A 71,413-nucleotide genomic window follows, 5' to 3' on the forward strand; every position below is an offset into this window, starting at 1 on the left:
TGCCTAATTTCAAATTTTGTGTAGATATAACTTCTCACTTTTTTCTGTTTTAATTATAAAATATACAATACATGCAGAAAAGTAATATATATATATACATATACACATACACACACACACACATTCTTCTTAAAAATAATTGTAAAACAAATGCCCATTTCACCACTACCCTGTTCAAAACAAACAACATTTTTAGCCCCTAAAGAAGCACCCGGTAAGTCCCTCACTGTTCACAACTCCTTCCCCTTGAAAGGTAAACACCATCTTCTCTTTATAATCATTCTTCACTTTCTTTTATTTAAAACCTTTGTGAGATTTCTATAAATCTATTCATAATGTATTGAATCATTCATGTCTTTCTCCTTCAGGTTGATGTTTTATTTGTAAGATTCATGTACATTGCAGTATATAGTTCTTTAGTTTTTGTTGCTACATGAAATAAAATGCTCTATGTAATATACCATGATAATATATTCTACTATTGATGGCATGTGAGTTGTTTCCAGTTTGGGACTATTATGAACAAGGTTACTGCAAAGATTTATATATATATATATATATATACACACACACACACACAAAGATAGATAGATAGATAGATAGATAGATAGATAGATAGATAGATAGATATGCAAAAAGTTTCCCTAAGGTGTATAACTAAGAGTCAAAGAGCTAGCTCATCAGGTCTGCATATCATCAACTTTACTGGAAACAATGCAAATGTCAGTTAACAGATAAATTAATAAAGAAATTATAGTAAATACATACAGTGGAATAATACTCAGCAATAAAAAGAAAGGAACTATTGATCGGTGCAACAACATAGATGAATTTCAAATATTCAGGCTGCCTAAAAGAAGTCAGGTTTTGTTTTTTGTCTTTTGGTCTTTTTTCTTTCCAACATGGCAGATTTGAGGCAATGTTAGCATGCCTCTTCCACTTGGAAAAACAAAATAGTGTGTAGAGATTCATACTGTGAAATTTTTCCAAAAAGCAACACAGATAATTAACAGGAAAACTGAAACAAATCACAGACCCTTTGAAAGAAGTGGCAGGCTGCAGCCTACACCTGAGCCAGGTGGAGTTTTCAGAGTGTGAGAAGTCACAGAGTGTGAGAAGGGGAGAGACTACCTCTGGGAGGTAAAGTCCCACCGGGAAACCTGTCAATCAGGGCGATGAGGGAAGGCCTTAACCCTACCCAGCTCTGGAGCTGATTTAGTGAGCGGTGGGAAGTATATGAGAAAGAGCAGCATCAAGACATGCTTTGCATGCACACCCAGTCTCCAGAGGGGACAGAGAGAAGCTATTCCTGATTGTACCTCACAGGGGGCCTTGTGGAAGTCGGCCAGCTAACTCAGGTGGCAGTCAGGTAGAAAAAAACGCCCAACTGAGATTTGCAATATAATCTCGAGTGGGGATGAATCCCCTCGACTAGAATCAAGGGGCTAGCGGGAAGTGTGCTGTAGCTATAGGCACAGGAGCTGGTTGTCCCTGCTTCACAGGCTGACTGAAAAGGCATGGCCTGAAAACCATATTTTCTTTCTCCCTTTGTTACAGTAGGTGGGTAGTCAGACATGAGCAGGAAAAGAGAGGGCTCCCTCGACTTACCAGGAATGCCAGGAGACCATCAAGTGATGGTCCAGCAGTTGTCACACTGCCTCTCCTAAATGATCATTGGCTGCAGCCAGTGCCATGGAGAGGCAGTTTTCCAGTAGATAAAAACACCTAAAATTGATCGTCAGCAGCTTCCTATAAGATCTCAGGAACTGGGCAAGTGGGCTCGGGCATGCTCATTAAGAGGCAAAATGGCGGAGAATGACTTTCCAGGGGCATCCCACCAAAAAAGGGAAGAAAGACTCGCGAACATGCGTACCAACTCCAGTAGACTACACGTGCTCACCTCCCAAGCACAAGCAGGGCAGCGCTATGTGGGCATCTCACCCTAAGGGAAGAATGAAGGGGAAGGAGCACAAGACACCGAAAATAGGCCCACATATGAAATCCTAGGTTCAAGTTTAAACAAGGCACTTGACCTCCAAGATGCCTGCTTGGGTCTCTTCCAAGTGTACTTTCCTTTCTTGCTTGCTCTAAAGCTTTTTAATAAACTTCCACTCCTGCTCTGAAACTTGTCTCGGTCTCTTTCCGCCTTATGCCCCTCAGTTGAACTCTTTCTTCTAAGGAGGCAAGAATTGAGGTTGCTGCAGATCTATGGAGATTCGCCACTGGTAACTCGAATAATTTCTGCCTGTAACATATTTTGGTGCTGTGACTTGGGTACCTTCCACCGCTAATACCTGGGGAAAGCTTATGGCCTGAGGCAGCTTTGAGTTCTGAGTGCAGACTGCCTGGAACCTAGCTACTGCTAGTGAAACACTGCAGGTATAAGACTTGCCTTTCTACATGGGGCTTACTGTTGCCTGCTACTCCCAAATCCCCATGTGGATTCTTCCATGCAGCAGAGGCAGCTGCGTTCCTCCCTAGAACATTACCCCACCAACCAGAAAACTGCTTAATGATCCCTACTGGGGCCACTGCTTGCTCGTGAAAAGCCAGAGCATAAGACTTTCCTGACCCAGCCCCAACCTGGCTTGCCCCTCAGCCCGCTCTGGTAGCTTCGCACAAAAGACAGAAACTTTTGGGAGCTCTAAGGCCCCACCTATTGCCTGAGACTCCAGAGTACATCCCTTGGGTAACATAAGGCAAGCATGAATACCACTGCTACCAGCGCAGCTCTTTTGCAAGTGCCACCTCCTGGCTGGAAGCCAAATGACACAGTCCCTGACAACATTTGCAGGTAGAATAGCACAGTGCCCAGGAAAGAGAAAACTTGTGAGTGAACCCAGCTATCACAAGTGCCTGCATCGCCTTGGCTAATCAGAAGGTCCTGAGTCTGTCTACTTTACCAGTTCATTACTACTACAGCTGTCACTTGAGAAAGCTGACCCACTAAGGCTATTAACAAGGAATCTCACCAAGTCTATGGCACTCCCTTGCCACCTCCATCGGAGCTGGTGCTAGCAGCTGCCGCTGGGAGACTTGAGGATAGGTCACATCACTACATCCCTTGCAGACATTCCCCAACACCAGCCTGGAGTGCAGCAGCCTCACAGGGTAGCTAGACCCCGAGGAGTAGCAGCATTCACAGTACTCTGACTGGCAGGGACTCCTGCTCCTAGGGAAAGGGAGAACATACCACATTAAGAGAACACCCTGTGAGACAAAAGAATCCAGACAGCAGGGCTTGAGTCCCAGAACTTTCCACTTGCGCGGAGGTTTCTTTCAGCAGAGGCACTGGTGCAGTGACGCGCTCAGCTCTACCCCAACAGTCAGGCAGCCCTGTGCTCATGAAGGGCCTTGGAGAAGGGGGTTTCTCCCTCTCACCCACCCCCAAAGACACAGCTGGAGCTTCTCCCACAGGAGCTTGGCATGGGCACACCTGTAGACAGCCTTTCTGGAACACTTCAGAATGACTGCACCCCCACAGGTGGAGTGCCCTCCAGGTTCAGGCTTGCACAAGAGGCAGAGTCAATCTCTCCCTATGTGGAACATCAGCATTCCTGCGGATGAAAAGAGATGCCTGTCTGATCTGAATAGCTGGAACACTGGGTCAGGAGTACGAATAGGAGGCAGGTCATTTTCCTGCTGGCTTGGCAGGGGAGCTGGGGTAGCTCCCTCGCTTCCCCTGTGAAAAGACCTCAGTGTGTTTCACTGAGAGCTCCCCCAGACACCTCTCTCAACGATGGAACCCCTGTCCACCATTGGGTATTGCATTTACCCACTTGGTTTATCAAAAGCTGGTTTTCACTCGTGGATACCTCCCCTACTGACCTGCAGCCTGAACTGGTCAATCCAGTATATAAAATACTGAGGAAAATAAATAAATAAGAGCACACCACACGGAAACAGGATAAACATCAAGAAACTTCTGCCATTTCAACCCCACAGGAGACAGTGAATCTACTCACACACAGAGCACATTGCTACCACAACTATCATTTAAGTATGCCATCATAGAAAGACTGTCTAAAACTAAGGAACTCATACAGAGTCATCACCATTGAAAGCACTCAGAACCATATTAGGTTACAATAAAATACAATCATTATAGTCACATCCTCAAGGGGTGGGGGAGAGTATCTGGTTAACAATCAATATGATGACTGGAACAGTACCTCATATCTCAATAGTAATGTTGAATGTGAATGTTCTATATGCTCCGCTTAAAGGATAGATTGAAAGAATGGATTTTAACAGTTACAAGCCAAATATCTGCTGTCTTCAAGAGACTCACCTAACATGTAAGGATTCTTATAGACTCAAGGTAAAGGGGTGGAGGTAGATATTTTACACAAATGAAAACCAAAAGTGAGCAGGAATAGCTCTTCTTAGATCAGCTAAAACAACTTCAAAGCAACAAAAGTTAAAAAAAAAGACAAAGAATATCATTACATGATGAAAAGGATCGATCTGAAAAGAAGATATTATAACCTTAAACATATATCCCCCTAACACTGGAGCTCCTAGATTTATAAAACAGTTACTGCTAGACCTAAGAAAAAAGACAGCAACGCAATAATAGAGAAAGACTTCAATACTCCATTGTCAGTACTAGAAAGATCAAGGAAAAAGCCAGTGAAGAAACACTGGACTTAAACTGCACTGTAGAATAAATGAACCTAAGAGATATTTACAGAATATTATACTCAAGCAATGCAGAATATGCATTCTTCTTGTCAGCACAAGAAACATTATTCAAGATGGGCCATACAGTAGGCCACAAAACAAGTCTTAATAAATTTTTAAAAATCAAAATTATATCAAGTGCTTCTCAGACCACTGTGGAATACAAGTAGAAATCAACTCCAAGAGGAACCTCAAAACTATACAAATACATGGTAATTAGGCAATCTGCTCCTGAATGATGTTGGGATTAAAAATAAAATCAAGATGGAAATTTAAAAATGATTTGAAATGCATAAAAATTGTGACAGAAGTTATCAAAACCTCTGAGATACTGCAAAAGCAGTGCTAAGAGGAAAGTTCAGAGTGTGAAAAGCCTACATCAAAAAGTCTTAAAGATCACGAATTGGCAACTTAATGTCACACCTCAACGAACTAGAGAAACAAGAATAAATCAAACCCAAAGCTAGCAGTATAAAAGAAATAATGAAGATCAGAGCAGAGCTAAATGAAATTGAAACAAAAAAATTACAAAAGACCAATGAAACAAAAACTTGGTTTTATGAAAAGATAAAATTGATAGAATATTAGCTAGATTAACCAAAAAAGAAGAGAGAAAATTCAAATAAGCTTAATTAGAAAAGAAAATGGAGACGTTACAAACAATGCCACAGAAATACAAAAGATCATTTGAGACTACTATGAGCACCTCTATACACTCAAATGAGAAAATCTAGAGGAAATGGATAAATTCTTGGAAACATACAACTCTTCTAGCTTGAACAAGGAAAAAATAGAAATCCTGAACAGACCAATAACAAGCAGTCAGGTTGAATCAGTCATTTAAAAAATTGCCAACAAACACTGAGCCCAAAGCCACATGGATTAACAGCCAAACTCTACCAGATCTTCAAAAAAGAGTTTCCACAAATCCTACTGAAACTATTTCATAAGATTGAGAAAGATAAAATCCTCTCTAACTCATTCTATGAAGCCAATATCACCCTGATACTAATGCCAGGAAAGAACATTAAAAAAAAAAAACTACAGAGCAAAAAACAAAAAAGAGTACATTCTGTGTGATTCTACTCACATAAAGTCTAAAGTCAACAATTAAGTTGACCCATACAGTATTAGACTTACTCACTAACATTATTGTGAGTAGGTCTCACAATAATGAGTAGGTCTCACATTATAGACCTACTCATTATTGTGAGTAGGTCTCACAATAATGTTAATAATCAGTAACATTGACCCAATAGTATTAGATTATACAGTATTAGTAATGTCAACAATAAGTAGCTGTTGACCCATACAGTATTAGACCTACTCACTGACATTAGAATAATGGGTCAATGTTAGTGAGTAGGTCTAAAGTGTTAGACCTACTCTAGTGTCAACAATTAAGTTGATCCATACAGAAAGTATTAAACCTGCTCAGTAACGTTACAATAATGATATAACGCCAGACTATAAGATTTTTGTCCATGCTCCGGTTATTTCTGGTGTTTTATAGCAGTGATTAATTGAGCCCTTGATGAGCTCATAAGAGGATTCTAAGTTGGTTGTACTTAGGCTTGGAAGAGGATTATATTTTAGGGGGCCAAATCTAGTTCAAGAGAATTAGTTTATTGAATGCTGGCTTTTTGTTTGGTTTGTTTGTTTCTGTCATTTCACATGAGAGAGGAGGCTACATATCTGAGGATAACCTCGGCTTAAGGAAGCCATCATCCCTGAAAGGCCTTTACCTTTTACACAGAGCTACTCATGCAGACCCTTCCTCCCCTTCCTACTCTGAGGAAGCTACATTTCATCAATACTGTTTCCTCGTTATTCAATAACATGCACTTGGTATGCTCCAGAATTTTTGAACAGATTCTCCTTTATCTTGAATTCTGTGTTCATTACAAAGAAAATTGACCAATAGTCAATTCCCCAGTTAATCCTAAAACTGGCTGTTAAACCTTCCTTTCCGAAAACTTGTCAATATATCATTGCTGCCTATTCCTAAGACATTTTCTAATAATTCTTGTTAGATTATATGAAGTTGCTTATTATTAAAGCAACTTCAACAATGCTTAATAGACAAAAACAGAAGTACTGAAACTTTAAAACGGAAGGCCACCAAGATCTGCATCATTAAATATAGAGTTGGAATTCCTTCAGCAAAATATGTTTACCAAGAACATACAACGTACAAGTGTTTTGATATTTTTTAATAGATGGACTACTTTATATTTTTATTCACAATTACTTGCATATTTTGTAGATGTTGGTAGAGGCATTCAACTGCATGTATACTTTTCCAAAATTAAATTTACTTCTTCCTCTGGACAGTTAGCTTCCACAGGTAATTAGTCAAATGGGAGATCATTGCATTGTGAAAGTTCACTATCTATGAAAGTTTTATTTTCATAGTAATGTGAAAATGAGTCTATATATCCTTTATTGCACAAAAGAGTTATGGTAGGAAATTTAAATAATGCTTAGCACACTACACATCAATAATACTACTGTGTCGTTTTACTACCCATCCCAGTAAATATAATAAATATTCCATTTTCTGCATGCTATGTATTTTCCTGTAACTGGGGTAGTTACCAGAGGCCACTGCTCTGTAAATTCCAAGTACCATCTGGTCTGAGAGAAAAACATATGCCAGCCTTTACAGAATAAGGTTTTATTGATAAAGGCTTTTAAGTAGCATCTGTTTCCCATAGAAAGGAAATGGTGTTGATACTTAATCTGTCCAATCTCAACCAATTTCACCATAAGGAATATGGCTTTCTTTTAAAGTTGGGTACTCTGGTTATAAGAAATTAGCAGTAAAGACTGCATTCCCAGTAATAGCTTGCCATAGTAGGTTGGCACTAGTGTTTCCACAGCCGAAGTCTCTAGTTTACCCAGCCCCACTGTTTCTCTCTCTCCCTCCATCCCTCCTTTCCTTCCTACCTTCTTTAATTCCTTCCCTCCTCTTTTACTTCCTTTCTTCTTTTCTTCCCCTATTTCTTCCTTCCTTCTTTTCTTTCTTTTTAAATTTCAAATAGTTTTATTGTCTAACTGGCCTACCCAGCACAGGCAAGATTCCTGAGAAATAATTCCTTCCAGTGACCATGAGTTAAAATTCCTTCTCACAAAAATGAGCCTCCAGAAAACCATCTGCACTTCATTACCACATCAAATTTAATTCCCAGGGATCCCAAATCCCTCTTAGCATGTTGGAGCTGGTTTTAGTTAATGCTGCAAGTATAGTTGCTACTAACTCTTTATGCTGTGAGTGCTGTTGAAGTATATAATTGGCACCCAAAATACTGATCCTCCAGAAGATCGTCAGTTGAACATGATGACTCCTAGGTGCAGTTCAATTTAATATGCATAAGACTGCCCATAATCATTCTTTTCAAAGTTTCAAAGGCAAATCCATCAGTGATATTTGATCATCATATCAAGCAATAGTTTACTCTCTTGGACCCCACTCCAATGTCCTATTTGTTTAATATTTCTTCCACATTCACATGTGATTTATTGAAAAGAGCAAAGGGGATTCCAGCTTATTAGAAATGCAGTGATGGCACATTTTTCTTCATAGCCATACCCAGCTGAGAGTCACAATACATCCAGCTCAGCTCAAGGGTAAGATTTCTCTCCAGCCTACAACAGAACCACTACGATAAATGTAACCAACAAAATGAGATTCAAATGAAAATTTCAACCAGTTAATATAAAGGTAGGTCATCGAGGGTAATTGATGTCTTTTCAGTAAATAACCTAAGCAGAGTTATTGGCCTAATCTTGTAGCTTGCCTTCAATGCCATTCTCCTTTCCAGTGGGAGAAAATTTTAGGATCTTCTTTCTGAGCTGGCAATTACTTGGTACTACAGAATACAGAAACTGTTAAGAGTGTTTTCGTCTTGTTCTGAGATATTCTCTTAGGATAAAAGTGATGTGTTCATTCTCAGCATCATTACACATTTTATGCACACCTTTCTCATCTGCCACAATTCCCCCTTTGCTTTCCATTTGTTACCTATTTATTACCAGATTTTACTCCTTGGGTGTGTCTCTACTGCTTACGAAGAAGAACTATAAATATAAGTAGTGATGGGACCACCCCACTTGTAGGCAATGGAGCAACACTTCAGCCAGTCCTACTTTATACATGAGATGGAGTCACTATCAAGTCCATTGTTTCCTTACCAGGATGCAAGTCAAATTCACAGGGATTGAAATAGTATCCTGAGTGGTGATGCCTCCCTATGCTGGGATATGCTATTTTAGCCCAAACCTGATACAACTTGATCTGGCAAGATAAAAGAAAATTTTTGTTGGAAAGATAAAGTTGTGCAAGTGCATCATCAATCTTCTCTTTATCCCTACAACCATTTACCAAAATTCTTCCCAATGGTTTTTCTGCTTTAAATTCACCCAATCCGGCCAGCTAGTCCTTCATGACCTCATCATCACCAGTTTTTATCAACAGATATTTTAATTGCCCATTCCAGTTAGTTTTTTGGGGAGTGGGAAGAGCAAATATTTTTAATTAGCTACTTGCCTTTTTTTTTTTAACACAAATATACTGGAGAATCACGCAATGCTGTCAGCATCTAACACAATCCTGGGCCACAAGTCTGCACACTCCTTTCCAACTGGCCTTATGATGGCAGGACCTTTCCATCTTGCCTTCATTGTTTTCTATGACCCCTATATTATCTGCAAAATAAAGAAACATGCCATTCTTTCTTTGGTATGACTTTTTTTTGTTGAACTACCACTGCTGGATATACTTCCTTTCTGAGCTCTGGTTGTTTGCCTTTATTGACTGACCATCACCATGTCACCCACTCCAGCAGTGGAAAGTCTGTTCAGCTGCCCTTTGTTTCCCTTCACAGACATGATATAGAGATTTTTGGCTCCTGTGTTGTCAACACAATTGATCTTGGCTCCTATCGGAAAACCCAAGGAATTCCAGTATTTCACACTGGAGAACCCACCACATCCTTGCTTAGACATGTTGAACGCTGAAAAAGGGCAGAATGACCCATTTCAGTTCTTGATCAAACTGTTGCTATATTGATGATGCAGAACTTCATAAGTCCGTATGATGCTGAGTCTCTTAGCTCGGTTTTGTACATAGGCAACATGACGTGTATACTCTGATTTGAGGAAATGCAGCCTAGGAAACAGAGCTTATTCACATTCTGTTGTTCCACATCTTTAATAGTGTCCTAGGCCAGGGATGCCCATCCCCCAAGCCACAGACCAGTATGAGTTTGTGACCTGTTAGGGACCAGGCCACACAGCAGGACATGAGCAGCGGGTGACTGAGGGAAGCTCCATCTGTATTTACAGCTGTTCCCCATTGCTCACATTACTGCCTAAGCTCTGCCTCCTGTCAGATCAGCGGTGGAATTAGATTTTCATAGGAATGTGAACCCTATTGTGAACTGCGTGTGTAAGGGATCTAGATTGTGTGCTCCTTATGAGAATCCAATGTCTAATGATTTGTCACTTTCATGCATCACTCCAAGATGGGACTGTCTAATTGCAGCAAAACAAGCTCAGGACTCCCACAGATTATACACTATGGTGAGTTGTATAATGATTTCTTTTTATATTATAATGTAATAATAACAGCAATAAAGTGCACAATAAATGTAATGTGCTTGAATCATCCCAAAACCACCTGACCCACCACTGGTCTGCGGAAAAATTGTCTCCCATGAAACCAGTCCCTGGTGCCAAAAATGTTGGGGACCACTGTCCTAAGACATTGCTACACCCAAAGTATAAGCAAAGTCAAAGCCCGACATTCACTTATTCTAGTCAGAACCCAGTTGAAGACACCTGGGGCTACTAGTAAGGTTTCTACATAGTCTACCTGTGGTTCTTTGCTTTCAAAGAATCTTACCAAAAGCTGTGTTTTAGAAATTCTCTATTAGCATTCTGAATACTGTGTTACTACCTTAGCAGTTTCCATAAAGGAGTATGTCGTGATTCCACCCAATGTTTATAGCTTGAATGATAATATCTCTGTTTATTTCACGTACCCAAATGAAGACATCCAAGGAATGGACCAGTATATCAGCCTTTGTATTCTAATGCCTTCTGAGCCAGCAACTAGGCTTTATTTGGTGGCCACTGACATGATCCATTTTAATTCTTCCACAAAATTGTTACAGATATTCATAATTTAATGCTCCTCAAAGTGTATTCTTAATTGACTGATCATGTGGATCTCATGTGCACTAAATGCAAGGGCATTAACCACAGCATGAATCAGAATAGCAAGCATTACCTCAGATGAGTCAAAATTGTCCTATACTGTCAGATATACTGCCTTCAGTTTTGCCCATTTTGTGGACCTAACTTTGCCTTCAGCTAAGGTTTACCATCAGCAGGGTAACACTCAGAATAGTGGATACCCTGGCTAATAACTAGGCTGGGGCATAAGTGGGACTTCTGACATGCCTGCTGGTGAAGTTCTGTTTCTTATCTGAGTGCTAGTTTCTTGGATTTGTTAAGTTTATAAAAATGCATTGGGCCATATACATGAATCATGCACTTTTTATGTTTATACTATATTTTAACAAAAAGCTTTTTAAAAGTAATTGCTAATAATTGTATATGTATTAATAAGGCTTGAATTAAGATGGCTTAAGATTATCAAGGATGCTAACCTGAGAGAATGATAGCAACACATAAAGGAATAATGAACGGGTGAATGTGTGTGTGAGAGAGAGAGCGAGAGAGACAGAGACCGAAATAGAGAGACAGCTAGAGAGAGAGAAATAGTCAACAGCTTTTAAATCCCCAGATTCAATCATTTCTGAAGCCAGTTCCATGCCCTTTCTTTGGTTTGATTACTTGATCCAATACTATAATCCTCTTTTTTATTCATATAGTTCAGGGTGAGTGTTGTCACTTGTAACTAAAATAGTTATAACTATAAAGTAATCAAGCTATAGTCTCTTTCAGTTTTAGTCTTACAGAATTCTTATGAATATTAATTACCACATTCGGTAAGTATCAAACATTAAGCAAAAATGGCTTTAGGTTAAAGAATACAACATTAAGAAGGGATTCATACAGACCAAAATCACATACTTTAGAAATAAAATCAGAAGGCAAAATTAAGATGAAAGCAGTGAATATCAGAAGATGCTGACAAATCATAATTTTTCCAAAATCACACACACTCTCAAGTTAGACCCAAGTTTTATAAGAAATTTATTTTTTCACAGATACAGAACATAAATCCAAGAAAAATTATTATTATTTTTCACAATTATGACTAAATCATGTTATTTCTAGTTATTTACAAGTACTACAATGTTCTATGCATTTCTTCATCCTAGACATTAATAAAACACATCCCTTTGGTCTTAGTTACTTCTCTTTGGTCTGTGTTTTCTCCTTTCTAAATTTTAATCTTCTGTGATGTGAGGAAATTTACGTGAAACTTTCACATATCTATTTTTTTCCTTGTGCACAGTTGATAATTTCCTCCCTTAGATTCCCTGAGAAAAGAAACACAAAATATTCTTAGTGGATTATCTGAGGAAAGGCAACCAGAGGGAAGAGGAATATTGGGCCACTGAATATCTCAACCAACGCTAATATTAGGAGCACATGTACCATGAGGAAGAAAAGGGATGGGGAAACCAAGATGGCAGAGTTAGAGCAACAAAGTTAGTAAAATGAGAGTTTCCCAGCAATTTGAGTAAGAGAGAATTGGAGAGGATGTGATATTCTGAATTGATTTCCCAAGCAATAAAATAAGATTTGAGTATACTAAACTGAAACCTCTGTCAAATCTCTAAATGGAACAGTGCAGCATGTACTATGCACAGATTGTTAAAAGAAAGTTTATGTAATACTAAATTCTGTGGCCATTACATAAAAGGACATACCTCTACCTAGCAATGACCATACTGCATGAAGAGGGACTAAGATGAAGGAAAGAAACAAAAAGGCAAGTCAAAGAAAGACAGGAGTGTAAGGTCCTAAGGAAGGGGCAAATAATCAAAGGTCTCATCTGATCAGGAGCAATGCTAATCCAATCCAGTTCTAGGTCCCAAGTAAAGAAACATAGTCTGAGAAAAGAGGCCAGGGATACAGCTTGGGATGTTCAGAGAGTGGAAATGACAGAGGTGGATTATTTTAAAACTTTCATCTCAAGACAAAAAGGGAAAAACATAGTGCAGATTCTCTAGTATGAACTCCAGGAAAAGAGGGAAATGCAAGGAGGGAAAAATGCATCCAGGGTGTGGGTTAAAAAGCAGAACTAGCCACAGGGCAACAACCCACAAAAAGACAGAGAGCTGCCAGGTATTTAATAGATCCAAGCAGAAAGTAGCCAACTGCCTGACCGCTTCCAAGCTTCCACACCACCAAACACATCTACCTATTTGCTCAAGAGGCAAATCCTCTAAGAAGTCATCTGCAGCCCATAGCATTCGTCTCAGAGCAGAAAGAATTAGAACATCCTTTACAGGGTCCAGCTCCCACTCAGAGGAATAATTGCTAACCACCGAGATGTCAGAAAGAGCAAATCCAAGTTTTCTCTGGACTTCCTCTAGCTGCAATACAGAAATTAAAAAGACATTGCAAAACAGTGAAAAATATTATTTTATGTCAGTATAAATTATAAAAACAATATCAAGATGTAGGAACTTGGCAATAATTTCTCATTGGAAAAAAATGGAGATCTGGTCTCACAAAGTACTCTTGAAGAACTTCACATATCAAGTTCTAATGTCACTGATAATTGTAATTTGGAATACATGCGGTGGATTCTAAATGATTTAGAAACAAAATTTTTATGACACCTATGCTACAGTCCACACATTTCCTGTTTCTTTTAAAAAACATTCTCTGGATAAGTAGATTTTATTAGACCAGTTTAACGTTTAATTCTTGTTTAGACTATTTTACCTCTAGAATCAAACTGCCTAGGTTCGAAATATTTATCTGTCACTGCTCAGCACTGTCAATAAACGTTGGCAGATATTTACTCTGTTTTCTTTGTTTCCTCACTTGTAAAATGCAGTAATGATAGTACCCATTTCATAGGCTTGTTATAAGGACTGATTAAGAAAATCTATCACATACTTGGTGCTCAACAAATACTTGCTATCATTGCATTCTCCCAACTGGTGTTCCCACCTCCAGGTTCCTTTTGATTCCAATCTATTCTGTACACAGTGCCAGATTAATTTTTCTGAAGATCATAACTTTAATTAACTTTGATCATATCATTACTCTTTCAAAAAATTGCTGTGATTCCTCATAATGCTCCTAATTAAATAAAATTACTTCATGCAAATGTTCCTTGCCCACTTTATCTCTGCCTACAAAGATCCAGCCCTTCACTAACCTGAACTCCACATTTCCCAAACATGCTGACTTTTCCTCCATTAATATATTGTCTTATGCTGAATTTGTTGGCCCTTTTTGTCTCTTCATTTTGTGAAATATTTCTTCTCCTTGAAAGCCATTTCCCAGTGCCGTTCCATTTATGAAATCTTCCCGAACCCCTTTAACACTATACTTTCCTTCTCTAAACTTTTAAAGCACTTTATTTTTCATTGTTTCATTATATTTATCACACTCAATCATACATAATCTCTTAACTTTTTCTTATCCCACACTCCCATCCCCTCACCACTATTTATAAAATCGTAAAATTTTCAGTGCAGGGGAATTTTTTTCATGATCTGTGTAGCTGATAAGAGAGTAACACACTGGCTCAACCTTAAAGATAACATCAATAAACATTTATTGAATTGAATCTAGTTGAATTAAATTGTAATAAATGAACTTACCCATGTCAGTGTAAAGATAGACAGTTAGCCTTCTGTATCCATGGGTTCTGCATCTGTGAGTTCAACTAAGGCTCAAAAAAAATTGAAAAAAAAAGGCTGGGTATAGGGACTCATGCCTTAATCCCAGAACTTTGGGGGACCGAGACGAGCAGATCACCTGAGGTCAGGAGTTTGAGACCAGCCTGGCCAACATGGTGAAACCTCATCTCTACCAGAAAAGATTAGCCAGGCATGGTGGCACGTGCCTGTAATCCCAGCTGCTGAGAGACAGAGGCAGGAGAATCACTTGAACCCAGGAGGCGGAGGTTGCAGTGAGCCGAAATCATGCCACTGCACTCCAGCCTGGGCAACAGAAACTTCATCTCAAAAAAATAAAATTTGAAAAAATATTTCACCTGTACTGAACACGTACAGGTTATTTTCTTGTCATTAATAATTAAAAATAGAGTAGAACAACTATTTACAAAGCATTTAATTTGGGTTAGGTATTATAAGTAATCTAGATATTATTTAAAGTATACCAAAGGATGTGCATAGGTTATATGCAAATACAATTACTATGCCATTAAGCATCCACAGATTTTGGTAACAATGCAAAGTCCTGGAACTAATCCCCTGCAAATACCAAGGAACAACTGTATTTAATTTTTAAATCTTGGGAAATGGGCCCTATTTAAGTAATTTTGTAATTCTTCTTAAACCCAGTAGCTGCTTGTTTTTACTTTTATACACACTAGTATGTGATTGTAGTAACATACCCCAGAAAATGTGTTTACGAAGGGCATCATTCATTACCTTGGACCTCACAGGCACACATCTCTCTATTTCTATAAGGTCACCTTTTGTAATCAGATCCATGCTATCCACATGAGTGAGCAAAGCCACATGTACCACACCTATGCCAAACAGAATTTTTAAAATCATTTTAGAGAGCATCAGTATTTTCGAGTTACTTAACTATCAATTATGTAATAGGCAACCTATGGAACAATTTCAAATTTGGAAAGATCCCCCACACCCCGGTCACCCTCATCTCCCCAAAAAACTCCCCTGGACTACTTATTAGTATCTGGAATTTCTCTGACATGGGGAGTCACCTTCATTGATTTCCATGGTAACAAATGAGGCTTCAAATGAAACCACCTCTTGGAAGAGGTAACTAAAATTTATGCTGCAATATTACTGATTGATTTCATATTCTATCCAGAAGTTGTGTTTTGACAGAGACTAAAGACCAAAGGGCTCTAATAAACAAGATGGGGGAGAAGAATCCTCAAGAAAGAGACAGAATGTGTCAAAGCATCACAAGTAAACTTCCCTTATTTCACAACACTAGCAATCATCTCTCTGCACATCTCCTCTTTGCAAAGTTTTAAATTTCAGCAAGCAGGTAAGTTGGTCACTCTCTGCTTCAAAACTAAGAACAGTGATAAACTGGCTCTTTCTCACTCAAAGTGGATATGACAAGAAAAGCCAGAATGGGTCACCCTAAATCCCTGATCCTGGTTACCTTCTCCAAACTCTTTACCTCTCCCTACCAAACATCTTACCTTCCTGTTTCTTTTCCTTTCAGAAATGTTTCTTCTTCATTTTCTAATTCTTAAAGCTCAAGGCCCAATCTTGGTCAATAAAGCATGCCAGGATATATGGGTAGCATGTAGTTCAGATTGTACTACCCTTCACATATACATTAATTTGTTTTAATTCTTAACAAAAAAGTCTCTAAGAGGTACTATTATTATACTAATTTTATTGATTAGAGAATTGAGGCACAGAGAGTTTAAGTTACTTGCACAAAGTCATATAGCCAATGAATGCTCAATTTCATTGAAGCATCCTGGTAGGCTAGGGAAGATTAAAATATGCAATGACTTAAGTTCTTTATCCTGTCCAAAAAGCATTCTAAAATACAGTCTAGTCAATTACCCTTAGTAGCAAAGTGGAATGAGACTCACCAGCGTTTACCAACTCCCTTCGAATTCTTTTGATCTTTACTATCATCTGAGAGGAGAAGTATTCAATAGAGCTGGCATCAAATACAAATGCCACACAATGAATTCTGTCCTTCAGCGATGGGGAATCAATGTAGTCATGATGATTTAATTTGATTGATTCCATGGGATTAAACTGTAAGGTAGACATAAAGCAAGATATTAATTCAACAAATATTTATGAGCACAAACTATGTACCAGGCACTGTGCAAGTGAACCAAATGGTAAACAAAACAGAAAAGTCTCTAATAGTATGAGGCTAACAATCTTGGTAGAGAAGACAGGCATTATGCAAGTAAGCCAGCAGTCCTTTCACCTAGTCAAGTAAGGCCTCTGTGAGGAAGGGACATGTAATCTGAGAGCTAAAATAGCAGGAGTGAGTCTGCTAAAGAGAATAAGGATATGGCTGAAAGTGTTCTAGATAAGAGAGGCAATCTGCCCACAGATGGAAGTAAGAGCATTCAGAAAAAAAAGCTGGTACCATCAAGCAGAGCGCAAGGAGGGAAGGGGTCCAAGGTGAGATGACTTTACTCTTCATCTAGCACTTCTCTGTTGGGAATCTGTCCCACTGATATACTGACAAAAATGCAAAATGATACATGCAAAGATTATTAACTGCTGGAACATTTGTAGCAGAAAAATGCCATGTCAGTTAAACAATGTCTGATATGTCAATATAACATAGTTTTCTACCACTTCTCCAAGAATGGAGTAGCCGCAAATTTATATGTACTTTGTTACATATTTTAAAAGGCAAGTAAAATATAAATTTTATATGGTTACTAATGGGAAGAGGGGAGAAATTTATTTGAAGGGGCAGAGAAGGAAGATAGATTCTTTGACTATACATTATTTTGTAGATTTGATCTTTGAACCACATAAATGCTAAACATAAATATAAAACCAAATTAACTTAAAAAATCAATTCCTAAATTTAATTTAATTAGTGAACTGTTGTGGTTATAATACAAGAATAAACTATTCTGATTGACTTTAAAATACAATAATTTGTACACCCCTCCAAGGATACATGATACAACCTAAACACACTATAAAAATCTGTTAAAATGTTTTAATTGTTTCCAGTTTTGATTGTGATTATATGAAATGATATTAAGTGTGATTATGATGAGATTGTTCACGGTACTGATAGAGCTTTTATACTGAGGTTAGTATAGATGTTATATAAGATAAAGGAAATGAGCTGTGTCATGATATTCTGTTACCTCCAGTGTTTTTGAGAATGAGAATTCTCAGTTTGGGTGAAAGCAGATATACGAGTGATAGAAAAGAGAGTAAGTAAAAACTTTCTAGTACTGAATTTGAATAAGAAGTTTTTGTATAAGTTTATAATTTATTTTTTTCATTAAAATGTATATTACTTAACTCTACTCACTGAGAAAGTCAAGAAACAATGACCAACCAAGTAGCTATGAGCATTTCTAATGCCCCACACCAGGACTACTTGAAGAAATAGCTGTTTCAAAAGCTGTGGCAAGAATAAAAGAATATAAAAAAGACTTTTAGGTTCATGTCAAAAGGACTCAGGATCCAAATTGTAGAGGCTGTCACTGGTACAAGATGGTACATTTTACATCAGTATGGAGAAAACCTACAATGGATTGAAACACACAATGTATGTTCAATTCATATTGAGTTCTTAATAAAAATAAAATAATATCTTGACCCTATTGGCAAAGGCGAAGGAGATGTTATAATTTCAAAGTCTTGAAAAAAGGCAAAAATTTCAAGCATATATCCTGTTGTTCTTTTTAAACTGTGCCACTGGGTAATCAAAGAATGGATGAGGGTAAGCTTCCTTTCATATGTGAAATGGTGAAAGAATAATATAGAATGTCACTATTTTCACACTTTAACAAATAAATGGATCTAGGAATTAAACATTGATTAACACCAGTATTAGAAAAGGGATAAATCCCCATATTGTGCATGGTTTCATAGAATAAAACACAATCTATGAAGTAGAACCTAAATTGAAACACACTTTAGCTTCAACTCTCTTTTTTTTTTTTTTTTTGATATCTTATTGTTTTTTTTTTATTATACTTTAAGTTTTAGGGTACATGTGCACATTGTGCAGGTTAGTTACATATGTATACATGTGCCATGCTGGTGCGCTGCACCCACTAACTCGTCATCTAGCATTAGGTATATCTTCAACTCTCAATAATCAGGACACATAGAAAACAGAGGACCATGTAAAACTACCCCGAGGGATGCAAATAATGGAGTTCAGATTACGTAGAAGTCTACAAAACAACTAGATTTCTTAAGAAACAAATGATAAGGAAAAAGCAAGGGATATAAAGTCAGAACATACAATCAAAGAGACTGAATAGACCTATTTGAATGTTTTTCAAACAAACTTAAAGATGTATATTTATAAAGCAATTAGAAATTTGAACATTGAGTTGTATTTGATAATTTATGGAATGATTGTAAATTGTAGGTGGGATAAGAGTATTATGGCTATGTTTAAGGAGAAATATATATATGCTCCTATTTGTATAGTTATATGTATATTCAATATTGAATGAAATGTTATGATTTCCTGGGTTTGCTTCAAAATAATAAGAGAGAAGAGAAAGTGGGTAGATATAGATAAAACGAGATTGGCTGTGAGTCAAAAATTTTTGAAGCTGAGTACATGGGAATCCATTAAACTACTTTGTATATTTTAAAATTCTCTATGATAAAAAGTTTGTATTTAAAAAAGAATATTTAAAAATAAACAGCATTTACAAGATAACTCTATACTAAAGAATGAAAAAATCTTGCATGAATAGAAAAACAAAACTTGCTGTGTTTTTTAATAGGCACACGAGATATGTAAAGATGTCAATCAATTTTCAGTATAAAGTGTAAATATAATTTCAATCTAAACAACAAGAAATCAAACACAAATGATCAAACAAAGCACAAAAAACCTCACTTGAAAAGGTCTATGTATGAAAATTGCCAAGAAATACAAATAGGAGTAATAAAAAATGAATGTGACTTGTCTGGTAACTTATCAAGCCATAATTGATTACTATGGTAATTAAAACAATTAGATAATATAGTAATTAAAATAATTAAAATGCTGTCATGAAATAATAGATCACTACATCAATAGAAAAAACTAGACAATATAAAAACTGACCCAAATATTTCATAATGGAAAGATACAAAAGGCATTCAGTGAAAGATGCTGGCATCATTAACTACCATTTGGAACAAAGTAAACTTACTGATTAATTCAAGATCTGAATGTTCATTAAAAGACTAGAAGTTTAAAAAATATATACTGAGATGGTTCTTTGATCTCCCCTTCCTCTTGCCTGGATCACTGACAGTGCTCAGTGTTTTTTCACATAAAAATGACAGCCATATGTCTCAGTCAGGTGGGGCTGCTATGACACATTATACAGATGGGGTGCTTAAACAACAAACATTTATTTCTCACAGTTCTGGAGGCTGGGAATTTCAAGATCAAGGTGCCAGAAGATTCAGTTTCTAGTCACCGGTCCTCTTCCTGGTTTATAGAGAGTCACCTTCAGGCTATATCTTCACATGACAGAAAGAGATCATCTTTCTTATGTATATAAGAGCACTAATCCCATTCATGAGGTCTCTATCTTAATGACCTAATTACCTCCCAAAGTCGCTACCTCCAAATACCATCACATTGAGGAGTAGGGACTTCAACATATAAATTTGGGGGAGGCATATCTTAACAGCCCATGCTGAGGGCCTCAAAAAGTCAGAAGGATCTCTGAAGTTAGTAACTTCAGATAGCTGCCACACTGGTCCCAAGCTGCCTGCCTTCAGACTTCCTCTTACATAAGAAAAATTATCTGTGTGGGTAAGTTGATGTAGTTGGATTTCTGTTTCACATAGCTGAAAGCAATGGAAAGTGGAGTAGCTGTTAAGATAGCCGTGATGGAAGAGCCCTCGAGATGTTTTTATTCTTTTTGAAAAAAAAAAAATCTAAAAGAGACAAAGGATCTTGAGCAAGTATAATTTAAGAAGATAAACGCTGATACATTTGTACAAAAATAAGCATTTTAAAAATCAGTTATAATTTCTCATTAGTCAAATATTACCTGGTATCTATCACGAATGTTACCGTTCAAGATGTAGAATATGTCATCCCTGCACAGGCCACCTTCTTTCTCACTCAGCCCCAGTGAGTCACACAGAATAAACGGCAGGTATTTGCCATCTTTCCCGTCTCTAATAGAGTATGTCCTATACTGTAGAGGGGAGAAAAGCAATTTTAAAGATTCATTTTTTATTATAAATTGAGATGAAGTCTATATGTAATAAAGTTGATCTGCAAAAGGCTTTTGAAATATAATTGATTTGAACAGAGAAGCAAAGGCTAGGTGGCCTCAAATGTGCTTACCTTCTCAGATATCCCAGTTGTATTAGTGCCCACCAAAGCCTGATGCGTTACATGCCCTTGGAAAACAGACCTCACTGAGTTGAAAAAGCTGGACTTCCCAGCTCCAATTGGACCCAGCAGCAGAATTCGTATTTGTTGAACCAGGGATCCATATGGTTCATAAGTTCTCAAGGCAGACAGTAAGCTCTTCCTGAGCCTGTTTAGACATGACCGTTTTTAACAATTGACTGAGGTTAGGTCGCAAAACTTTATTATAAATTTTCTGAGAATTCATTTTTTCATAGATATTATTTTTGATTAGCAACTTGACTTCTTACATGAAAGACATGAGACGAACCTACCTGAAATCCTATTGCAAAAAGAACAAAAGGCAAAAATAATACACAACTAAAGCCAGACATAAAATCTTTCAGATTTAAATTACTAGACCATATAAATCTAAAGATAAGTAATAGCTGTTTTAAACATAAAGATCAATTATTTAAGACTAAACTTCAGAAGTCATATATATTGTGTCACATATATATAAGTCACAATATATATGACTTCTGAAGTTCATGAAAGTAGACAATTTCTAACATGTTCTTGAAGTTCATGGTAGCTTTTCTCCACCCACCAACCACTTCTTCTACAGCAACTCTCTAGAGTAGTTGAAATATTAACTGCAAGAATTCTAAGCAAAACACAGACATACAAACAAGTAATTATTTTTCTTCAAGTATATGACATTAAAATTCCTTTCCTCTACTCAGTGTCCTTTTTTTAACACTAATATTATCAAATATTTTATGATTATAAATACAGTTTGTTCTTGATGATCCACAAGTTATGTGTGATAATATGTGTTGCCAATTATATTGATGAGACCTATCATAGAATAAGTCAAAGATAATGAAGAGAGTAATAGAATCTTAAAAACATTGACTTACTCAATGACCCCTTTTATCTTTCTTTCATCCAGTGAATCTGGGGAAATAATCAAAGAATAATGTAGATTAGAAGTTGTCGAATAATTGGCTGAATGAATGAATGAATATCAGTGAATTCACTAGGGACAAGTACAAAAATAGCCTTTCCATGAGAATGGTCCTGTATGGTGAAAAGGGAGCAATTTTGTAGAGCAAATTCTGATAAATCTCTTTAACATCATCTCATTTGAAGAGGCTAGGGCTAGAGGTAAGGTAGACCCTCTGTACTATCAGCAGATCTCTTCTCATTCAATTACTTAACAGTAGTGTGCAACTTACTCCGACATGGGAATTGAGGGTGAGGGTGTTTTCTAAATAAAAGAAGCAAGGCCTAGAGATGTGGGAATATCTAATGTGGAAATGTGGGAATGTCTAATAAGACATTTTCCCCTCCATAATCCAATAGGTCTGAGAGGAATAATGTGCAGAGACACAAAAACAGAAAACACAGGCACTAGATTTTCTCTACAACCTGTTATTAACAATTGGAACTCCAGGAACTTCCAGCTCGCTTAATTTTATTCCTGCCCCCAGAAGAGAAGATGAGACTCATGCCTACCCAACCAGAGCACAGTAAATTGTTCAGGGGTAAGCAGTGGATTTCATTCAGATCAATAAGGCATGGGCTCAGAATTATTTTTTTTGGAAAGAGACATTTTTATGGTGAATTTAAAACAGAAAGAATAAGGATAAGCGATGCTACCAATTCTGTCACTTACAAAAGAAGAATATCATGTGGAACATTTATAAACGTGGCTATATGTATGGCAACAAAGTAAACAATAAATTATCAATAGTAGAAATTATGAAAACTTCACTCAATATCTATAATGTAATAAGACTAGCAAAGTGCAAGTACAAACAATTGGAAAAGCAGCCTCCTGGGAGTTTAAAAAGAACTGTCTTAAATAACTGTAATACCCAAAAGGAAATAAAAACCGCAATTATAAATATATAGGAAATAGCAATATGAACCTTTCTGTCAATGTTTTGATAAAATCCCGTTTCATTAATGGCAAGAAGGAAAACTTTGAAAATTGAAAATAGAATAAAAAAGAATAAAGAAACAAACCACACGAATATAAAGAGAAATTATAAAATATAAAACCAAATTTTAAAACGTGAAGAAAGGATAAATTAATATAGCAATTGATTATTTTAAAATGTAAAATAAATAAATTATTATCTTGTTTTATCAAAGAAAGACAAATTTGCTAAATGTCATACCACCACTCATATACCAAAATAGTTACATAATCTAAAAATAAAACAAAATGCTGAAAAAGATTTGGAGTGACAGAGACCTTTGTACACTACTTATAGTTGTAGAAATTTATATAAAACTATGTTGGGAAATTTCATCAGTGTCAACTGAAAATGAACATATACATACCCTATGATCCAGCAATTTCATCGTATTTTCTTCAAAAAACAATTATATGTATCAACCAAAAGATATGTACAATAATAATATTTATAGCAGTATTATTTGTAATAGCCCCAAACTGGAAAACAAATGTCCACCAGTGATGATTGGATAAAATACTGTGCAGGATGCACCACAATGGAATACTATATGAATGAAAAGGAACAAACTATTGCTACGTACAAAAATAAGGGTGAATCACTAGGAAGGTAGGAGCTAAAGCAGCTAGACAGATACATTCACTCACTTTACCAGGGAACACTCTCAGGGAAAAAAGGAAGACAACTGACTGAGTCTAATTTTCTAATAAATATGCTGGTAATTTTATGTCCTGGTAAATAGACTAGTGATATTTCCCACACGGAATACTACACATCTCTTGAACGTCCTTAACAGGATACCTGTGGCTAAGAATTACTTAGTGAATAAATCTAGATTCCAGCCGGGCACGGTGGCTCACGCCTGTTATCCCAGCACTTAGGGAGGCCAAGGCAAGCGGATTACGAGGTCAGGAGTTCGAGACCAGCCTGGCCAGCAAGGTGAAACCCTGTCTCTATTAAAAATACAAAAAATTAGCCGGGGATGGTGGTGTCCGCCTGTAATCCCAGTTACTCGGGAGGCTGAGGCAGGAGAATTACTTGATCCCGCGGGGCGGAAGTTGCAGTGAGCTGAGATCATGCCACTGCACTCCAGCCTGGGTGATAGAGACTCTGTCTCAAAAAAAAAAAATCCAGATTCCATGGATTAAGGGGGCATGCTTGCCTGCCTTGAAAATGTCGTGGAAACTGGTGTGTAATTTTTCAATATGTAAAGTGGCCCATAAACTTCACTTAAAACCCCTGCCTATTTTTCTGGCCCTTAAAGCATATGTCCAATATGGAAAGGAAAGATTTAGGGAGCCACACAGAATATCTAAGTACTCTTTCTGCCTTTTCTTAGATTTCTGCTTGCCCCTACCTTTGAAATTACTAATACAGCAGTATTAGATATTATGCTAAGTGAAATAAGCCAGACACAAAAGGACAAATACTACATAATCCCGCTTATATGAGGAATCTAAAATAGTCGAATTCATAAAAGCAGAGTTAGAATGGTGATTTGCCAGGGACTATTGGAAGGAGGAAAGGAGGATACATTTGTCAAAGGGCATAAAGTTTTACTAATGCAAGATAATTAAGTCCCAGAGATCTACTGTACAGCATAGTACCTACAGCAACAATACCATATGGCAGGGGTCCCCAACTCCCGGGACCACGGAGCCGTGGCTCTTTGTGGCCAGTTCGGATCCAGGCCACAGAGCAGGACGTGAGCGGCAGGTGAGTGAAGCTTCATCTGTATTTACAGCTGCTCCCCATTGCTCATATTACAGCCTGAACTCTGCTTCCTGTCAGATCAGTGGCGGAATTAGATTCTCATAGGAGTGCAAACCATATTATGAACTGTGCATGAGGGATCTAGGCTGCATGCTCCTTATGATAATCTAATGCTTGATGATTCACTGTCTCCCATCACCCCCAAGATGGGACCGTTTAGTTGCAGGAAAACAAGCTCCGGGTTCCCGCTGATTCTACATTGCAATCAGTTGTGTAATTATTTCATTGTATATTACAACATAGTAGCAATATAAATAAAGTGCACAATAAATGTAATGCGCTTGAAACCATCCCACCACCACCAGTCTGTGGAAAAATTGTCTTCCACGAAACTGGTCCCTGGTGCCAAAAAGGTTGGTGACCACTGCTGGTACACGGTAAGTCGTCACTTAACATCATCATGGATTCTTGGAAACTGTAATTTTAAGCAAAACAACATACAGCATGTCCCTTAATAATGTCTTTCTTCTATAATGATGAGGGAAATAAACTGGTTTCCTTGTAAGTTTTTTCACGTAAGTCACATTTTCCAAGAACCTATAGTCCACATTAACAGAAGATTTACTGTAAAAATGTGCTAAGAGGATAAATCTTACGTTAAGGGTTCTTATCATAAATATACATTTTATTGACCATGGTTGTCTCTTAGCAAACAATCTGTATCCAGGTTTCAGTCTGAATCATCCAAATCATTGACAAGTGAAAAGTTCATTTTTCCTTAAAGAGATGAATTGGTTCAAACCTACCAAACATGCAAGGGAGAACTCTATACAGGATTATCTAATTAAACCTACCTTCGCATCGAAAAACTTCATAATCCTGAATAGAGATAGTACAATTTTGAGCAAGTCCAAGATTTTCCATTGTCTTTAAGTCCATAATCACTTTTCTATTTCTTCCATCTATCTGGAAATTAGTTGGGGAGTTATATTTTGTAACATCACAACAAAACAGTGTTTCTGGTGTATATAGTCCTAGTTTCCATTCTGAAATTTTAGTCTCTTGAAGTGCGAAAAGGATGATGGAAGCATACTTTTCTTCCTGGTAACTCTCTTCTGCATATGCTCCAATAATATGATCTTCACTGTAAATCACTGTTAGAGTAGGCCCTTGATTACAACATCTGTCAAGCAAAACTCCATTACGGAATCCATGGACACTACCCTTATAGAGAAGGCTAAGCCGCTTCCCTCCAAAATGATTTTGCAGGATCTTTTCATGCAACCATGTCAAACGAGTTGTCACTGCCATACTTCTTGATCTAGTGGCAAATCAGATATATTTTCCATTAAATATTAAAAAACAGATAATATGTAGTTATAAAATTTGCATTTATGCCTCTTATATACTCTACATAATACAAAAAATGACAAAACAAAGGATGAACAGAAAGCAAAAAAATCATTGGCTAATTTTTTACTATAAATTATTGTTTTTTAAATTAAAACAAAAACTGAGATTGGCAAGTGACACTGTCACCTGAGAGAGACAGAGAGAGACTAATGCTAGCTAGGAAAAATGAAAAGCAGCAAGACATTTACCTGTTGTACTGTCTGTAGTATCAGCTAGAGCTGAGGGTAGCTGCTCTGTCTGGATAGCTAGGCAGGCACAAAATGGGAGAAGGAAATTATTCAGCAGCCTTGAAGCTTCAAAGACTCAGAGAAAGGAAACTGAAACTCAGTGTGCCCAGCCCACTTGACAGCATGCCAACTTCTCTCAACAAAGGAGCATAAGCTGATCCAGCTTTTAGACAGTAAATTTATATTTTAAAAAATTGAAAGAATCAAGGAATTGAAGTCAGAGGGAAGAAAACATAACAGCTCACTGACTTTTAAAAAATCTTTTTATTTAAGGAAAATGCAACCAATTTCTGTGTATGGACATACAAAAAGTATTGCACATTCTACCTCTAGAATATGTATCTCAAATTCATTTACATCTCTTAATCCCTGTTATCAATTAATTCTACTGTAGTATAGTTGCTTATGTAGAATGTTATTTTAGCCTCCAAATTTGTTCCTCTGCTTTTCTGCTTGCCCCCTCTCTTCTGACCACAGGAAAACGAGGAGACTTCACTTATAAGATACAAAACAACCTGTGTCAATTTCACAATAAAGCCCCTTCTCTAACTTCACATTGCTAAGGATCATAAATTCGTGTCCTATAGGCAGAATTCAATCTGCACATTTGTTCTGTAGGGCCAATGTAATGTCTTTATAGTTTTTAATTGTTGAACGTGAATGCTTTTATATCATTGGGCATCCACTCTCCAGTCCTCCTTTGTCCCCTCTTGCTTTATACCTGACTGGTTCTAAAAAATTTAAATTACCTGCCTGCCCTAAAAAGTTTTTTTTAATTTGCTGGCCCTATTAAAAACAATAGCATCATCAAATAAAAATATTTTAAGCAGCTTATGAGGTATTATATACTTGGCTTTAAAAATTATATTATTATAGACATTATTTGCAAGAGAATTTACATGTATCTCGTGTGTTTATTTTAATAACTTTATGATGGGGACACCAATATTATTGCCACTTTTCAAGTAAATAAACAGAGTTTTGGAGTATTAAGTGAGAAAAAGAGGAGGAATAGGAGTGATGTGGGAAGAAATCTCCTACTTTAGACAGCATAATCAGGAAAGGTCTATCTAATGAGATGTCATTGGAGAAGTGTCCTGAATGGAGTGAGAGGGATTACCATGGAAATATCTAGGAAAAGTGCTTTATAAGCAGAGAGAATGGCAAGGATAATCACCCCTGTGGCAGCTTTTTGAAGTAAGGAGTTCAGTATGGTTAGTGCAGAGTAAAGTTTGGAGGAGAATGGTAGTGAACAGGAGAATGGAGGGACCAGGTGGAGATAATTGAATCATGGGGCAGTTCGCATCATAGTGAGTTAGTTCTTACAAGATGTGATGGTTTTATAAAGGGCTTCCCCTTTCTCTGGGCACTCATTTCCCTCTCCTGCTGCCACGTGAAGAAGGACATGTTTGCTTCCCTTTCTGACCTGATTGTAAGCTTCCTGAGGCCTCCTCAGCCCTGTGGAACTGTGAGTCAATTAAACCTCTTTCCTTTATACATTACCCAGTCTCAGGCAGTTCTTTATAGCAGTGTGAGAACAGACTAATACAGTAAATCGGTACAGAGGGAGTGGGGCACTGCTATAAGGATACCCAAAAATGTGGAAGCAACTTTGGAACTGAGTAACCAACAGAGGCTGGAATAGTTTAGAGGACTCAGAAGAAGACAAAAAAATGTGGGAAAGTTTGGAACTTCCTAGAGACTTGTTGAGTGGCTTTGAACAAAATGCGGATAGTAATATGGACAATAAAGTTTAGGCTGAGGAGGTCTCAGATGGAGATGAGAAACTTGTTGGGAACTGGAGCAAAAGTGACTCTTGCTGTGCTTTAGCAGAGACTGGCAGCATTTTGCCCCTGCCCTAGAGATTTGTGGAACTTTAAACCTGAGAGAGATGATTTTATGTAACTGGCAGAAGAAATTTCTAAGCAGCAAAGCATTCAAGAGAAAGCAGAGCATGAAAGTTCAAAAATTCGCAGGCTGGCAATGGGATAGAAAAGAAAACCCTATTTTCTGGGGAGAAATTCAAGCTAGCAGCAGAAGTTTGCATACATAACAAGAAATTGAATGTTAATCACCAAGACAATGGGGAAAATGTCTCAAGGGCATGTCAGAGATCTTATGGCGGGCCCTTCTATCACAGGCCTGGATGCCTAGGAGGGAAAAAATGGTTTCCTGGGCTGGGTCCAGGGTCCCACTACTGTATGTAGCCTCGGGACTGTGTCACGGCCACTCCAGCCATGGCTAAACGGGGCCAAGGTACAGCTCAGGAAATTGCTTCAGAGGGTGCAAACCCTCAGCCTTGGCAGCTTCCATAAGGTCTTGGTCCTGTGGGTACACAGAGACCAAGAATAAGGTTTGGGAACTTCTGCCTAGATTTCAGAGGATATATGGAAACACCTGGATGTCCAGGTAGAAGTCTGCTGCAAGGTCAGAGCCCTAGAACCTCTGCTAGGGCAATGTGGAAGGAAAATGTGGGATCAAAGTCCCCACACAGAGTCCCCTCTGGGGCACTGCCTAGTGGAACTGTGAGAAGAGAGCCACTATCCTTCATTCCCCAGAATGGTAGATACACTAACAGCTTGCACTGTGTGCCTAGAAAAGCTGCAGAAACTCAATGCCAGCTGTGAAAGCAGCTTGGGTGGGGGTGCTGTATCCTGCAAAGCCACAGGGACAGAGCTTCCCAAAGCATTCGGAGCCCACCTATTGCATCAGCGTGACCTGGATGTAATACATAGATTCAAAGGAGATCATTTCACAGCTTTAAGCTCTGACTGCCCAACTGGATTTCAGACTTGCATGGGGCCTGCAGCTCCTTTGTTTTGGCCGATTTCTCCCATTTGGAATGGATGTATTCACCCAATGTCTGTACCCTCACTGTATCTAGGAAGTAACTAACTTGCTTTTGATTTTACAGGCTCATAGGCAGAAGGGACTTGCCTTGTCACCAATGAGACTTTGGACTGTGGACTTTTGAGTTAATGCTGAAAATAGTTAATATTTGGGGGGACTGTTGGGAAGGCTTGATTGTGTTTTGAAATGTGAGGACATGAGATTTGGGAAAGGGTCAGGGGTGGAATGATATGGTTTGGCTGTGTCCCTACCTAAATTTCATCTTGAATTTTAGTTCCCTTAATCCCCATTTGTTGTAGGAGGGACCAGGTGGAAATAATTGAATCACAGAGACAGTTTCTCCCATCCTGTTCTTGTCATAGTGAGTTAATTCTCCTGAGATCTGATGGTTTTTATAAGGGGCTTCCCTCTTTGCTAGACACTCATTTTTCTCTCCTGCCACCATGTGAAGAAAAAAATGTTTGCTTCCCTTTCCACTATGATTGTGAGTTTCCTGAGGCCTCCCAGCTCTGTGGAACTGTGAGTCAAATTAAAACTCTTTCCTTTATAAATTACCCAGTCTTGGGCAGTTCTTTATAGCAGCATGAGAACAGACTAATACAGTGTCCATTTGATATGTCTATAATTCTACCATGCATATGAATCGCTTTTTTTTCTCTCTCTCTCTGACCTTCTTGGCCATGGGAATTTGATAATCCCTTCTCTATAAATCCAACACTGATCATCTGTCTGGTAGAAGAGGGTCTCATATACTCAAAGCACCATAAATGAATTTATCTTGGTATGCTTATTTAAATTGTAGCAATCCATTCCCATGTTGATTCCTTCTTTACCACTTTATCAAAACAGAAGACAAATGAGCTCAGTGGCTTGGACGTATGCTTCTTTGCATTTATTTAAAAAATATGACAGATATTGTCATGGAATGTGCAAAAGAAATCAATTTTTAAAAATGAAAAAATATATTTACACATAATTATTTAGCACAGCTTGTTACTCAACCCCCCCACCTCCACCCCTGTGCCCTCAATTTTTGCAATTTTGCTTACACTGCACTTCCTGTCCTGGAGCCTGAAACAGTCTGAGTCTATTTGTTTGAATTGTATTGAGGAAGGAAGTGGGATTGGGAGGAGGGTACAGCTGAACATTGACTGTACTTCTATATCTATGATCTCACTGGCCCATTTTCTCCAACATCAGAGAAAGATTTTGCAAGGGTTTACAATTGGTATGCAAGCTTTTATCCTCCTTACACTGATGGCAAAAATCAGATCTATTTAATCTACTGTCCTCCACAAATTGGTCCATAGACTCATCAGATTAGGAATGGGATTTGAGGGCTTCCAAATTCCCATGGCTTTTGGTTGCAGGACTCCATGACGACTTTGATCAGCCTTGCCATCTTGTGGGTACCTTAGCATTAGATTGAGTTATGTTGCTAGGAGATGATTATTCATCAGCTGACCATTAAGCATATGGGGCTTACTTGGCTCCCCCTATCAATTTGCGTCAAAATAAATTAATTGTAGAGCTGTCTTGTTTTATGAAAAAGCAATGTGATAGTCTTTAAATTTATCTTTCTAAACAAGACACAAGTTTACACATTACCCAGCACAGTAACCCCTCTTGGTATTGTTGACCTAAAAGGAAGAAGTGTAGGAAAAACTGATATAAGTAGAGAGTTTTTTTGGGCCAAGCATGAGGCTTACAACCCAACTGTATGGAGACAAGTTGTCCTGAACAATACACATTCTTATTAGCAACAGTTATAAGTAGGTTTTCGAAGAAAAAGAAGGGGCAGTTCCTAAGTTATTTACCATGAATTTACATTAAAACAGCATAAGCTATCAATTGGCTATAAATTGCTCTCTGTATCAAATTCCAGGAAAATGAAGATAATGTGCAAGGCAGCTAGTCGGGAACAAAATGACTTTACACAATTGCCCCCAGCTATGGTTGTGGAGGGTCAGTGTGGCACACGGGAAGCAAGACTAAAGGACCATACTTATGTCTCTCTGGGCCTGCATATCTCATAGAACTCAAACTGCTCTATTTTTCTTTTCTCTATATTTTATTGAGGTAGATGGTGGGTGAGTTTGCACAAAGCTACAAATTTCTGTCAGAAACAGTCACTTTCTAATGCAACAACCTAACCTGCCCATTCACACCACAGAGACTCTAGCACTGACATTTCAACTGTCTCCACAACATCACTCTCACTTTAAGATGATATTCTCCCTCCCAACACACTTATAGTTCATCTGCTATACTCCTTAGCACTATTTTTCTAAGAAGAATTTAGTGTCTTTGACTGAGCTGTACATCTTGCTTAACCGTAAAGAATGTAAAGTTTCAAAAATCCTGGATGACCTCTAAAATGTAGCAAAATGATAATTCCCACCACCCCTCAGGGTGGTAGAAAAAGGTCAGGGAAATCCACAAAATGGAAAATATCCTCCCAGACAAAAGATGTTTCCCCCTTTTTGAGGCCTCCTCACCAATATTTCCTAACCTAAATTTCAAATATGTATTTAACTCCGTTTGATGTTTAAGTGTTTCCAAAGCAATATAGAGCCAGAGAATAAGAAGTTGTGGTATCATTTTGCCAATACTGTCCATTTTAGCACAAAAGGGATAACTTAGTGTCAACATTTATGCTCCTAAAGGATGTTGGGTCAAATGAAGTGTTCCTCATTGTTTCTCTCTCTTGATCTCTCCTTCACTCCTTCTCTTCCTTGCAGGATCTCCAACTCCTTCATAAGGGCACTCTGTGTTACCCCTTTAAACAAAATAAAGAAGTCCTACATTCTGCCCAGACTTTTTTCAGGCTCCACCAAAGGGATGGCTGAATTATGGCCCGAAAGTTGGTGAGGATGATGGTGAACCTTCAATCACCTTCAGTCTCCCAACCAACAATGGTCATGGCTTGGTTTCTCCCTGGATTACATGGAGAAAATCATGCCCTACTTTTTGGACCTGTTGCTTCTACATTTGTATGGTAACTGTGAAACCATCCTAATGAACAGCAAACATTAACCACTACATAAAATGTAGACTTTGAATAAAAACACAGCTAAGTACTAACCAGCTTGCCCTTTTTTTTATTATTATTATACTTTAAGTTTTAGGGTACATGTGCACATTGTGCAGGTTAGTTACATGTGTATACATGTGCCATGCTGGTGCGCTGCACCCACTAACTCGTCATCTAGCATTAGGTATATCTCCCAATGCTATCCCTCCCCCCTCCCCCCACCCCACAACAGTCCCCAGAGTGTGATATTCCCCTTCCTGTGTCCATGTGATCTCATTGTTCAATTCCCACCTATGAGTGAGAGAATATGTGGTGTTTGGTTTTTTGTTCTTGCGATAGTTTACTGAGAATGATGGTTTCCCTTTAAGCCAATTCCTTGTAGCTACTTACAGCATGACTGTTAGCTCCTTTCCTTATAGTTTCTTACCGCCTAAAAGTCACATAGATGTGGTCACAAGGCACTAACTTCCCTTAGTTATTTCTATAAGATAACATATGTAACATTAAGAAACATCAAGTTTCTATCTAAAAAGTTTTTCAGATCTTGGAATCCCATGGGTCTGCTGACACCAGTCAGTCTGAAGATCCCCTCCAAGGAACTGACTCAGAAAAAAAAAAAACAAAAAACAAAAAAACCTTCCAGTTTTCATCTCTGTATGTTTCATTTCATTCCCTATACCCCAACAAATCAGCAGCTCCAGACCTTCAGCACCTTACCTGCCTTTCTCTTAAAAATCCTAAACTTAGACTCAGCAGGGAGGTGGATTTGAGGTTTCCTCAACCTTCCTTATTTTTCTGCCATTCAATTATCAAACTTTTTCTCTACTGCAATACCTGCTGTTTTGGTATATTGGTGTGTTACTGTGCAATAAGAACAACTCTGGTGAGCCTAAAATAACTTTTTCTGGTTGCCTCTCTAATTTTGTTCCCAATATCTACTTGTAGGCCTACCTCCTCAATTTCCATGGTTCTCCTATTCCTAGGTCTTTTTTAAAGACTTAATTTCTTCCACTGAATTGTGTCTCCTGAACATTCACTTGAGTACAACTTCACTTGCAGCCTTGCTTTAGGAAATATTCCATAACTGGACATAAGAAACTCTTGCTTTCTTAATATCTATGACTACCCAAAAGATGAGTATAATTCTGACTAAAACTAAATTAGATTGTCAGAATGTGGATAACTATTGAACCAAAGCATATTATTTTGAAGAAGATTAAGAATTTGGAGAAGAGAATTCGGAAGTCTTTAAGGAAAAAAAAAAGTGAAAGCTATCTTTTGGGAATTTTGTTTTTCTTTCTTAATAGTACTAGCTTTCACAGCTAGTAAGAGGACTTCAGAATTATTTGGAGCATAAATATAAGAACTTTCTTACTGATTTGCACCAGTAACCTAAATGGAAGGACACATGGCTAGGATGATTTGGAATTCAATTAATGAAAATCAAGCATGGGTTTGTTAGAAGAGGAATATTTATTTTTTCCCATAGAAATAAAATATAAATTGTTAAAAAAAATTTGGCTCATTTTAATTAATTCAATTACTTAGAGTCATTCATATTTTCATTCAGATATAAATGAAACACTCTTCCTTCTTTATTTTTATTTCCTCTCCCCAGCTTTTCATTCTCTTTCAGTCTTCCTTTCTGTTTTTCGTTTGTTTGTTTTGTTCTATTTTGTTTTTTTGAGCCAGGATCTCACTCTTTCTCCCTGGCTAGAGCGCAGTGGCACAATCTCAGCTCACCGTAGCCTCCACCTCCAAGGCTCAATCAATCATCCTGAGTAACTGGGACTACAGGCACGTGCCATCATACCCAGCTAATTTTTGTGGGGTTTGTTTTGTTCTTTCCTTTTTTTTTTTTTTTTTTTTTTGCAGTGGAGATGGGGTTTCATCATGTTGCCCAGGCTAGTTTTCCTTTCTATATACAGAAAAATTTAAAGTGAATGTGATGTTGGAGAGAGTGGGAAGGAAAAGTAATGTCAAGTATGCTTGCTCGTTACCAGGCACTGTGCTAAGCTCTGTGAATACATAGATAAGTAAAATCCACGCTGTTTCTCAAAGAACTCACAATCTGTTTAAGAAAGCAGATGTCTATACAATAATTTTATAACTATTATTCAATGTGATTAGTACTCACATAGCTCTATATAGAGTGTTATAGAAGAATAAATTAGAGAATATCTCATTTTTCCTCGAGTGGTTTAAAAAGATGTCACAGAAACTGAATTGTAAATGGTACAGAAATAATGGAGGGGTGGTTTGCAGTAGGACCTATCTTAGCCCACCGCTTCTCAGGTTTGGCCTTTGAACTTGAGATATGACTGTTCCAAGGACAGAAGGCAAAATGAACAAAAGCAAAATCTGAAGCAGGCTGTCAATAGAGATTGACTCTCATTGCGGCACACCAGTACAGGCTGGGCCAAATGTCAGAATCAAGGCAACTTATCTCAAATGCAGGGCTGTAACGCTCCCTCAATTGCACCTGAAAATGAAACAAACAAGAGTGGAAATGAAACATATATCCTAATGTAGCTTTCAGGACTAGGGCATGCAGGTGGGCCCCAGTCATCTAATAACTGATGTATAACTTAGGATTTTTCAAAAGGCACCAGTGATCTATGAGAGGGGGAGAAAAGGGCCAGATTACCAGTTTCCTCAAGAGGCAAATCTTCTAAAAAATCATCTGCAGCCCGCAGCATCTGCCTCAGTGCAGAGAGGATCAGAATATCCTTCATGGGGTCCAGTTCGAAATCTGAAGCATAATTTCCAACCATCAAAATATTGGAAATAGGAATGCCTAGCATTTTATGGACATTCATGACCTGTGGAAAGTATATTTAAAAAGTGTAGGTCTTGTATTTAATATTTGAAATTTGACCAATTTTAAATACAATTTAAGAAAGAAACCAAAAAAGCAATGGCTTAATAAGTTATCTTCGGAACATACAATAATTCAGATCATTGCAGTTTTAAAGTGTGATATAAATTTGAATTAATCAAGCAATTGATCCCATTCTTCATTTCCCTGCAAATGCACTCTGTGAGCACATATACACATACACACACACACACACACACACACACACACACACACACGTATGATTGTGATACTATTACAATAATATCTGGTTATGATCAGCATTTTTTACCTGGCTTTGAGAAGTCATAGATCTACTCATGTTTAAAAAGTTGTCTTGAAGAACCTCACTGCAATCATTCACTTTAGTAAGCAAGGCCACATATGCTATACCTATATCAAATAGATAAATCAGTTATTTTATATCATAAATAGCAATGTGTCAACAAGTTATTAAATATGTGTGAAAGCAACTCTATAGGGTGATTTTGAGAGCTGAAGAATGAAATATCCCCAATACATCTCAATATGGAGCCTGAAGCTTTTCTAGAGGAGAAATGATCTTTGATCTTTTTTTTCCAACATGTGACAGCATTTTTCAATGCAACTAAATCCACACTAAATTGCAATCATCTACGATTCCATTCAATGGTTTGTTTTAAATTGGTCAAGGGGAAAAAAGGGGTTGCTGGACTTTGGGGACTAAAAAGAACCACAAGAAAAACAGGAAGTGAGGAGGGTTGTGTATGAGCATTTATGAGAGCAAACTGTACTGATTTCACAGTTCTAATAGGGACCTACTCCTTTCTCCCTCAAACCACAGGGATTGAATTAGTAAATCACATTTGACTTCTAAACAAATCAAAATTCTGCTATGCTAACAACTGCTTATGAGGAAAATATAAGATTAATCTCAAATGCCAGTCAAGGAAGCTCCCAGGACTCTTTTAACAGGGCTTTTAGTACCTTCTTCCTACTAAAATCTTGTGTTTATTTTTTCCATTACTAAATGATTTCCTTTACTACCTTCTCTTCATTCAGGTTTCAGAGGAATAACTAGCAAAGTTGGCCAATTAATACCTAGGTTCTTGTAGAGGGCAGTTCTCAGTTGACACCTATAATTTTTTTCAACCTCTGTTGCAATGTAATTCTTCGGTTTCAAAATTAATACAATGTCCTTTTAGAGGTCCTAAGTCAGCACACTAAGTTGCATTAAGCATTGCCATCCAGCATGCCAAGGACAATGTGTTGCCATACATCCTTGAAAAGTCATTTTAAAACTTAGCATTTCTGTCTTACCCCAAACCCTCCATAATTTTAGAGCTGTTAAGTGCTTATATAAGCTTATATATTTACATTGTGTATATCTAATGTTCACTACTCAGACTTTTTTTAGACAGTTTATTAAGTTCAGATGCAAAACTTATTATCCCCATTTTAGAAGAACAGGAGATAAAGTTCAGAGCAATTAAATTACCTTTCTCGAGGTCAAAGTTTACTACTATTTAAAAACTAGGTTCACTTAAGCAAGACCATGCTCTATACATTAAACTGCATAGCACTTTTCGGAACCTAAATATGTGATCTTTCTACTGATGAAGTAAGCAACGAGGCTTTGGAGTATAAATGCCCCAACAATTCTTTATATTAAAATCTTTTGGAAGTTCAGTGAGAGTACTTCCAGTTCTGGACCAAATGGAGTAGACACACTTTTCCCTCTTCTTTACACTAAATATAGCTAAAATCTCTGGACATTATGCATAAATCAAATATAAAGATTGAAAAGTGCAGAGAATGCAATTTGGCTAGAGGCCTTGAGACCCAAGAAACAATACAGAGATGAGCTCTCTAGGTTTTCTTTTTACTTCATATGTCCCAGATTGGCTTTTGGAGACACTCACAACTGGAAAATACAAATTAGAGCCAGCAAAAAGGAAAAAAAGTAAAGTAAAACCTGTTCCATCTAGTCAAAGCATGAGAAAAAGGACAGTGTAGCAAGACAGAAAACTTTCAGAAAATAGCCACACTACCCCAGTCAAACACCACAGAATTCCCCTTAGCCCTATCCATGGATATGTCCTTCCCTTTCCCAACTTTCACCCTTAGCCAAGGTAGTATCAGAGAAGAAAAAAATGTAGGGAGCCAGGACATTTATACCTGCACTATACTAACAAGGTCCCTCTTGATGGTGTCAAGGGAGGCTACTTGAGGATCCTAGACTTCCACCGAATCAGCAGCAGTGAGGTGCTCTTTTCCCTCTCTGGCAGTGTCAGAGGAGAACAAGTGAGAAGCTGGAACTTTAGCCTTCATTAACCTTCGCTGCAAGGAGGCTTCTAACCCCTGTGATGTCAGGGTGTCCTATATGGGGCACACTAAGAAAGTGCCCTTTCTCCAAGGGTGTCAAACAAGACCTCATGGGAAACCTGTACTTTCCATCTTACCAGTATCAGAATATGTTTGCTAAAACACAAGATGTAAGATCCAGAGTCACAAAATAAAATACCTAAAATATCGAAGATGCAATTAAAAATCATTTGTCACATCAAAACCCAGGAAATTCTCAACTTGAATGAGAAAAGCTAATCAGAAGATCATGACCCTAATTAGATGACAAAGATGTTAGAATTATTTGGCAAGGATTCTAAAGCAACCATCATAAAAATGCTTAAGAACCAAGTAGGAACATGCTTGAAACAAATGAAGGAAGTGGGATGTCTCAGCAAAGAAATAGAAGACCTGAAAAAGAATCAACTTGAAATTTTAGAGCTAAAAAACCATAATACCCAAGATAGGAAAAACAATAGCTATGCTCAAAAGCAGAATGGAGAGGGCAAAGTGATGAACAAGTGAATTCAAAGATATAACAATAGAAATTACCCACTCTGAAAAATAAAGAGCAAATAGATATAAAAAATAAATAAATAAATTGTGAGACTATAACAAAATATCTAGAATTCATGTCCCAGAGTTCCAAAAGGAGAGATGAGAGATGGCAGGGCTGGAAATCATCATAATAATAAGACAACTACAGACTGGGAGAAACTATTCGCAAACAATGTATCTGACAATTGACTCATATTTAGGATTTATAGATCTTTTAACATTCAACTTCTAAAAAATACAAATCATCCAATCAGAAAATAATCAAAAGACGTGAAGAGGCATTTCACTAAACAAGCTATACAGAAGGCAAATAAGCATATGGGAAGATGTTCAATGTCATTAGTCATTAAGCAATGCAAATTAAGACCCTGATGAAATATCAGTATACATCTATTAGAAGAGTTAAGGAATTTTTAATAGCAACAATACCAAATACTAGCAAGAATGCAGAAAAAATAGATCTCTCATGTATTGCTGGTGGGATTGTAAAATGGTACAGTCCCTCTGGAGTATAGTTTGGTGATCTCTTTCAAAGCTAAACATACAGTTACTCTATGACCCAGCATTACATTTCTGGAGATGTACTCCAGAGGAATAAAAACTTATATCCACACAAAACTTGATAGGAGTTTTGTTTGCAATAGCTAAAAACTGGAATATTTTTTGATAGAGCATGGTTAAACTGTGGTATATCTATACCATGGAATACTACACAATTTTTTAAATGAACAGTAAATACATACGTACATCTTGGATGGATGTCAAAGGATATTAGGTTGAGTCAAAAAAGCCAGTCTCAAAAGGTGACATACTGTATGATTCCATTTGTATAACATTCATGAAATGACAAAATTATGGAAATGAAGAAAATATTAGTGGTTGCCAAGAGTTAAGGATGGTGGAGGAATAGTGGGTGCCATGAGGGAAATCTACAAAGTGATGTAATATTTGGTTGCAGTGATGGGTACATAAACTTACACATGTGACAAAATGACATAGAACTATAAACACACATTGTTAACAATAATCAATTTTCTGGTTTCAATCTTCCCTGTCTACCCACATAGGCTTTAGCCCTATCTAAAGCCTCAGGAAAATCACACACGAAAAAAAAATGGTTGGCCAGTCTATTCTTTAAAGACTGAACATTAGGATTTGGGGTCTTTCTTCAGTCATGCCTGTGAATGATCTCTCCCTGCGATGGCCACCACTCCAGGGAAATTGGATGAAAGGTACATGGGAAATCTCTGTACTCTCTTTGCAACTTCCTACAAATCTATAATTATTTCAAAGTAAATTTTTTTATAAGTTCAGTGAGACTCACCACAGTTTAATACTTCTTTGTGAACTTGCTTGACTTTTGCCAACATTTTAGAGGAGAGATTGTCAATAGAGTTGATGTCTAAGACATAAGCCACACAGTGAATCCTGTCCTTCAGAGATGGAGAGGTGATAAAAGTAGAATGCTCAGGTGTAATTGGTTTACGGGAATTAAACTGTTATAAAAACATAAGGTAACATTCAGAATTCAGAGAGCTTCTGTTTAACCCTTAAAGACACAATTAATGCTTCTAATACTGTAACTACTGATCTCCCTCTTTCTCCTCAGCTACTCTTTCCCCAAATTAGCAGCACCCCCTCTTTACTTCCTTTCCTCTGTGAGCATAATGCCATTATATCTCTCTTATAGGAAAAAAAACACTTTATTGCTTTGGTAAAAATGATAATTATCCATTGTAAGTATTGCAGGAAAGTTTAAATAATATTTTTGAAAAGCTAATTTCAAATCCTAGTATCCAGAAACAAACACCATTAACATTTGTTAAATACAATTTAAGACTCCTCCCTAAGCATTTTGCATGCTTAAATGAACTGGATAGAGAGAATAAAAGAAAGAAAAATATGTTGAAAATGCTATTTAAATTAAAAGACTGTAATTTATTTTGATTTTATAGAAGAAAAACAAACTAAAGTGAAATAAAAGAAATACCAAATTTGAAGTTAATGTCTTCTTACCACAAGACAGTAATCTTTCTAAGATTAAGGAAATAGATTATGAAACAATGGTTTGGAAACATGTAGTTATTAAGCTATGTATTTCAATGTTGGACTGAATTGACTGGCTCCCTGCTGTGAAAAATTAGGGTGTTGGTATGCTCCTGATTTCTCCAATGTCTTCGCTCTATCCCTCCTCTCTTTATCTGTGTGTCTCCTTTTCCCTGACTGGATTATGAACTCCTGGAGGGTAAGGATTGTGCTGTTATTGACCTATGTGTTTTCAGTAACTGGCTTAGAGTTTGGCACAAATATGGTTTACAAGAGATGGTTTTTGAATGAATGAATAAATACATAGGTAAGGTTTCCAATTCAGCACAATTGGGAGGTAAAGGAGATTCTTCTTTAGAAATTGAGGCTGATACCCAACACCTAAAAGAAAGGTAACAATCATTGTTGGCTTTTTTGAGAACTTAAACTATATCATCTCGTTTAATCATCTTAGCCACCCTATGAGATAGGCACTATTAATAGCAACATTTCACACCTGAAAAAAAAAAAGACTGAGAGAGAGAAGTGTGTAACTTCCTTACGGGTAAACATCTGTTAGTAGCAGAGCCAAATTTTGAATCTAGGTATTTAGTAGTGAAATCTAAGCATTTACAGTATAAAATGACATTTCAACACAAAATAGTTATTTGTTCCAACATTTTGTCTGTGTAACCCAAAAAGTGCAAGGGATTAAGTGACTATCATTAGTTTACATTATTGTAAAGAGTGATAAAAACACACTATCTCCTTGATCTTTTACTAGAATGCAAATGAGTAGAATCCTGCCTTTTGGCTTTATTTCTCAATGTTACAGAAAAGAACAATAGTCACTGTACTTTTTCATATGAATTCTTATTCATTCAAAGTAGAATAGTGTTGATTGATGTTGAAACCACATTATGGGAGTTGAAATTGCCTTATGTGGTTAAAAATTCAATGAAAAATACTGAAGAAAATGATTTGAAATGTTTTGGATATTGAAGAAATCTTACCTGATATCTGTCTGGCATACAACCTTTTAAGATGTGGGGAATGTCAGCCATGCACAGTCCTGCTCCTTCTGCCCCATCTAGCCCCATAGTGTCACACAACATAAATGGCAGAGATTTTCCATTTTTTCCATCTTTAACAGAATATATCCTATACTGTTAAAAAAATACATTAAGTGTAAAGGTTCATTCATCACCCAGCATTCAAGACATGACAAGAAGAAGAAAAGAGATTGGTTAATATTTGAACACCATGGTCCTCAAACAGTTTGGTCTCAGGACCCCTTTAGACTCTTAAAAGTTATTGAGAATCCCAAAGATCTGTTGTTTATGTGGGTTATATCTATGGATATTTAAAATATTGGAAATTACAACTGAAAAAAATGTAAATATTCCTTTTAAATTAAAAAAGAAAATTCTATGTAATTTATCATGTAAAACGTGTGTGTGTATATACATATATACACATACACACACACACACACACACATATATATATATAATGGTATGTTTTGACTCCTTGCTTTTTATATTTTGTGTATCTACTATCAGTATTTGTTTTGTGGTTAACCATGATGCTTACAAAAAATAAACATATTTATAACTGGTTATTTTAAGTTAATAACAGCTCCACTTACAGAGAAAAAAAAAAACTCCACATTTTTACTCCACTCCTCCCCACAGTTTGCACCATTGATACCACAATTTACATCTTTCCATATTGCACGTCCTTTAACAAAATCTTATAGCTATTATTATTTAAGCAGTTTTGTCTTTTAAACATCGCCATCATTATAGTATGAGTATTCTGAATTTTACTGTAGTTTTACCAGTGAGTTTTATACTTTCAGATATTTTTATATTACTTATTAGCATCCTTTTCTTTCAGCTTGAAAAACTCGCTTTAACATTCTTGTAAGACAGGTATAATTGTAATGAACTCCCTCAGCTTTTGTTCATCCAGGAAAATCTTTATCTATCCTTTATTTCTGAAGCACAGCTTTACTGGGTATAATATTCTCAATTGGATGGGTTTGTTTGTTTCTTTGTTTTTTCTTTTAGCACTTTGAATATTTCATCCTACTCTCTTGGCCTATAGAGTTTCTGCTAAGTCTGCTGCTAGTCATATTAAAACTTTCTAATATGTTATTTGCTTTTTTATCTTCCAGTTTTCAGAATCCTCTCTTTGTCTTTGATATTTTGCAGTTTGATTTTAATACATCTTGGGTTAATCTTCTTTGGATTAAATCTGACTGGGGACTTTTCTCTCAGTTTTACCTGGATATTTACACCATCCTCCAGGTTTTAAAAGTTTTTGCTACTATTTATTTACTTAAGATTTCTATTACTTTTAATTTCTTGTCTCCTTTCCCCCCTGTAACTTGAATATTTGTCCTTTTGATGATGTTTCATAAATCCCACAAGCTTTCTTCCTTCCTCTTCATTCTGTTTTTTTATTCTCTATCTATATTTTCAAATAAACTACCTTTAAGTTCACAGACTCTTCTACTTGATCAATTCTGCTGTTGATGCTCTCTATTTCATTTCTCATTTCACCCATTGTATTTTTCATCTCTGAAATTTGTTTCATTTTTTATAATTATTACAACCTTTCTATTAAATTTCTTATTCTGATCACTCATCATTTTTCTCATTTTGTTAAATTGTTTCTCTGTATTCTCTTGAAGTTTGCTGTGCTTCCTTAAAATAATTATTTTGAATTCTTCGGGTGGTTCATACGTCTCCATTTCTTTAGGATCGGCCAGTGGCACATTATTTTCTCTCTTTAGTGACGTCATGTTACCCTGATTGCTTTTGACTTTTGTGACAATGTGTCAATGTATAAACATCTCTGGAAGTAGGTACTTATTCCAATCTTTGCAGATTGCCTTTGTCTGGAAAAGTCCTTCAACAATCAGCCTATCCAAAAATTCTGGGCAGGCTGCCTTGCATAGTCCCAAAGCCTGGGACCACTGTGACTGGTGCAGCACTGAGGCATGCGTAAAGCTCAGGGCGGCATCCGTGTCACTAACTGCTGTTCAGAGGTTGGGCCACTAATAACCCATCCATGGTGTGGTCCAGGGACTGAGTCCACCATGCAAGCTTGAAGCCTAGGGCCACATGGTCTCACTTGGCACCAGCATGGGGCTAGAGGCTCAGCCGTCAAATAACAGCCTAAAGTCTGGGGCCATGAGGTTCTATCCAGTGCTGGATTTTACTGCAGTAGGCCTGATATTGGAGTCCAGGCAAAGTCCTGTGCTGACTTCCCTCTTTTCCCCAAAGCAGATGACAGTTCTCTCCACACTATGCTCCCTGGGGTTGAGGGGGGTGATGCAGATAACGTAAAACTATCTTTCCTACCCTCTTCAATGTATCTTTTGTTATTATTGTGCTAGAACTAGGTACAGTAATCTTTCACCTGGTTTTCTGAGGTGATATTTTGTGTGCTAATAGTTATTCAAATCGATGTTTCAATGGAGGAATGATTGCTGGAGAGACCTATGTGACCATCTTGCTCTGCCCCTCCTCCTCTTAAATGTTGTTTTAATCATTAAAAATTCAATTATAAACCTGTCACATGTTCATCAAATAACATTTTTTACTTGAAAAGCATTTTTTTAAAAATTTACAGAAAACAGAAATCATTGGTTTATTAGTAAAATTCTCTTTAATGTCTGGATTAAAGAATATAACTGTAATCTCATATGTGGCTCCAATTCAATCTCTTGATATGTTGTTTTAATTGAAGTATGTGAAGAAAATATGGCCTCTCACATGTATGTATAATATGAAAAGGAGGTAATATTTCACTGTATAGCTTTCAGGTAATTGTGAATATTCCTCAACGTAATATAGCAAAGCTCAACAAGTAATAACTTCTTAAAGGTTAGTTGCAATGTGGAATCTGTGACATTTTTATATGCCGCCACATTAAATCCATTGGTTTGTCTTATACTTTGAATATATCCTTTACTCATGCATGATTTTTTAACCTAATTTATTGATCATCTTAAAACATTCGTTCACTGGGTTATCCAGATCTTCCTAATGTTGACACATTTCATCATGCAATATTAAAACATCACATTTGTTAATACCACCATTAATTTCATTGGATAAGTCTTTAAGTGTTGAAAAGCTGTCAGGCTCAGAATAGTGGATACAGGTTTCTCAAAGTTTGATTTTTCTCAAAAGCTCAAATTTTGTTATTGGCAACAAACACTGTCAGTTTTTGTTTTTGTTCTTGATTAGTAGGGTCACTTGAGCATTTGCATTAAGATATCTGCCAAATATCCAAGTATGAATGAGTAAGTCTGTTCTGTCCAGTAAAAATGATGTCACATTTAAAAAAAGTTCAGTTAACAACTCAGCTGCTCCAGTGCTTTTTCTAAAGACAACTGCCAATTTTCAATATGCATTAGAAGTACTTTATGAGCACTTCCCATTTTATCACACTGAATACCAAAATGATGTGTATTCCAAAGTGGAGTTTAAATAAAACCAGTAACTGTTACTATTCATCAAGGAGTAAAACTGGCATTTTTTTTCCTGTAAGTGCAGTAATTGGGAGAAATACAGTGACTACTAGTAGTGTTTGGTGCCACCGTTTGATTCATACTAATGTGCCAACAGGTAAAACTATGCTGTGTAATTAATTCAAGTGTCAATACACTAGAAAAGACAAAAAAAACTTAGAATAATTCTAAAAATAGTTTTGAACACAGAGATACCCTTAAAATGTCTCCGGGAACCCAAGGGGTCCACAAATTTCACTTTGAGAATCACAACAGAACTTTCTTTCCTAGATAAACACATTCAATCTTATTGCAAAGATATTTTCTAGAACAATTCTGAAAGTATTTTATTTGATGGTCAGATATACATTCAACATACACAAAAAAATATGGACTATTTGGGAAGATTGCAAAGAAAAGGATTTCTCAGAGACACTTTAATTACAATTTTTCCATCTGTGGTGCTGGCAAGGGTGTAGTATCACTCAAACCAGAAGGGAGAGAACCGTCTATCACCTATTGTAATCTGTAATAAAATCAAAAGCTCTCATTGGGCCATGAAACACAGAGGCGTAATCCCACTGAAGATTTTTATCTAGGAGAATAGGACTTACCAGTGCCTCAACATGAAAGAAATTGTACTAAGCACTAGAGTTAAAGTACATTGTAAAATTTCAGGAACACCAATATGCAGCTTCATAGTTTCCTTACCCATTAATTTGCTTTCTTTACAACTTCAATTATTCAAAGGAAAGGGTCTTTTAAGCAATAAAATATTCAATTTCCCTCATAAAAGTCTGCCCTATATTTCTTCAATTTAAATAACATTTGCATTTCATTGGAGTTCAGTATCTACATCTTCTCTTAAAATAAGACCTTTGGAATTTAAAACTTAAAAGGAAGAAAGAGAAATTTTGTCCTGAGTAGTATCTCTATTATAGCATATATCACAATGAATGATACAGATTTATTATCTGCATTGGTCTCTGAGATATCTGGGTAATGGGACCAAGCATTATTTGTATTTAGGTCTCTATGTCTGAATAAATATTTAGCAAACAGAAACATTTCAATCAATGCCTAATTAATTTAATTTGTGCTGCCGTACCTTGCCACGGCTTCTGAGACTACACTAATATATTAAAATAAAGCCACTCAAGAGCACAGTATCTGGCCAACATCAACAAATAAGATGTGATTCTTGAAAGTCCTAGAAAATTCTTCCAGTTATTGAATGTGACACAAAAGCTAAAATGAACCATTACTGTCTTATTATGCTGTCTTATGCTAAATTTTGCATTGATAATACACAGCATATTCCCTAACAAGTGACAATATTAATTTGTGGTAATCGTTAAAAAAGCCTGATTCTAAAATTTTCTATTCTTTCCCTTTATTATTTTTTGTTTGATTGCATGTGCATGATAACATTGAAAAGCACAAACCAGAAAGAATTTTCTAGACAAGTGCTGCATCATAATTTGTAGTTCTTTAGAGCAACAATTAAGAAATCTATATTACTATTTATTTCCTTATGTATATCTTTTTGTAAGTAAGATAGTTTTTGTAAGATTTACACTTCAAGTTCTCCTTCAAAGTTGACCCACCAAAGTGAATTGCTATTTTGCTTTTCATGACCATGTCTTAGAGAATGGTCTCATGTAATTAAAAAAAAATTACCTTACATAATTCTCATTATTTTATTACAAAAAAAGAAAAACATTTTAAACCAGGTAAAATCATGTAGTACATGAGTAAAATGAACATCATATATAATGGTCAAAGATTCTCATAGGGTTTTTAATTTTTTGTTGTTTTTTATACAAATACTAAAAAGTATTCTTTATATAACTGCTTCTTCCATCCATAAAATTTGAAAGCTTCTCTGTATAATATAGCACAATGGAGGTGGTTCTGATCAAAATTTTACTCCTATTTTCCATTTCATTTAGCATTTAATTGTATATTAGGATTGCCCTAAGAGAAAAAGGCAAAGACATAAGCAATATAATAATTGTAATCTATAAAATAAAATCCTCAGGGAAATAACTTACCCGCTCGGTTATGCTGGTGATATCAGACCCCACTACGGCTTGGCCAGTCATATGGCCATGAAAAATAGACTTGACTGAATTGAAAAAACTGGACTTTCCAGACCCAATTGGACCCACCAAAAGAATACGAATTTCTGAAACCAAGTCTGCATAGGGCTTGTAGTCTCTGATGTCTGCTAGAAGCCTATTTCTGTGCCTGTTAAAATATAGTGGTTAAATACAGCATCAGAACAGCCAATAAAGAATACCATAAAGAACATCGCAAGTCACCTAGAGCTTCTTTCTCTTCCCTGAGAAGGGTATTTTTTCAATACTTAATTATTATTTTGATAATGAGATCTTCTATAATATGATTTGAAATATCTAAAGTTATACATTTTGTGCTTAAAGAAAATGCATTATTTTATATCTGACTAAAGTTAAATATTAACCTGCAACCAAACCATTTTTCAACTATTAGTCTTAGATCACATGAATGTAATAAGAAATATCAGTGACATTGAACATAAATTATTATTTTCACTAAAAGTACATTAAGGAGAAATCAAAACAAAATATATGCAATGTAGCTATCTATAAATTTAAAAAGAAAGTTTGTTTTTGACATTTACTGAGGATTCTCAAAAGCTGTTTCTCAAGGAAAGGATTCAGAGAAATTACCTAAAATGGTTATCCAGACCCTACCTGGAAAATTTTGCTCTAAAGTGGAAATGAAGTCAAATTGGTCAATGTCATCAGGTGGATATTTAAAGTTTCATAGTTAGTAGTGCTTTTGTTATTTTATGTCAATAACATTATAACTCTTTTTTAATCATTCCAGTGGCATGATTTTTATCTTTACCACATATTTGTCAGCAGTCTTTATACAATTGGTCTAAATAAAATGATTAATAGATAGCCCAAGAATCCAACTTACTCTCTGGCTTTAATTATCCTGTTTATGTTGTCTAGGTTATCCTTAATTCCTATAGGAAATAAACATAGCATAATAAATTTTTAAAACTTGTCTGGTTAAATGTGGCCAAGTCTACTTTTGAAATAAGACATTGAGTTTTCTTGCATACCCCAAGGCTGAGCTGCTCAGTTAGGAGTCAGAGTTGGCAACATAATGAGAGGAAGAGGAGGAAAAATTATCCTCTCTGCACATTAACTTGCTCTGGAAGCTCTCACATAATTACACCTAGAAGTTCTAAGGGTCATATAAGGGTCTGATCTTTGGGTCATAAGTCAAAACAGAGCAGCTCTGATGATAAGATCTCTCTCTCTCCACATCCCCATCTCCTTTGTCATCTCTATCTCTGCACATATATTTCTCAACTTGCTTTGCTCAAAGCAGCCTATACGTTCTGGATAAAAACCTCATAATCCTTATGTTCCCCATGTTTCATTTCAGAATTTATCAAAGAGTATGGCATGAATCTAACTGTTCCTTTCACTTTCCTTGCTCTTGTAGATCAATTATTACCTACCGAACACAAGGATTAGAACCATAATGTGAGATGTAGGATTATCTAATTTTACGTACCTTCAACTCGAAAAACTTCACATTCCAAATACTGACGGTGGCCATAAAACTTTAGTTTCAAGTTTCTTGTTATCATTTTATCTAGATAAATTTTATTATCTCGACATATAATGAAAATATCCGTTTTCGATAAACGACACACCAGTTGCTCATCAATAATTTTTGGTGCTGTATTTAAGAGTAAAGTTTCTATTTCAGTGGCGTCATTTTTCTTTTGAAGTGAAAACCATAGGGAATCATTTGGCTCTGTAGAACTTTCACGTAAATTAATATAATTTCCAAGCATAAAGGCTACAATCATATTGTAATCAATGTAAGCCATTGTTATAGTACATCCCTGACGGCTGCATCTTTCAACCATATCTTCAATGCTACCTCCATGAACACTAGACTTATAGAGAAGACTCAAAGAAGCATTTCCAAGCAGCTTGCGCAGATGATTTTCATCATTCCATGTCAATCTTGTTGTCACTTCCATTGTTCTATATCTAATGGAAAAACAATTATAGGTTGAGAAGTTTATATAATATAGTAGCTTATAGCTTAGGTTTCCACTTCTGCTTTCAGTGAGTTCTTTATCCACTGACTCAATTAAAACACATTGTTTGGTTAAGGCAAAAAATATAGCAAAAATATAGAAATGGCACAATCATGTTAGATATAAAAATATATAATTTAGAAAGGAAAAGTCATTAAAATTTTTAAATCAATTGACAAACTTCAGAAAGTTGAATAAAGGAAAAATAAATCTCAATAAGAGTCAGCAAATTTTTTCATAATGAACAAGATAGTAAATATTTTAGCCTTTGTAGGCCATATGGTCTCTTCCACAATTACTCAACTTTTTCCACTGTAATACAAAAGAAGTCATAGATAATATGTAAACAAGAGAGCATGACTGTGTTCCAACAAAATTTCCTTTAAAAAAGTATATGGCTGGAACAGAGGTCATCATCGTCATATCACATTCATCATTTGCCAACGTATGAATTAGAAAATGGAGCCTAGGAATTCATGCAAAAAAAAGCACATAAAGAAATTGAAATATGAAAGGAGTTAACAGCTATAGAAGTCTTACAGCAGCATACTAGACTATTGGTCATTACAAGAATTATTTCAATGAAAAAAACTTGAAAAGCAGAATAAACTATAAAAATACATGTGTTACAAAGCTCTAAAGAGCAAACAAGGCAGTTAAGACATATAGCTATTGGCAAAGATTTGGAGAAGTTAATAAAGAGAGATAAGCTAGGCATTTGGGAGCACATTTCTGACGTGTATCTGTCAAATTCAGAAAAGGCACTTGAGATGCTGAAAAGTTAAGCAAAGCGTTTGCTAGATTCATAGAGTTAGGGAGATAAAAATCATACTTTGGAGTGCGATAAGGAGAGCACCTTGGAAACCTTTCCCTTAGGCTACAGTTTGGGATTCTAAAGAGCTACAGAGAAAACCAAAAACCATATGCTCTCACTTATAAGTTGGAGCTAAGCTATGAGTACACAAAGGCATACAGACTGATATGATGGACTTTAGAGACTCAGAAAGGAGAGGATGGAAGAGGAGCTAGGGATTTAAAAAAGCTACATATTAGATACAATGTACACTACTTGTGTGATGGATGCACTAAAATCTCAGAATTCACCACTATATAATTCATCCATGTAAAAAAAAAACCACTTATACTCCAAATGCTGTTGAAATAAAATTTAAAAAAAAAATTAAGAAAAGAGGTACAGGGAAGAAGTATGAACTGGAAGCAGACAGAGTTAATTTCATACTCAGTATTCTCAGTCCTTGATTGAATTAAGGTAAATGAGAATTGCTAGTGTCCATAGCTGCACAGCAGAAACAAAATAAATCTTGTCTGGATGAAAACAACATTCTTCCAGCTTCAAAATATCTCTATGATTTTTTAAATATTCAGTGACTGTCATTCATCATAAACACATTCATGTTTGGAGGTAAATGAAACAACATGATAGAAAACCAAGAGGAAAAAGCACACACTAGAAACAAACACATACTTATACTGGAGTTACCCATAGAGATTTTTAAATTACTATGTTTAATATGTTCAAACAGCTAAAAGGTAAGATTGAATGATTTACAGTAAAATGAATACAATAAGAAGTCAAAAAGAGATTCGATATGTAAAAATATATATCTGAAATTAATAATTAAATGAATACATTTAACTGCAAGGTAGGCATAAAGAATTAGAAGAAAATTTACCAACTGAAGTATTGAGACAAAAAGAGAATAAAAAGAGAAAAGGGCAAAAGGGATTAAAGGATACAGTAAAATTAGTTAAGATATATGAACCAGAAAACAAGAATAAAAGAAAAAGAATATAGAAGAGATATTCTACAAACCTTAAAAAGCAAGCAAGTCTCAAAAATTTTCAAAGTACTATAATATTGAACAGACAGTATACGCCAGAATTTTTTAACAAGAAGATAACTAGTAGATCCCCTCATACATTGGAAAATAAAAAATATAATTTGAAATAATCCATTATTCACATAAGAAATCATAATGAAATTTAATTAAATGATAAAAGATACTTGTTAAAACTTATACAATGAAGATAAAATGTTACAAAAATCATATAAGTTTAAACATATGTATTAGAAATGGAGAAAGGCTGAAAATTAATTATATAGACTTTCACTTCAAAAAGTCAGAAAAAATTCCAATTAAACTCAAAGTAAGTAGAAAGAAATAAACAATAAAAATAAAAGCAAGAAATAATGGACAGAAATATTAATGGACAAATCAAGTATACAATAGAGAAGATTAACAAAACCAAAACCCAGTTTTCAAAAGGATTAACAAAATTTGTAAAACACTGCTGACACTGATAAAGGGAAAAAAGGGAAAGAATGTCCTAAAATCAAAAACGTAAGAGAAAACATCAGTCCAGATGCAGTAAATGATAAACGATAAAATGGTCTGAAGATAAACAACTTTGTAAAATTAAATTTGAGAATAAGTGGACAAATTTCTAGAAAAATACAACTTACCAAAGCTGACATAAAAGTAAATACAAAATTTGACTATCTCATAGCTATTTTTAAAAACTAAATTCATAATTAATTTAAGACTTCCCCAAGAAAACTCAAGGATCAGAGTCTAGCTGCTGAATTCTACCAAATTTTGAAGAATAAATAATACACAATCTTACACATGTTCTTCCAGAGAATAACTTAGATACCGAAACCTGTTAATGGCGTTATAAGCAAGAAAAATTACAGGCCAATCTCTTTTATAAATATAGATGGAATGATCCTCAGCAAAATATTAGCAAACCAAAATAAAAAGGAAAGAAAGAAAGAAGGATAATACTGAGTCAAAGCATGTCATGACAAAATACAACAGCATGCTGTCTCCAAGAACTCACTTAGACTTAAGAACACACATAGGATGAAAATCAAGTGATAATAAGGGTACCTTTGCAAACGGTAACCGCAAGAACCGCAAGATAACCCGCAAGGGGTGTGTGTCCTTATCCCACACAAAATAGACATTAAATCAAAACCTGTCATAAGAGGCTATGAAGGACATCATATAATAAGAAAAGGGTCAATTCTCCAGAAAAATATAACCGTTATAAATATATGTTCATCCAACATCAGAGCACCTAAATAAATGAAGCAAACACTGAAAGAATTGAAGGGAGAAACAGCAACACAATAAGAGAAGGAGATTTTGATAGCCCACTTTCAATACTTTATCCATTATAAAATATCCAAACAGAAGATCAATAGGAAAACAGAAAACTTGAACACTATAGTCCCAATGGACCTAATAGGCATATACAGGGCATTCCACCCAGCAACAACAAAATACACATTATTCTCACGTGTATTATAGGAGCGTTCTCCAGGATAGATTACATGTTAGGTCAAAAAACAAGTCTTAACAAATTTAAGAAGATTGAAACCATATCAAGTGTCTTTCCTCGTAACCATGTAATGAAACTAGAAATCAATATCAGAAAATCTAGAAAATTAACAAGGATGTGAGAATTAAACTACATCCTCTGGAATAAGCAGTGGATCAAAAAGAAATCAAAAGGGAAATTTAAAAATATCTTGAGACCAGGCGTGGTGACTCACACCTGTAAACCCAGTACTTTGGGAGGCCGAGTTGGGTGGAACACTTGAGGTCATGAGTCTGAGATCAGCCTGCGGAAAAGCCCTGTCTCTAACAAAAATACAAAAATACAAAAATTGGGTGTGGTGGTGTGCACCTGTAGTCCCAGCTACTCAGAAGGCTGAAGTAGGAGAATCGCTTGAACCTGGGAGGCAGAGATTGCACCACTGCACTCCAGCCTGGGTGACAGAGAGAGACTCCATCTCAAAAAAAGAAAAGAAAGGAAAAAAAGAAAATACAAGAAATGTTGAGGCAAATGAAGATACAAACACATTTTAGATTAGCATTTGAATTAGTAAACTGCATAAAAAAGATCCAACATGAGCTGACATCATCCAATCCATTGAGGGCCCAAATAGAGCAAAAAGGCAGAGGAAGTGCAAATTCTCTATTCTTGAGCTGGAGTATCCATCTTCTTCTGCTCTCAGATATCTGAGCTCCTGGTTCTCAAACATTCGGATTCTGGGACTTACACCTCCAGCTCTCTCAGTTCCCACAGTTCCCAGGACTTTGAATTCAGACTGGGACTTCCACCACTGGCTCCACCAGTTCTCAGGCATTTGGATTCAGACTGAACTACACCACCAGCTTTCCTGGCTTTACATCTGGCAGGCGGCAGATAGTGAGACTTCTCGGCCTCCAACACCACGTGAGCCACCTCCCATAACACATTTCCTTAGTTTTTTTGTTTTTTTTTTTTTTTATGTTGGTTCAGTTTCTCTGAAGAACGCTGACTAATACAAATTGGTCATATCAACAGATACAGAAAAGACATTTGATAAAACCCAAGTCCTTCCATGATTAAAAAAAAAAAACACTTAAACCAGGAGTAGAAGGAAATTACCTCAACATAGTAAATCCATGTATAAAAAGTTCATAGTTAACATCATATTCAGCAATGAAAAACTGAGAGCTTTTCCTCTAAGATCAGGTACAAGACAAGATTACCCACTTTTACCACTTCTATTCAACATAATACTGAATGTCCTAGCCAGAACAAGTAGGCCAAAATAAAAAAGAAAGTGAAAAAGGAAAAGGTACCTGAATTATAAAGGAAGTATAATCATCTCTGCTCACAGATGATATTATCTTATATGTGGAAAACCCTGAAGCATCTACCGATAAAGTAATAGTATTAACTAATTTAGTGTGCTATTTATCTATTGCTGCATAGCAATTTCTCATACGTTTAGAGACTTAAAACAACACACATTTATAGTCTCACAGTTTCTCTGGGTCAGAAATCCAGTTTGGTTCTCTGCTTCAGAATTTTTCGTGAGGCAGTTATCAAAGTGCGAGCCGCAGCTGCAGACTCTTCTGAATGTTTAACGGGAGAAGGACAGGCTTCCAAGCTCCTATGGTTGTTAGCAGAATTCAGTTCCTTATGGTTGTAGATATGAGAACTCCATTTCTTGCTAGCTAATGATCAGAGGTTATCCTCAGTTCTCAGTTAGTTATTGGCCTGAAGTCACCCTTAGTTCCTTGCCAAATGGGCCTCCCCAACATGACCACTTACTTCATTGAAACCAGCAAGGGAGAGAATCTCCTAGCATAGCAGACATTATAATCTTAACATATCACATTTGCCAAATTCTATTTGTTACCGTTAAGTCACAGTTTCCATCCACAGACAAGGGGGGATTATACACGGACATGAGTATTAAAAAAAAAATAGGACAGGGACAATTAGGAGCTATTTTAGAGTCTGTACACCACATTGTAAAAGATAGCTGAATACAATCAATATGTTAAATATTGTTCAGTATGGTCAATATGTTAAAATTCCTTCTAGTGTCTCTCAGGTTTATCACAGCAGCCTTTCTATTGTGAATTTCTATTAACAATAGAAAAGATATGGAATCAACCTAACTGTCCATAAGTGGATGGATAAAGAAAATGTGGTATATTACACAATGGAATACTATTTAGCTATAAAAACAGTAAAATCATGTCATTTGCAGCAACATGGATGGAACTGGAGAATATTAAGTGAAATAACCTAGGCACAGGAAATATCACACGTTCTCACTCATCATTTTAGATCAGCTAAAAATGTTGATCTTATAAATGTGGATAGTATAATGATAAATACTGGAGGCCAGGAAGGGTGGGTGGGTGTCTAGGAGGGAGAGATGAAGAGATGTAGGTTAATGAGTACAAATATACAGTTAAATAGAAGGTAGAAGTTCTATTAGTCAACAACAAAGTAGAGTGACTATGGTCAAAAGCAATGTATTGTCTATTTCAAAGTAGCTAGAAGACTTGGGTTGTTCCCAGCACATGGAAATAATAAATACTCAAAGCAATGGAAACCACAAATACCCTGACTTGATCATTACACATTCTAAGTGCATCACCAAATATCACCTGTACCCCATAAATGTGTAATGTATTATGTATCAATAAAATTAATATAAGTATATTAATTTTTTAAGTTATTGTGTAAAACCATTTTTGCTGGTATATAAAAACAGAAGTAATTTTAACAAATTATACTAGAGATCATATTTAGATAAATATATACACACATACAGAAAACCATAAAAACAATTATGACAATAATTTATACCAAAGTCTAGATAATGTTGCCCTCTGGAAATAAAAAGAAAGGTAAAGAGTATAGGAGAGGCTAGGTGTGGTGGCTCACACCTGTAATCCCAGCACTTTGGGAGGCTGAGGCTGGCAGATCACTTGAGGTCAGGAGTTCAAGACCAGCCTGGCCAATATGGTGAAACCTCGTCTCTACTAAAAATACAAAAATTAGCCAGGCATGCTGGTGCACGCCTGTAATCCCAGGTACTTGGGAGGCTGAGGCACAAGAATCCCTTGAACCCAGGAGGCTGAGGTTGCAGTGAGCCGACATCGAGACACTGCTCTCCAGCCTGCGCAGTAGAGTGAAACTCCGTCTCATAAGAAAACAATATATAGTAGAGAGTCATAGATTTCTTCAACTTTATTTGTAATGCTTTTGTATTTAAGTAAAAGAAAACTATTCTAATTTAAAAAGCAAATCATTTTTAAAATTGGATAAAACTATATCAGATTACAGTATGGTTCATTTATACTCTCTAGTTATCTGTGTGTGAAATTTTCATTAAAATAAAAGACAAATGAAAGAGCAAAGTATTAGCAGCAATTGCACTCTGAAACTCCTTTTTAGAAAAAAAGAAAGCAAGCTTTTTTCTTCACACACAGCTAGCAAAATTGGATGGCAAGAAGTCACTTACCTGTGATGTTCTCACTCACATGTGGAAGCTTAAAATAAAAGTTGATTTCACGGAGGCAGAGAGTAGCATGGTGGTTACCAGAGGTTGGGAAAGTCAGAGGAAGGAGATGATGAAAAGAGGTTGGTTAATGGTTACAAAAATACAGCTACATAGAAGGAACAAGTTCTTGTGTTCATAGCACAACAGGGTAACTATAGTTAACAATAATTTATTGTCTATTTTGAAATAGCTAGAAGAGAAAATTTGGAATGTTCCAAATACAAAGAAATGATAAACGGTTGAGATGATGGATTTCCCAATGATCCTGATTTGATCATTACATTGTATGCTTTTATCAAAATATCACACATACCCCATAAATACGTACAAATACTATGTTTCAATTAAAAAGTCGCTTACCTGTTTCTAAGGGTTAGATCAGGCTTAAATTGAGGATTAACTGTTCTGTCTGATTTATCGAGCAGCCACGGTTTGGAGACAGAAAGTTCTTAAGAGATCTGTGGCTTCAGAGACTCTAGGAAAGAAAGAAAACTGAAACTCAAAGCAGCAAAAAAACTCAGCTGGCAGCATGCCAACTGCCACTAACTTTCTTTTTCCTCACTAGGAAGAGAAAGAAAGAAACCTGAAACTCAAAGCAGCAAAAAAACTCAGCTGGCAGCATGCCAACTGCCACTATCTTTTTCCTCACTAGGAAGAGAAAGAAAGAAAAAAAAAATCTTGCTGAGCACATAAAAACTATCACTGGTCCCCTTGTAGCCCATATGTAGGCAGGCATGAAATGATAACTACCAAGAAGAAACTGCAGTAAAGCTAATAGTTAACATTTATTGTGCGTTTTTCTACTTCCCTCGTTTGTCCTACGTTTATTAATTGGAATTTAGAGTTGTACGTGGCACTGTGTAACTGCATACCTTTTCCTAATTTCTCCTCAGAACAACTGCGTACAGTAAACACTATGACTATCCCTATTTCTTAAAGTACAAAAAAAAAATAATTTAGCTGATAGAATCGTGGAGCTGGATGCTGTTCAAAGCCAAGCCTGTCTGCACTGGAGCAAACAGATGATGATTCAGCTTTTGCTGAATTCATAAGGCATTACACTGTTCATTTGCTCATTTACTCCTTCACTCAGTCCACACTGGCATAGACCCTGGGGAAGGATAACTGTGGGTAAGATTTAAAACATAAAAATTAAAATGAAAAAAATGCCCTCAAAGAGAGTGCTATATACTCAAGAAGACAGTCAGACACAGACAATTGAATTACTGGGCTAAGGACTAAACAAGATTCTCTGAAAGCCAGGAGAACAGTAGCCTCATCCAGTCTTGGGGCACTTGTAAAAGGCTTGCTAGCAAATCAAAGTTTAAACTGAGACATGAAATGAAAGCAAAGAAGGCAGGAGAACACGGTGTCATCAGGGCCATCCAAGTATTTCTGTCTGTCTGGAATGGAGTGACAGCATTGGATTCATAAGCAGTGGGGCTAGGGAGGTGACGAGGGCGCAAGAGCCTTGCAAGTTTTTAATTAAATTGGATTTTATCATTAAGACAATGAGAAGTTATTAAGGCTCTAAAAGCAGAGGAATGGCATATCAAAATTGAATGTCTTAGAAAAAAAGGGTGTATCAGTTTTATCTTACTTTGTAACAAGTTATCACTATCCACAGGCTTTAAAACAATTCAAATATATTATTGCACAGTTTCCATGGATTAGGAGATTAGCATGACTCAGCTGGATTCTCTGCTCAGGGTCTGTCACTCAAGGTGTTAGCCAGCTATCGTGTCATATCAGTCTCCAATAAAAGGAAACAAGGCTACTTGGAGAAATGTTTGACTACAGGTCTGGGATCACAAAACTACAAAATGAACGTAGAATATCTTCTCATGCCAGAAAGTAAGAAGATGCTCAAAAACAAATGGGGCATATCAGAAGGCAGAGAAATGACCAAAAGCCGAACAATTTGAGAGAAAAAAAAAATAAGAGTATTGGATTATCACCATAGAATAAAGTAAATATCTATACGGATATAAATAAACAAATAACTGAGTAAGTAAATAAATGAGTGAGAATTCACAATTCTAAATTCCAATTAATAAATGTTGGAAAAATGAGGGAAGTAGAAAATCAGTATTAGGTAAACTCTATAGTAATAAATGTTTACAGGCATGATCCAGCAATGTATGCTAAAATTAATGAGTATAAATTTGGAGAGAAATAGAATATTTATATAGCCTCAAAGACTCTCCCCTGGTATATTTATTAATTTCAAAAGAAAAAAACAGTAACTTTAAAATAGATAAATCCTACAGATACCACCTCAAATAAATGATCAAAGTTAACATTGCCAGGATGGGCATATTGATGCCAGGTACCCCAGTTATCATTCACAGAGAAGAGTGCATCGCTTGTGTGGTATTTTTGCATAACTTTCATCTAATCATGAGAAAACATCAGACAGACTCAAACTGAAGGACATATTATAAAATAACTTCCCAGAATTCTTCAAGTGTCAAGATCCTGAAAGACAAGGAAAGACTAAGGAACTGTCACAGACTGGAGGAGACTAAAGAGACAACTAAATACATTGTGAGATCTTAAATGGATCTTGGGACAGACAAAGGACACTAATAGAAAAACTAATGAAATTTGAATGAGGTCTGTGATTTAGTTCATAATATTATACCAATGTTAATTTCTTGGTGTTGATAATTTTACTCTGGTTATGAGAAATGTTAATTTTAAGGAAAGCTGAATCAAGGGTATATGAAAACTTTCTGTACTATATTTCAACTTTTCTGTAAGTGTGAAATTATTGCAAAAAATATTAAAGGACAACTTTCTTACAACGAAAATCCCCAACCCCCATGACTTTGCTGGTGAATTATTTTAAATATTAGACAATGAAGAGGTCCTGGCAGGCTGATAGCCAGACCATGGATGTGACTGTGGCTCGCGAAATGCCAGAAAAGTGCTTATGGCGCTGCACTGGTAACAACTGCTGGAAATTCACACTCTATGCTACTGGGGAAAGCTGGTGGGAGGGAAATGTCTCACCCGAGTCACATTGCTACAAAACCACCTTAGGGGCATACTGAGGAAAGCTGAAAGCTGCTAGGCTCTGCTGGCCACCATGGACTCACTGCATGAGCTTGGCACTGGAATAGCTGTGCCTGCTGCAGAAGCTGGGCCCTGGGAAGTAACCCGTGCTTCAAAATCTGCAGAACCAGAGAGCAAAACTTTCTCTTGCAATGTCTCTTCCGCGCCCTCTACTGACAGAAGTTAAGTTTATGCCGGCTGACAAAGGAAAAACATTTAAAGGGACTGTTTCCATTTTCAGAGACTGGGCAATGCATGAGTTTGGAGCTGAGGGAATAAATTGATAACTGGAGCAAAAGAAAATGAAACTAGAAGACGTAATATTATAAAACCTTCATAAACGTGTGCAATGGTCTGGATGCTTGCATCGCCCCTCTAAATTCATTTTTTTAAACATTAGATTCAGGGTTACTGGTGCAGGTTTGTTGCATAGGTATATTATGTAACGCTGAAGTTTGGGCTTCTAGTGAAAGCATTACTCAAATAGCGAACATAGTATCCAATAGATAGTTTTTCAAGGCTTTGCCCCCTTCCACCTCTCTTTTGGAGTCCTCAACATCTACTATTTCCATATTTATATCCATGTGTACCCATTGTTTAGCTCCCACTGTAAGTGAGAACATCTGATATTTGATTTTTTGATTCCGAGTTATTTCACGTAGAAAAACGGCCTCCAGCTCCACCCATGTTGCTGCAAAGAACATGAATTTATGCATAGTATTCCATCGTATGAAATATGTGCCACATTTCCTTTATCCAGTCAACTACTGATGAACACTTAGATTGATTCCATGACTTTGCGATTGTAAATGATGCTGCGATAAACATAAAAGTGTAGGTGTCTTTTTGGTAAAGTGATTTCCTTTCCCTTAAGTAGATACCAATAGTGGGATTGCTGGGTCAAAGAGTAGTTCTATTTTTAGTTCTTTGAGAAATCTCCATACTGTTTTCCATAGGACTTGTACTAATTTACATTCCCACCAGAAGTGTATGGCATTCTCTTTTCTGCACATCCTCACCAACATCTGTTGTTTCTTTACTTTTTAGTAATAGCCATTCTGTCTGGTGTGAGATGATATCTCACTGTGGTTTTAATTTGCATTTCCCTGACAATTAGTGATGTTGAACATTTTTCATATGTTTGTTGGCCTCTTTTCTGTCTTCTTTTGAGTAATGTCTGTTCATGTCCTTTGCCCACTTTTTAAAGGGTTATTTTTCTGTTGATTTGTTTGTATTCCTTATAGATTCTGGACATTAGTTCTTTGTCAGATGCATAGTTTGCAAATATTTTCTCTCATTTCGTAGGTTGTCTGTTAACTCTGTTGCTTCTTTTTCTGTGCAAAAGCTCTTTAGTTTAATTGAGTCCCATTTCTCTATTTTTGTTTTTGTTGCATTTGCTTTTTAGGTCTTAGTCATAAATTATTTGATTAGGCCAATGTCCAGAAGAATTTTTCCTACGTTTTCTTCTATGATTTTTATACTCTCAGGCTTTACACTTAATGTTTCCATCCATCTTTAGTTAATTTTTGTATATGGTGATATATGGGGTCCAGTTTCATTCTTCTACATGGCAAGTCAGTTTTCCCAGTACCATTTACTGAATAGGGTATCCCTTCCTCATTGTTTATTTTTGTCAGTTTTGTAAAATATCAGTTTGTTGTAGGTATGGGGCTTTATTTCTGAGTTCTCTATTCTGTCCCATTGAACTATGTATCTATTTTTGTACCAGTACCATGCTGTTTTGGTTACTACAGCCACATAGTATAAAGTCAGGTAATGTAATGCCTCTGGCTTTGTTCTTTTTTGCTCAGACTGTTTTGACTTTTGGGCTCATTTTTGGTTCCATATGAATTTTAGAATTGTTTTTTCTAATTCTGTGAAAAATGACTACAGTAATTGAATCTTTAAACTGATTTGGGAAGTATGGTCATTTTAATGATATTTATTTTTCCTATTCATGAGTATTAGATGTTTTTCCATTTGTTTGTGTCACCTACAATTTCTTTCCTCAGTGTTTCATAATTCCTATTGTAGAGATCTTTCACTTCATCAGTTAAATGTATTCCTAGGTAATTTTTTGTGTGGACACAGAAAAAGCCCTTGATAAAATACAACATCTCATTATGATTTTTTTTAAAAACCCTCAACAAACTAGACCTCAAAGGAACATACCGGAGCCATCTCTGACAAACCCACAGTCAACACCATACTGAATGGACAAAGGTTGGAAGCATTCCCCCTAAGAACTGGAACAAGTCAAGGATGCCTAATCTCACCACTCCTATTAACGTAGTACTGGAAGACCTAGCCAGAGCAATCAGGCAGGAGAAAGAAATAAAAGGCATCCAAACTGGAAAAGAGGAAGTCAAATTATCTGCTTGCTGACAACATGATGTTATACCTAGAAAGCCCTAAAAATTCCTCCAAAAGACTCCTAGACCTGGTAAACGGATTCAGTAAAGTCTCGGGAAATAAATTTAATGCACAAAAATCAGTTGCATTTCTATATACCAACAATGCCCTAAATTCATATGTTACAACCTAATCACCAATGTGATGGTTTAAGGATGTGGGCCCTCTAGGTGGTAATTTGGTCACAGGGGCAGACTTTTATAAATGAACTTAGTGCTTTTATAGAAGAGGCCTCAGAGAGCTGCCTTCCTCTTACTCTATGTGAGGACACAGCAATACATTACTATCTATAAACCAAAAAGCAGCCCTCATCAGACATTGAACCTATTGGCTCCTTGAACTTGGACTTCTCAGCCTGCAGAATTGTGAGAAATAAGTTTGTTTTGTTTAAAAGCTACCTAGTTTATCATATTCTGTCATAGCAGCCAGGAGAGATTAAGACAATAAGATGGTATGTTATTAATGCAAAGAGAGACAAATTGACCAATTGAACAGAATAGAGCCCAGAGACAGACTCACACATAGACTATCACCTGATTAATGACAAACAAGACATGGGAATACAATGGAGAAAATGGAGAAACCACTCAATAAATGGTTCTAGGCCAGTTGATAGGCACAGAAGACAAATTAATTTTGACCCATACCTCATACCATACTTAAAAATAAATTCCAAATGGATTGCAAACTTGTATGTGAAAGGTAAAACAATCATACTTTTAGAATAAAAAATTTTAGAACATTTCCAGGCCTTGGCGTAGACAGAGCATTCTTAAAGGCAAAAAGGTGCTAACCCCTTAAAATAATAAAATTAAAATTTGAAAATTAAGAACTTCTTATCAAAGACACACGACTTAAAATAAAATCCTGCAAAGTTAAAGAAGATATTTCCCATTCCTATATTCAACAGAGAACTTCAGACTACTTAAAGAACAACTGCAAATCAACATAGACAAACAATAGAAAAATTAGGTACTTCAGAAATAGTCAATATACATATATAAAAGTATTCAACTTCATCAGTAATCAAGAAAAGGACAATGAAAACTACAATGAAATACCACTACTCACCTACAATATTGACTAAAATCAGAAAGGCCAACCAAGTTTTAGCTAGAATGTGGCACAGCGGAAATCCTGGCTGTAGAAATACAAGTTGGTACAATTACTTTACAAACTGGAAAGCAATATTAACAAAAGCTGAACATCTGTGTACCTCATGATCCAGTAATTCTACTCCCATTTATGCATAATCATATGCAAATTTGTCATAGGACATGTACAAAAATGTTCATAGCAGCCTTATTTTATAGTGAAAATTACTCAAATGCACAATGGAACAAATAAATATATTATGGTGTATTCACAACTGGAATACTGTAGAGCAGTGAGAATAAATGTACCATATATACACACAATCTGTATAGATGAATCCCACAAACATAATGTTAAGTGAAAGAAACCAGATGAAAAAAAAATACGCACCATATGACCCCATTTATCAAAGTTCAAGCATAGTCAAAACCTACTTATGGTGTTAAAAATTAGAATAGCGGCTATTTTTGCAGGGGTAGTGACTAGAAATGGAAACAAGGTGAACATCCTGAACGCTAATAATATTCTTATTCTTTACCTGTGTGCTGATTACAGTGGTGTTTCAATTTGTGATAATTCATGGAGCTGTAAGTTTATGATTTGTATTGCTTTCTGTATATGTGTTATATTTTAATAATTTTTTTCTTTTTTATTATACTTTAAATTCTAGAGTACATCTGCACAACGTGCAGATTACATAGGTATACATGTGCCATGTTGATTTGCTGCACCCATCAACTCGTCATTTACATTAGGTATATATCCTAATGCTATCCCTCCCCCAGCCCCCTACCCACCGACAGGCCCCACTGTGTGATAGTCCCCGCTCTGTGTCCATGTGCTCTTATTGTTCAGCTCCCACCTATGAGTGAGAACATGCGATGTTTGGTTTTATATCCTTGTGATAGTTTGCTTAGAATGATGGTTTCCAGCTTCATCCATGTCCCTGCAAAGGACATGAACTCATTCTTTTTTATAGCTGCATAGTATTCCATGGTGTATATGTGCCATATTTTCTTAATCCAGTCTATCATTGATGGACATTTGGGTTGGTTCCAAGTGTCTTTGCTATTATGAATAGTGCCACAATAAACATACGTGTGCATGTGTCTTTATAGTGGCATGATTTATAATCCTTTGGGTGTATATTCAGTAATGGGATCACTGGGTCAAATGGTGTTTCTAGTTCTAGATCCTTGAGGAGTCACTACACTGTCTTTCACAATGGTTGAACTAATTTACACTCCTACCAACAGTGTAAAGGTGTTCCTATTTCTCCAAATCCTCTCCAACATCTGTTGTTTCCTGACTTTTTAATGACCGCCATTCTAAGTGGCATAAGATGGTATCTCATTGTGGTTTTGATTTGCATTTCTCTGATGACCGGTGATGATGAGCACTTTTTCATATGTCTGTTGACCACATAAATGTCTTCTTTTGAGAAGTGTCTGTTCATATCCTTCACCCACTTTTTGATGGAGCTGTTTGTTTGTTTTCTTGTAAATCTGTTTAAGTTCTTTGTAGATTCTGGAATATTAGCCCTTTGTCAGATGGGTAGATTGCAAAGATTGTCTCCCATTCTGTAGGTTGCCTGTTCACTCAGATGATAGTTTCTTTTGCTGTGCAGAAGCTCTTTAGTTTAATTAGATCCCATTTGTCTATTTTGGCTTTTGTTGCCATTGCTTTGGTGTTTTAGTCATGAAGTCTTTGCCCATGCCTATGTCCTGAATGGTATTACCTAGGTTTTCTTCTAGCGTTTTTATGGTGTTAGGTCTTACATTTAAGTCTTTAATCCATCTTGGGTTAATTTTTTGTATACGGTGTAAGGAAGGGTTCCAGTTTCAGCTTTCTACATATGGCTAGCCAGTTTTCCTGGCACCATTTATTAAATAGGGAATCCTTTCCCCATTGCTTGCTTTTGTCAGGTTTGTCAAAGATCAGATGGTTGTAGATGTGTGGTGTTATTTCTGAGGCCTCTGTTCTGTTCCATTGGCCTATTATATCTGTTTTGGTACCAGTACCATGCAATTTTGGTTACTGTAGCCTTGTAGTATAGTTTGAAGTCAGGTAGCATGATACCTCCAGCTTTGTTCTTTTTGCTTAGGATTGTCTTGGCTATGCAGGCTCTTTTTTGGTTCCATAAGAACTTTAAAGTAGTTTTTTCTTCCAGTTTTGTGAAGAAAGTCAGTGGTAGCTTGATGGCGATAGCACTGAATCTATAAATTACCTTGGGCAGTATGACAATTTTCATGATATTGATTCTTCTTATCCGTGAGCATGGAATGTTCTTCCATTTGTTTGTGTCCTCTTTTATTTTGCTGAGCAGTGGTTTGTAGTTCTTCTTGAAGAGGTCCTTCACATCCCTTGAGTTGGATTCCTAGGTATTTTATTTTCTTTGTAGTAATTGTGAATGGGAGTTAACTCATGATTTGGCTCTCTATTATTGGTGTATAGGAATGCTTGTGATTTTTGCACATTGATTTTGTATTTTGAGACTTTGCTGAAGTTGATTATCAGCTTAAGGAGACTTTGGGCTGAGACAATGGGGTTTTCTAAACGTACAATCATGTCATCTGCAAACAGAGACAATTTGGCTTCCTTTTTTCCTAATTGAATACCCTTTATTTCTTTCTCTTGCCTGATTGCCCTAGTCAGAACTTCCAACACTGTGTTGAGTAGGAGTGGTGAGAAAAGGGATACTTGTCTTGTGCCAGTTTTCAAAGGGAATCCTTCCAGCTTTTGCCCATTCAGTATGATATTGGCTGTGGGTTTGTCATAAATAGCTCTTATAATTTTGAGATACATTCTATCAATACTTAGTTTACTGAGAGTTTTTAGCAGGAAGGCCTGCTGAATTTTGTCGAAGGCCTTTTCTGCATCTATTGAGATAATCATGTGGTTTTTGTCATTGGTTCTGTTTATGCAATGTATTACGTTTATTGATTTGTGTATGTTGAACCAGCATTGCATCCCAGGGATGAAGCCTGCTTGATCGCGGTGGATAAGCTTTTTGATGTGCTGCTGGATTTGATTTGCCAGTACTTTATTGAGGATTTTTGCATCAATTTTCATCAGGGATATTGGCCTAAAATTATCTTTTTTTGTTGTGTCTCTACCACGCTTTGGTATCAGGATGATGCTAGCCTCATAAAATGTGTTAGGGAGGATTCCTTCTTTTTCTATTGATTAGAATAGTTTCAGAAGGAATGGTACCAGTTCCCCTTTCTACCTGTGGTAGAATTCAGCTGTGAATCCATCTGGTCCTGGACTTTTTTTGGTTGGTAGGCTATTAATTATTGCCTCAATTTCAGCTCCTGTTATTGGTCTATTCAGAGATTCAACTAGTTCCTGGTTTATTCTTGGGAGGGTGTATGTGCCCAGGAAGTTATCCATTTCTTCTAGATTTTCTAGTTTATTTGTGTAGAAGTGTTTATAGTATTCTCTGATGGTAGTTTGCATTTCTGTGGGATCGGTGGTGATATCCCCTTTATCATTTTTTATTGCGTCTATTTGATTCTTCTCTCTTTTATTCTTTATTAGTCTTGCTAGCAGTCAATCAATTTTGTTGATCCTTTCAGAAAACCAGCTCCAAGATTCATTGATTTTTCAAAGGGTTTTTTGTGTCTCTATCTCCTTCAGTTCTGCTCTGATCTTAGTTATTTCTTGCCTTCTGCTAGCTTTTGAATGTGTTTGCTCTTGCTTCTCTAGTTCTTTTAATTGTGATGTGAGGGTGTCAATTTTAGATCTTCCCTGCTTTCTGTTGTGGGCATTCAGTGCTATAAACTTCCCTCTACACACTGCTTTAAATGTGTCCCAGAGATTCTGGTATGTTGTGTCTTTGTTCTAACTGGTTTCAAAGAACATCTTTATTTCTGCCTTCATTTCATTATTTATCCAGAAGTCATTCAGGAGCAGGTTGTTCAGTTTCCACGTAGTTGTGCAATTTTGAGTGAGTTTATTAATCCTGACTTCTAATTTGATTGCACTGTGGTCTGAGAGACACTTTGTTGTGATTTCTGTTTTTTATATTTGCTGAGGATTGTTTTACTACCAATTATGTGGTCAATTTTAGAATAAGTGCAATGTGGTGCTGAGAAGAATGTATATTCTGTTGATTTGGGGTGTAGAGTTCTGTAGATGTCTGTTAGGTCCGCTTGGTCCAGAGCTGAGTTCAAGTCCTGGATATCTTTGTTAACCTCTGTCTCATTGATCTGTCTAATATTGACAGTGGGGTGTTAAAGTTTCCCGTTATTATTGTGTGGAAGTGTAAGTCTCTTTGTAGGTCTCTAAGGGCTTGCTTTATGAATCTGGGTGCTCTTGTATTGGGTGCATATATATTTAGGATATTTAGCTCTTCTTGATGAATGATCCCTTTACCATTATGTAGTGGCCTTGTTTGTCTCTTTTGATCTTTGTTGGTTTAAAATCTGCTTAATCAGAGACCAGGATTGCAACCCCTGCTTTTTATTTTGCTTTCCATTTGCTTGGTAGATCTTCCTCCATCCCTTTATTTTGAGCCTGTTTGTGTCTTTGCACATAAGATGGGTCTCCTGAATACAGCACACTGTGGGGTCTTGACTCTTTATCCAATTTGCCAGGCTGTGTCTTTTAATTGGGGCATTTAGCCCATTTACATTTAAGGTTAATATTGTTATGTGTGAATATGATCCTGTCGTTATGATGTTAGCTGGTTATTTTACTCTGTAATTGATGCAGTTTCTTCATAGCATAGCATCAGTGGTTCTTACCATTTGGCATGTTTTTGCAGTGGCTGGTACCAGTTGTTCCTTTCCATGTTTAGTGCTTCCTTCAGGAGCTCTTGGAAGGCAAGTCTGATGGTGACAAAATCTCTCAGTGTTTGCTTGTCTGTAAAGGATTTTATTTCTCCTTCACTTATGAAGCTTAGTTTGGCTGGATATGAAATTCTGGGTTGAAAATTCTTTTCTTTAAGAATGTTGAATATTGGCCCCCACTCTCTTCTGGCTTGTAGAGTTGCTGCCAAGAGATCCGCTGTTAGTCTGATGGGCTTCCCTATATGGGTAAACAGACCTTTCTCTCTGGCTGCTTTTAACATTTTTTCCTTCATTTCAATCTTGGTGAATCTGACGATTATGTGTCTTGGGGTTGCTCTTCTCGAGGAGTATCTTTGTGGTGTTCTCTGTATTTCCTGAATTTGAACGTTGGCCTGCCTTGCTAGGTTAGGGAAGTTCTCCTGGATAATATCCTGAAGAGTGTTTTCTAACTTGGTTCCATTATCCCGGTCACTTTTCCAGTACACCAATCAAATGTATATTTGGTCTTTTCACATAGTCCCATATTTCCTGGAGGCTTTGTTCATTTCTTTTCACTCTTTTTTCTCTAATCTTGTCTTCTAGCTTTAATTCATTAATTTGATCTTCAATCACTGATATCCTTTCTTCCACTTGATCGAATCAGCTATTGAAGCTTGTACATGCATTACAAAGTTCTTGTACGGTGGTTTTCAGCTCCATCAGGTCATTTAAGGTCTTCTCTACCCTGTTTATTCTAGTTAGCCATTCATCTAACCTTTTTTCAAGGTTTTTAGCTTCCTTGCAATGGGTTAGAACATGCTCCTTTAGCTCGGAGAAGTTTGTTATTCACGACCTTCTGAGGCCTGCTTCTGTCAACTTGTCAAACTCATTCTCCACTCAGTTTTGTTCCCTTGCTGGAGAGGAGCTGTGATCTTTTGAAGGAGAAGAGGTGCTCTGTTTTCTAGAATTTTCCATTTTTCTGCTCTGTTTTCTCCCCATCTTTGTGGTTTTATCTACCTTTGGTCTTTGATGTTGGTGACCTACAGATGGGGTTTTGGTGTGGATGTCTTTTTTGTTGATGTTGATGCTATTCCTTTCTGTTTGTTAGTTTTCCTTCTAACAGGTCCCTCAGCTGCAGGTCTGTTGGAGTTTGCTGAAGGTCCACTCCAGACCCTGTTTGCCTGGGTATCACCAGCGGAGGCTGCAGAACAGCGGATATTGCTGCCTGATCCTTCCTCTGGAAGCTTCGTCCCAGAGGGGCACCCTCCTGTTTGAGGTGTCTGTCAGCCCCTACTGGGAGGTGTTTCCCAGTCAGGCTACACGGGGGTCCAGGACCCGCTTGAGAAGGCAGTCTGTCTGTTCTCCGAGCTCAGATGCCATGGTGAGAGAACCACTGCTGTCTTCAGAGCTGTCAGACAGGGACGTTTAAGTCTGCAGAAGCTATCTGCTACCCTTTGTTCTACTATGCCCTGCCCCCAGAGGTGGAATCTATAAAGGCAGTAGGCCTTACTGAGCTGCAGAAGCAGTTCGTGCTTCCTGGCCTCTTTGTTTACACTGTGAGCTACCTCAGCAATGGCGGACACCCCTCCCCACCATCAAGCTGCAGTGTAGCAGGTCAATTTCAGACTGCTGCACTACCAGTGAGCAAGGCTCCATGGGCATAGAACCCACCGAGCCCGGCACGGGAGGGTATCTCCTGGTCTGCTGGTTGCTAAGACTGTGGGAAAAGTGCAGTATTTGGTCAGAGTGTACCATTTCTCCAGGTACAGTCTGTCACGGCTTACCTCAGCTAGGAAAGGGAAATTCCCCAACCCCTTGCACTTCCTGCAAGAAGCAATGCCCCCTTCTTCTTCAGCTCACCCTCTGTAGGCTGCACCCACTGTCCAACCAGTCCCATTGAGATGAACCAGGTACCTCAGTTGGAAATGCAGAAACCACCTGTCTTCTGTGTCGATCTCGCTGGGAGCTGCAGACCAGAGCTATTCCTATTCAGCCATCTTGGCAGTGACCAATAAATTGTTTTTAAAAAGAGAGGAGAGAAAAGCAAACAAAAACAAACAAATATGATCAAATCAAATTAGTGAATATGGTATAATTAACTCACAATTCAAGTGTACTGGGTCTAAGATTTTTAAAATCTAAAGTCATTTGGAAAAAATCTTCTCTGGCCACAAGGGGGTTCTCTTGCTACATTCCTTTATTTACAATGACTATTTTCTAGATTCTCTCGTTGGTGTTCTGATGCATTTTACTAATTTTTCTTCAAAAGGCTCAGCAAGGCACACTCTTCTGAAAATCTTTGTCTGTAAATCTATAGAATATAATATAAAGCATGAAGCTTCATTACAATTATCCTGAAAATGGTCATCCAACGAGTACTGGAATGTTTCTCCAAAAGCTACCTGATTGCTAGAAAGTGCATTCTAACATAATATTTAAATCTACCTTTTGTAATTTCTAGCCTATGTTATTGCTCTCTCAGGACCAAATTCTTTTGTTTTGTACAGAGTATACACTCCTATTAAGTCAACTGAAGTATTTTTATCAGCTATATCCTATCACAGACTTTGCTTAAACTGGCAGTTGGTTAATATCCACAGATGATTTTTTTCTGGAAGTTATATTTAAACCATCTGTACAATCTGCATTGCAAGACTTTGTTCATCCCTATTAACTTTCTGTTAAATTTAGACAATCAGTTTAATAATCTGACTGTTATTAAACTAGATTCCACAAATATTTTGTTTTACACAAATGTACTGAATGCCTCATACCTTATAAAGTAAACATATAGTAGAAACTCAGTGATATTCATTTCATTTGATTTGGTAAAATAATATACTCAAGAACAAAGTAATTTGAATCCAAATAATAGTAAAATTAATCTTTTAGAGGGAAAGCCAGGAAAACCTGCAGGTTGTTTATGCATGGGACTGGCAGGAAGAAAGAAACAAAGAACAACTCCTAACTGTTTGGCTTAAGCAACTATTTGTATGGAGGTGTCATTTTCTGAACCAAAGGGAAACTCAGGAAAGATCATATTTGGCACAGGGACCCAAAAGTTCCATTTTGGACATACAAAGTTAGATGTTGAACAACCATGTGACATTTCTCAATTGGCTGTTGGACATGGGAGCGTTCAAGAGCTCCTTAAGAGGGCCTTTCACTGCATGATTTGTTCATCCCATTTATCTTCTCCTTCCCTCTCTCTACCCTTGAGCTGCTGTTTGAAAACTCCAGCAGTTAGATAATGTGCAGTGTGTCACTCCTCTATCCCCACAACCTAACATGCTCCGAAACAGCCATTGCTTTAAAAATAGAGTACAGTTTAACCAGTTTAACTTCTGCCTTGTAGGCAGAATATTTGTCTCATTTCTCTCCCCAGAGAGTAGTAAGTTGTCAAGGATAAGAAACTATTTTTTGTCCGTTTTTAGATTACCTGACCCAATGCTAATATTTATGTAAAACAGATTACCTGAAAAGAGATTATGTTTTAGTTGTTTTACTTATTTATCTATTTTTAAGACAGGGTCTCACTCTGTTGCCCAGGCTGGAGTGCAGTCGCCTGATCTTGGCTCACTGCATCCTCTACCTCCTGGGATTAACTGATTCTTCCACCTTAACCTCCCAAGTATCTGGGACTACAGGCGTTCACTATCATACTCAGCTAAGATTTTTTTATGTTTTGTAGAGATGGGGTCTCACCATGTTGCCCAGGCTGTTCTTGAACCCCTGGGTTCATGGATTCATGTTATCTGCCAGCCTCCTCAGCCTCCCGAAGTGCTAGGATTATGGTCATGAGCCGCTGCTCCCAGCCTGTTATCTCTTTTTTTTTTTTTTTTTTTTTGACAGAGTCACCTAGGCTGGAATGCAGTGGCATGATCTTGGCTCACTGCAACCTCCACCTCCCAGGTTCAAGCAATTCTTCTGCCTCAGCCTCCCAAGTCTCTGGGATTACAGGTGCCCACCACCACCACACCCCGCTAATTTTTGTAGTTTTTTAGTAAAGACGGGATTTCACCATGTTGGCCAGGCTGGTCACGAACTCCTGACCTCAGGTGATCCACCCGCCTCAGCCTCCCAAAGTGCTGGGATTACAGCCGTGGGCCACCACACCCGGAAAACACTTTTGAAGCCAGCTCAAAAACCAAAACTTTGATTTTTTTTTTTTTTTAATGAGGCAGATACTCATTGTTTGCCCAAATTAGATTTGTTTTCTCCACTAATCTGATAAAGCAAGTCAATCCTGGTAACAAACCAGTTTGGTAAAATAAATGAAGATTTCTCTAAACTGGAATTGGAGACCAATTAAATATCATTCTTACCAGATAACTTCACTTTCTGATTTAAAGAAAAATACTTCTTAAAATCCACATTTTAGGCCATGCACGGTGGCTCATACTAGTAATCCCAACACTTTTAGGAGGCCGAGGTGGGAGAAACACTTAAACTCGAGAGTTTGAGACCAGCCTAGGCAACATAGCAAGAGCTCATCTCTACTAAAAATAAAAATTAAAAAAAAAAAAGCTAGGCATGGTGGCTTATGACTGTAATCCCAGCCACTCAGGAGGCTGAGGCAGATGGATAGTTTGAGCCTGGAAGACTGAGGCTGCAGTGAGCTTTCATCGTACCCCTGCACTCCAGGTTAGGTA

General features: G+C 36.8%; 2 protein-coding genes and 1 pseudogene across 5 annotated transcripts; all 3 read right to left on the minus strand.

The window, feature by feature from the left end:
- Positions 1 to 9,264: 9,264 nt before the first annotated feature.
- LOC101125244 (large ribosomal subunit protein uL14-like) lies at positions 9,265 to 9,690 on the minus strand (annotated as a pseudogene).
- A 2,193-nt stretch (positions 9,691 to 11,883) lies between these two features.
- Positions 11,884 to 26,505, minus strand: IFI44 (interferon induced protein 44). 3 transcript variants are annotated; one of them, XM_004026024.5, is made up of 9 exons: positions 26,213 to 26,499; positions 25,466 to 25,932; positions 21,834 to 21,870; positions 20,905 to 21,100; positions 20,603 to 20,752; positions 16,460 to 16,631; positions 15,300 to 15,400; positions 13,085 to 13,259; positions 11,884 to 12,197 (listed from the first exon to the last, which is right to left on the minus strand). In XM_004026024.5, exons 2-9 carry the CDS (start codon positions 25,920 to 25,922, stop codon positions 12,151 to 12,153), a joined length of 1,335 nt encoding a protein of 444 aa, XP_004026073.2. In that variant the 5' UTR covers positions 25,923 to 25,932; positions 26,213 to 26,499; the 3' UTR covers positions 11,884 to 12,150. The 3 variants fall into 3 exon arrangements, 2 of the variants coding, with proteins under 2 accessions (XP_004026073.2, XP_055207206.1); XM_055351231.2 differs by lacking the exon at positions 11,884 to 12,197 and having other exon boundaries at positions 13,090 to 13,259; positions 15,263 to 15,400; positions 26,213 to 26,501; XR_008668573.2 differs by lacking the exon at positions 11,884 to 12,197 and having other exon boundaries at positions 13,132 to 13,259; positions 14,505 to 15,400; positions 26,213 to 26,505.
- Positions 26,506 to 29,971: 3,466 nt separating this feature from the next.
- On the minus strand, positions 29,972 to 56,436 carry IFI44L (interferon induced protein 44 like). Of its 2 annotated transcripts, XM_055351223.2 has the most exons (10): positions 55,786 to 56,151; positions 55,387 to 55,414; positions 48,005 to 48,492; positions 47,396 to 47,444; positions 46,480 to 46,675; positions 40,914 to 41,066; positions 39,200 to 39,371; positions 35,285 to 35,385; positions 34,783 to 34,957; positions 29,972 to 34,617 (listed from the first exon to the last, which is right to left on the minus strand). In XM_055351223.2, exons 3-10 carry the CDS (start codon positions 48,480 to 48,482, stop codon positions 34,583 to 34,585), a joined length of 1,359 nt encoding a protein of 452 aa, XP_055207198.2. In that variant the 5' UTR covers positions 48,483 to 48,492; positions 55,387 to 55,414; positions 55,786 to 56,151; the 3' UTR covers positions 29,972 to 34,582. The 2 variants fall into 2 exon arrangements, with proteins under 2 accessions (XP_055207198.2, XP_004026072.4); XM_004026023.5 differs by lacking the exon at positions 55,387 to 55,414 and having other exon boundaries at positions 55,786 to 56,436.
- Positions 56,437 to 71,413: the final 14,977 nt, after the last annotated feature.

This window comes from Gorilla gorilla, chromosome 1 (assembly GCF_029281585.2).
Source record: "Gorilla gorilla gorilla isolate KB3781 chromosome 1, NHGRI_mGorGor1-v2.1_pri, whole genome shotgun sequence".
NCBI lineage: Eukaryota > Metazoa > Chordata > Mammalia > Primates > Hominidae > Gorilla > Gorilla gorilla.

Bases quoted from the DNA above. Each gene is read 5' to 3' on its own strand.
- IFI44 (XM_004026024.5), bottom strand. From the start codon at position 25,922: ATGGCAGTGACAACTCGTTTGACATGGTTGCATGAAAAGATCCTGCAA. The intron at 21,101-21,833 runs GTAAGTCAATGT...ATGTCTAAACAG, and splicing joins AAGATAAAAGGGGTCATTGA to GCTCAGGAAGAGCTTACTGT. The intron at 20,753-20,904 runs GTAAGCACATTT...TCCCCTCTACAG, and splicing joins CAACTGGGATATCTGAGAAG to TATAGGACATACTCTATTAG.
- IFI44L (XM_004026023.5), bottom strand. From the start codon at position 48,482: ATGGAAGTGACAACAAGATTGACATGGAATGATGAAAATCATCTGCGC. The intron at 34,958-35,284 runs GTAAAAAATGCT...TACTTTCCACAG, and splicing joins CTATGACTTCTCAAAGCCAG to GTCATGAATGTCCATAAAAT. The intron at 34,618-34,782 runs GTAATCTGGCCC...TTTCATTTTCAG, and splicing joins TTTGCCTCTTGAGGAAACTG to GTGCAATTGAGGGAGCGTTA.